This window comes from Microchirus variegatus (genome assembly GCF_963457635.1).
Source record: "Microchirus variegatus genome assembly, chromosome: 5".
Taxonomy (NCBI): domain Eukaryota; kingdom Metazoa; phylum Chordata; class Actinopteri; order Pleuronectiformes; family Soleidae; genus Microchirus; species Microchirus variegatus.
In genome coordinates this window covers 24,412,074-24,484,162 of record NC_139806.1, presented here as the reverse complement: position 1 = coordinate 24,484,162, position 72,089 = coordinate 24,412,074, and the positions used below count along the sequence as shown (strand labels likewise).

The following is a 72,089-nucleotide window of genomic DNA, read 5'->3' as shown; positions in this document are numbered from 1 at the left end:
AGCCAGTTATTGAGATGCTGCAGCACGTGAAAGAAATGAAAATGCACATTTAAGATTTATTTAGGGTAAGGGTTAGATTGTTGTGCAAAGGCCAGCTGCCCAGTGTGATGTAAAGGTGGTGGTACATGATTAACTTGAGGCCTGTTTTGTTTGCTCAGGTGGCGAAAAAGATGCAGTGTGCACGCTTGCAGTTGTCTGTGTTGAACTGGAATACTCCTTCTCGAGATTTCTATGCTGCTAAAGGAGCTCAGGACCTCACAGCCGCTGAAGGCTGGCACTTAATACGATTTGATGGACAAAGCCTTGATAACTTGGCAAATGAGGCACCTAAAGATTAGTGTTTTTTCTTGAATGGGAGTCAGTGGCATACTGCTGGTCACTGGGGTCATGGAGCTGCCTAAACCTTAAAAAAAGTGATTCACAAAATGACCTACTGGACTTTGCAAATATAAACTGCAATTCATAAACCAATGCATTTTGATACAAAATCCATACAAATCTTAGGAAAATTAATGGGAGATTCTCTGGATCTTTTGGCTGAGAAACAATTGAGAACCTAAAAAAATCTACTTGATCCAGCTGGGTTTTCATTGTTTTTTGGTCCTTCCTAGTAGGAAATGTTACTATACGATTCACTACTGATTTGTTGTAGTTAAAAACATCTTAAAACACCCGAAACCAATCAGTATGGTTTTTGAATTTGATTAGAAATACTCTAATTTAATAAAATTTAAAAAATGGAGCACAAGATTTGTCCTTATTTGCCAGTTTTTGTGTGTGTTTGTAAATGTTTAAAAGGAAAACGTCGACTTTGACCAGCTTCTTATGTGCAGTTAAATTCCAGATGTGTTATGATTTCTTTCCAGCAGGTGGCACACTTTGTGTATGTGTGTTGTGTGTGAGAGAGGGAATGCTGCGGAAAATGTAAATGGTCTAAACTTTACATTCAATTTCCTGGTAAATTAAGTTAAAGCAAAGGATGACGTGCAACAACCTTTGTAACCAAAAACTCCTTTATTCAAACATTGTTTTACGTCTCTAGTCATCACTTTTTATGAAAATCACAACCTCTCATTAACATCGTTAATCTGTAGTGCAAACTGTTTTTGTAAATTACATTTATTTGTGTAAAAAAAAAGACTCACAGTCACCCATATGAAAACCCCTGTGACATTACATTTGAATTACAAGCATATACAAAAGATAATAATGTACATGTGCAGAAGATTTACGCCTCATTGAAACAAATCTTCTCTCAAGAAATGTATTTCTCTCACAACTTAAACATGGTTAATAGCTATCATATAGATGAGTAAGAGTATGAGAGGGTACATATGTATATATGTACATATGTATGAAATAATTAAGCAATTTTCACACTATATATATATATATATATATAACATAACAAATTGCGACACAAAAAGTAGAAAGGATATTTGGATCTGATGAATCCAATCCGCTCCAATATCCAGTCGAGATTATTGCAGTGTGTTAAATTATAAAATCTTCATCCAGTCAGAAGAGTTGATGCTTTTAAAAGCCGCCTGGTGTAGTAATGCCTACTTAAACAATCAGATATACTGTAATATGTAGGGCTGCAGCGATTTACCAATTACTGTATTAAAATAATTTTGACAATTGATTTTTTTTTTTTTAATTAATTAATTAAAACAAGGTTTGTAAATGTACATGTTTTCATCGAAACTGTAAAAGTTCAGTTTGTGAGACAAAACAAGACATTTTCTGACATTTCATGGACCGAACGACGAATTGGTGAATCAAGAAAATAAATGACAGATTAAGTGATCATTAAAATAAGTGTTAATTGCAGCTCTAGACGTATGCATTCCTTCCATAGTTGCTTGGCGCAGTGTGCGATGTTGCCACAGTTGACAGCATGTGTCCTCTGGAGCCTGGCTGGTATGGATATTGTCTACAACATACAAATAAAATGTTTTTGTTTAGAATATACACCGATACTCAAGAGTGGATTAAGACTCTTCGGTACTCACATTTTTTCCTCGGATGATTCCATTTTACAAGAACACAGCAGACACGAACCTCCGCAAAGGGCAAGTGTGGCTGAGGACCAGCCGATGTAGAGGCCCTCTCCGATCTCATACCTGTGACGTTCACAAAGTGTTATAATTTAGACAATAATACAAAAAGCATCAGCTGATGCTCTGTTGATCTACGTCGTTGAAAATCAATAAAACATTGAAGCAGATCGCGTTGACTCACTTCGTCCCCGGATAAAACTGGTCAAAGAACTGTTGCGTGATATTGGCTGCATACCAGGACACGGCAATCATGGTGCAAAGCCCTACAAAACACAAAAGAAAGTGTTTGCTTAGGATTTGCGGCACTTTTTTTTTTCAATTCAAACGCACACAAACTTTGTCAGGGTTTATACTGGGATGTAAAAACTGTTAACACACTGTGGTGTAAGGAGTAAAGCTAATATTCTTTAAGTAAACTGAAGCATGAAGGGCTATTGATAAGACCAAAACGATCTAAACGTTTAAGAGTTGACTGACAGGGTTCATTTTAGGCCCCTCCTATAATGAGTGCATGAATCAGCCTGTTTGTTTAAACGCTCAAATAAAAAAAACATACAGCACTGTAATGTTTAAGTTACAATAAAGAGTCAAGATAATGTTATCATTATTATAGATGTATTGTGTTAGGGTGTAACATATTGTTGATCCAGAGAGAAAGATAGAATAGAAAGCTTTTGTTGTAATGTATGTTGATTATTTTCTTGATTAATCACTTAATGACCATACAATGACCATACAATGTGGAAAAATGGTGACCAAACCTCAAAATGATGATGTTCTCATGTGTCTCACTCTAAAACCAAATAATCGATTAGCAAAATATTTAATTTAGTAATTGATTAATTATCGATTAATTGAATAATCCTTGTGGCCCTAAATTGTGTAGAACACAATGATATAATGGTGTACTGTACAAACCTGATTAGTGCATATGGAAAAGAGAAAAAAAATGCTATAGAATCATTGAAAACATTTGAAAAAGAATATAAACCCTGTCTTCTATAAAGATCTTGATGATAGCAGTCGAATACAGCAGATTCTCACACTTGTAGGTCTTTGTATTTATGTTGTTGAGACAGAGATGTCTTGTTTTTTTCATGGTGTGACCTATTCTTTCAATCCACAGACCTTTGGAGAAGGTGCACTGTTGTCTATCAGCAGGTTTGTTAGTGTAAGGATAACCTTTTTGAACCCGGGCGCCATTTTCTGATAGCTTGTCATCTGCAAACACTTTGAATATCCAGCATGTTTACCTCTCCAGGTGTTCTCTGCAAAGGTGGTTTAACACTTTTGATCTGCTCAGCTCCGCTTTGGCAAAGGGACAAGTTTTTCAAACGTAAACTTAGTGTTTTGCTACAGCTCCATCTGTACAGTCTGTACCTTGCAGTATGAAGAACACTCCTCCGATCGCAGCGATCCTCCCCTTCAGGACGTAGTTCTCTCCTCCTATTTTTGAGCACTGCATCCCTACGAGTGTTGCCACGATCCCGAGCGTCCCGAACACAATGGCAGAGATCATCAGAGCTCGGGCGGCCTGAATGAAGCCTGTGAGCAAACATAGAAAACACACACGATAACGTACCGTGAGTCACATACACACAGAAAACAACACCTGACGAAGTTGTCCGTGAAATGGAGTTTCAAGCGCTTTGAATTCTGACTAATGTTTGAACTCTTTCAGCTTCCCCTCTTAAAAACACAAAATAGACTGAAAAGCAGAAAAGTGGATTGTGTACAGTGACAATGAAGTGTTTAAAAGTGTCATGGACAACAGAGCCGTTAAAGAAAATCTTAACGGTGGCTATTTTCATTCACAAACTTAAACCTGGCACATGAACAAGTAGCTCCATTGACGGTAGTCAACAGACCCTGAACCGAGTTTTATCAACAGCAATTCTTCAAATACAATTTATTCTTTTATTAATTTACGAGTCCGTATATGTCGGCTTTCACTGAGGTTGTGCCTAATTGCCTTCTCTTATCTGGTCATGTCCTATGGTATATTCCCATACAGATCAAAACAAGTACAGTAAAGGCTCCTGAGGGCAAATCTAGGGTAAGGTTTAAACTGAGTTGATGTGGAAAAGACGATAGAAAACAAACAAATCCCATGACAATGCCACTGCATAAAAGGCAGTTTCAGAGTTTATCCTTGAAAATCTCTCATCGCTTCTTCTTAAACAACTCATACGTTGGCCACGTACCATCAAGTGCCAGCAGAGATGGAAAATCCCGACAGTTGTGAACTCCCGTAGAGTCCGTTGCACAGGACATCCAGAGGTTTTCATAGATGGTGGACGTTGTGATAACATTACCGTCCACTGAAGAAACCCTCCAGTATCGATTTGGAAGGGCAATCCCAACCATTACCCAGGCCAGAAAGCCCAGGAAGAAGGCAAAAGCTTCCACTATCGGATTCATATTTCCTTGCTTCTTCTGTCCAAAACACGCAGAATTATCCAGAAAAGGAAAAAATGTTATATAAACGTTAACTCTCCGAGCTATCAACCTGCGCAAACGTGTGGTTTTGTTGGCCCCACAGCTTCAGTGTGCCAGACCAGTTTCCTTGTAACCCCAGTGCTAAGATAGTATAGAAAACAACTAATCAATGATTAATGTCCAAAAGCCCACTTATGATTTACTCCTATTATTCTCAACTCTATTGAGACATTTTCAAAGGCTCCACATGTTTGCCTAACCTGAAGGACAACAGTGAGAGGTGAAGTCCAACCTTCAAACCGACTAATGTTCATCGACCTCAAGCCATTTGTCATCTTTTGTCATTTGCCTTTGAACACGTTGTCAATGATATCAGAGCGTAATTGATGGGCTCCAAGTCACGTTCTGGCTCCTTGACTTCACCCTGAATCTGAGGGGTGATGGGAAAGGGTGACAGTGCATCTATACGGACTGACCCACAGATGACCAGTCTGCTTATCTCACATCTGAGCCCCCCCCCCCCCTCCCCCAACACCTTTTTCTTTCATTTGTTAACAAATATAGAGTTGGGCATTCTCTCACTTTTGTCGCCATGGAGATAAAGTACCACTGCAGCCTTTTGGTCACACACAGACAAAATTAAACATTTGACTTAAAACTTAACTCTAGTCCATATGGTTTTAACTAGGGATGGGACATACCACTTTTTTGTGACCGATACCGATATTACAAACTCAAGTACCTACCAATACCAATATTAGACCAATACAGTAATTGATACAGATTTTGATTAACATTTCTACAGCATATAGAAGCATGTGATTTTTGTATTGTATGCTATTTTGGATTTTACTTTTTTATCTATATCGATATCTGCTTCAGTGATTTTGACCAGTATCCAATACTGATTACCAGACTTAGTTTTAAAGTTTTAACCTCTAACATGTATATATATATATATATATATGTGTGTGTATATATATATGTGTGTATATATATATATATATACATATATATATATGTTTTTATATATGTACATATTTCAAACAGTTTAATGGTCAAATGCCATTTTTCACCATTAGTAGTAGACAGCAGGAATGGATTATGGATAATCTAAGCTTAATTTAAAGTGTAATTTGATGCAAATGAGTGCATATTTGATTAGACAAGGCACCTTATTAGTGTATTTAAATGTAAATTCAGGAAAATCTCCTTAAATTATCAACTAAACAAATTTTGTGTTTCGACTTAATCACTTACATTAAACCTTTAACATTCAATATGCTTTTAATAGACATACAACATGTGTTGGATAAAGTTCAATGATATAGAGGAAAAGGAAACGCATGAAATAAAACCATTATCTCATTGCCCTATAATTAGACTGGTTTATTGGGTTCTTTATTGCAACCATGTATATACGCAATATGTCATGTAAACCACTTTAGTCTGTGTCTCAAAAAGTGTTAAAATTAAACTCTTTTACAGAATTAACAAAACTAAATTTTACACATTTTAAAGATCTGTTTTACAGTTTTTAATATAAAAACAACTTTTAGATGAGAGCACCATCGTTTGAAATTGTATACATATACATTTCATATTTATCCAGTATTTAATAATTTTTTATTTTATGAAGAAAGGATTATCTGCCGGTGTGCCGCATTAAGTGAAAGAACGTAAAGCTGTCTCGCTAATGTAATGTTACAGATTATAAAATGCAAACTCAGCTATAACATACAGCTAAATCATCAGGGAATAAACTGGAAAACCTACACAAAATGCCGAACTATGACATCACCATTAATAGGCCGTAAGATAATTACGACTCCTTTTATTTCCACTTACCTGGAAGAGCCAAAAGTGATTGAAAGTCCCAGCAGTTATAGATCCCCGTTGAATCACTGGCACAAGACATCCACAGGTTTTCATAGATTGTGGAGGTTGTGATCACGCTGCCGTCTGTGGTGGATTCTTTCCAGTACTGATCCTCCAGTGCTACGAAAACCAATACCCAGCTTGCAAAACCAAGAAAAAGTGCTGTAACCTCAATGACCCACTTCATCTTGAGAAGCAGTCTTCTATAACGATCAATACTGAATAGGTATTGCCTCTGTGCCCTGTTTGCAGCCTCTGTGGCTGATATACATTTTGGGGAGTGTGAGAACTGACTCAGGATTTTTTTTTTTTCATGCATGCAAACCTGGACTAATTTGAGCATTGATTTGTTGGCTGTAGCTACATTACTTCTTCTATTCCCGCCCAAAATTGATGGCATCTCATGTGTCAGACATGTTACCATAGAAATGTGAGCATACAAGGAGGTTTTTTTCTCTCTCTCTTTTGATTGTCAGTGGAGATAATCTTGTCTTGTAAATCACAGATTCAGATTCTATGGCTGAAGTCACTGCTGGCTCTGACTCACTATTGAAGCTTCTGCATGAGACAATTCACGTGTTCAATCTATTTTTTTCTTTTTTGCAGCAGTGTTTTAAGATGCTTATCACTGTGATTGCAAAATGTATTGTAACATGCAGGACAAAATAGTTTGATAACGTGGCGAATGAGTGCAAGTGATGCTCGGTGTGCATCTTTTTTTTGTGGATTTCTTATCTTGTCCTCTTTGTCAGCGTATTCTTTTTTGAGGAGTTGGTAGCTTGTGATTTCAGGGAGGTGATTTCAGGTTCTACATGCAAACACTTATCGGGCAACGCTGAATAGAGGGCAGAGCAATCACTGAAAGCTGGGTGAAAAAAAGGTGGTTGGTGGGTGATTTATTGAAGGCAGAAAGTGTTTATTTTAGCGCTGGTTAAGCATTAACGAGTCTGTTGACAGGACAAAAGATGCATTGAAATTCTTGATCTTTGCAAATACGTTTTTTTTTTTCATGTGCTGGAGCAAATCCATTTAACACTGTCCATTCTTTTGAAGTAATTGTGTTGACTTATTACAGTGCTTTCAACAAAAAGAAACTGGCCAAGGGCCAGGTAGCTCTAGGACGCGCTTAAACTTAAATGATTTGTCTTTATGGATAAAGTCACGTGTAGAAGTATGCAAAAGTGCAAGATTTAAGAGGGAATGTATGTTTGTACAGCTTTTATGATTTATGAAGTGTTGGCATTTTTTGTACTGCATGAACATTCCCAATTGGACTTAGTTTTTTAAAAAAAAGGTTAAAAAAAAGTGTTTACATTAAGCAGTTTTTCATTTAGACTGCATAATTTACAGTCTTTATCTTATCAAATGTGAATTTGCTTGTAATCAGACATACAGTTCAAAGTACTGTCATATACTTACAATATTGACCAGACACTCAGACTTTAACTCAGTCTTTTGTCTGTTAATATTTTATTTCCCTGCCCTTCCCTAATATTTTTTTTTTTCAATTGCGTCCCCGTTGACCTCTCTGCTTAAAGGTAGAGTTCACTTAAATTGGCCGAAATGCAGTGGAAACTCATCGGAAATGGGACTGCTGGCAACAATGTACATTAGGAATTGATATTAGCACATCATGTTTCCTCATTGTCATTATTTTGAATGTGTTTTTAAAACATTTATGAGCATAGTAATCATTTAAATGAATGATTTAACGTGCAAAATGTGTTTTTTATATCACAATGAGGCTGAATTAACATGTACATGTTGCATTAACAGTTGATGGCAGGTGGGCAGTGTCTGTCATGTGATGGTGATGTGATGTCAGCCATTGTTTGTCCATTCAGGCTGTGAAGTGTTTGAGAATTAAATGTGATTTGATCAGCTGATGCTCGAGCTGATGCTTGCATTCAACGCAAGCAAAGCAAAGCAACACAATGGACCCACAATGCAGTGTGGTTCCCCCTGACTCTGCTCCATTCAAAACGAATGAGAAGCCTTTCAGTTGACGCCTCCACTGCATCCAGCGTTGCAGTTTTCCCCTCATTTTATATGGCCTAAAATAAAAAAATACACACAATTAATATTATTAGAGAATAATATTAGAGAATAGTCTTTACAAGATTTTGTATCATAATTTAATTACAGCTTTATTCTTCATTCTCGCAATGTTTTGACTTTATTCTCACAATATTATGACTTAATTCTCGTAAAGTTACGACTTTATTCTCATAATGTTACGACTTTATTCTCATAATGTTACAAATTTATTCTCGCAATGTTACAACTTTATTCTCGTAATGTTATGACTTTATTCTCGTAATGTTCCGACTTTATTCTTGTAATGTTTAAACTTTATTCTCGCAATGTTACGACTTTATTCTCATAATGTTATAACTTTATTCTCGCAATGTTACAATTTTATTCTCGTAATGTTACGACTTTATTCTCATAATGTTACAACTTTATTCTCGCAATGTTACGACTTTATTCTCATAATGTTACAACTTTATTCTCGTAATGTTACGACTTCATTCTCTCAATGTTACAACTTTATTCTCGTAATAGTACAATTTTATTCTCGTAATGTTACGACTTTATTCTCATAATGTTACAACTTTATTCTCGTAATGTTACGACTTCATTCTCATAATGTTACAACTTTATTCTCAACTTTATCCATGTGTAAATTTTAACTTTCCCTGCACAATCTTTTCCTTTTTCGTTCCAAAAAATGCCAGTTTCCCCAAAAATACTACTCAATACTATACAAAACGTGACAATACTATATGTTTTGTTGAGTGTACTAACTTATTTTTAAGCAGTGGGTGAATTTTCATTCCAAAGTTTAATCACCTTGAAATTTGTTACTCTGCACACAAACGCCAAGGCTGTGGTCCTTCACAGCCTTGGTTCCCAAACTCTGGAATGAGTTGCCATTTAATATTAGACAGGGCACTTCACTTCCTGTTTTTAAAGCTCGCCTTTGACGCAGTGTGAGCTGGTATCTATGTGTAGAACTGCTGTTTTCTCTGTTTTTATAGCCCTGTGAATGTGAAATGTTGTGTTTTTACTTCTTTTTTTAAATGTATTTTTTACAAACTTTAGTTGTGTATTATGTTATTTTATTAAGATAGGTGGATAAGTGGATTGGATTAGATTGGATAAAATAGTTAACATTACAAAGCTTACATAAATAAGTACTGTCAATGCTATTTCAGGACAAAAAAACGACTTTTGAAAGATCAATACATTTTGCTTTGTAGGACATAAACATATACAAGCTGTGCGTATTATTTAGTGGCTAGCATTGTTGTCTCACAAGGAGAAGGTCACCAGGTTCCAACCCGGTTCGCCCAAGGTGTTTCTGCATGCAGGTTGTATGGGTTTTTCTCCGGGTACTCCAGCTTCCTTCCACAATCCAAAAACAGTTTAGGATTATCAAACACACAATAGAACATACGTGTGAGTGAGTGAGAGACTGTTTGTCTCTGTATGTTGGCTCTGTAATGGACTGTAGACCTGTCCAGGGTGTACCCTGCCTTCACCCTATGTCAACTGGGATTGGCTGCAGCCCGCCGCGACCCTTATGCAGTAGATAAATTGGTAGAAGATGGATTGAGGTGGTCTTGAGTGCTGTATTTCATTGACTGTCCAGAAAAACTGTAATTTGCCATGACTGATCAACGTGCCACTGTTGCCTGTGTTTGCACTGCTGACATTTTCCTATAGTTTCTGTGTGTATGAGGAAGAAAGGGTGGGTACTTTTTTTTCCTCCCAACAAATGCTCGGAAAGTTACGTTCTTGAGAAGAAATGACAGCAGCAACAATGTCTGCGATCAGGAAATAATCTTAAGTAAATGAATCATGAGTCTTTAGCTTGTCTTTAAGGCAACTTTATTAATTTAAAGTGTTATGTAATAGAATAAAACCGTTGTGCAGTTGTCCTCTGAGCTAAATTAAGATCATGATTCATGTGCGGGGTTAGTAATATGCTATTCAGTAAAAGCTGTTTAAATAATGTGATGTTTGTACAACACTGAACAGAACCTGAGACAGTTTCGATTATGTAACTGCCTAAATACTTGGTCTTATAAATCAATATGATGGTAAGGTAGATGCCAACTGTCTCTGTCACTCTGTCTTGCTCAACTTAAAAGAAATGTTCTTAGTCACACTCGCAGCATTTAGGTTTAAATTGACACGTTGACTCTTTCTACATGTTCCTCTGAAGATGACTGACTGTAAAAGTTCGCTCAGTTTAACTTTTGATCCGCTGTGTGAACTGGGCAAAAGCCCTTTTGTTTGGTTCATGACAGATGACAGGAATGTGGTGATGGATGACTGTGTAAAGATACAGTTGTGTTGACACTTTGTCCTTGTCGTGCTGCTGCTGGCCCAAGTTCCACCGACAGTTATCAGATCACCTGAGGTCATTGAACAGACAGGTCTTCCCTCGGAGAAAGTTAATGTTTAGATCTTAGATGTGTAGTGATTTTTTAAATGTATTCATTGGTTTTATTGGGTTTAAATATGCCGTTGAGGAAGATAACCGTCAGAGCAGGTGTCATTGTATAGTGTTAAGTTGTATTTGTTTTGGTTTTAGTTATAGTAAATGAGAATCGGCCATGGCCTATAGTGCAAAGAGTAATTGGTTTGTAACCAGAAGGTTATGGCTAGGGTATTCCCCGAGCAAAATGCCAAGCCCCCATTGTTCCCCATTGTTTGGGTCAATTGACCCCAACCATGGGGGCCACATTCAGTGTATTCCTAGTGGCCCAAGCCCAGAAAAAAGACAGCTTAAGTGCCATAGAAGAGTTCTAATAAGTTTTTATGCCACGCCACAACAGAGCAGGCGAGGAAGCACGCAACATAAAGCGAGACAGGTTCAGTAAACCGCTTTAATAAATAATTTAATGAGATGCAATGATGCTATTCAGGTTTGATACGCTCCAAAGATCACCACTGATTGCTATTGATATGCTACGTATTGTTGATTGTGAGTCCTTGTTAATGAGGAAAATATACATGCATGCCATTTTCTGCAAAATTGGAACATGTGAGCTTTGTCTGCTCTGCAAGGAGTTGTTAATACTTGTTATTAGTGTTTGATTTTTCATGTGCCCAAACTAATCTACTGTTTCTTATTTTCCGCCATTCGAGAAGTAATTCTTCACATTTTCTCCTAAAGCCACAGTAAAAGGAACCCAACACACACACTTGTACCTTGCAAGGGTTTATTCATTGCTTTAACTCATCTAATGTCTAGAAATAACTTACAGATAATTCCTCACAATTTGAAATCATGACACTTTAACAACTTTACACATTTCATTGGTTCCCATATCAGATAAACTTGTTTCTATACAAAATGAATGTACTTAAATAATGACACAGAAGAATTAAAGCAGCAGATGCCTAAAGATGTATTTACATTATTATATAATATTTAAACAATATATTTCAGCATGCTGCCACTTTTACAGTAATAATCTAAATACATAAATACAACCAGTTATTTACAAATGAATACATTAACAAATGCATGTGACTATTGAGGTATATACAGTTTATATTTATATATAATACACGTCTTACTACATTGGTCCAGTCATGATTGAGTGATCATGCCGATGGTGATCACGCCTGTGCTAAAGGTTAGGCTAATTTATCAAACGCACACACACACACAGATTTGCACAACTATACTAAGGACACGGCATTGACACCCATTCATTTAGACGGTCTAAGCAAAACTTTATCCCCAACCTTATCCAGAACCAGTTTTCTTAGCCTCAGAAATGAATACCAGGCATTGGTCCCCATGAGGACTACTGATCCAGGAAAAGGCAGTGTTTATACCAGAAAAGGTCTTGGAGAGGTAACAAATGCAACTTCCAACTCAAGAGATTATATTTATTTTGTGGTATGTGGCACCAAATTAGCATATATTAGATTTATTGAATTTAAATTGAGATTACTTTCTGTTAATCTTAACTTAAAGCAGCACACATCCTCCACCCTTGGCTTCCACATAGTTTGGGTCTAGATCATTGGGCAGCTTGCCGCTCTCCCCCCAGATATTCAGCTCTCCAAACACACCAGTCTCAATCATCTCCTCTTGCCAGGGGATTGGGACGTTACCAGAAGCAAAGTCATCGTAGAACTCATTGTCCTTGTTGTCTATGACCACGCCCTTGATTGAGCTGAAGACCCCTACATCGTCGATGTCTTTGGCGTAGACCATCCTGGGATCAGGGACAAATGGTGGCGGTAGCATTCCTTTAGAAGAAAGACAAACATCAACTAAGGTCTGGTGTATGTTGTTGAGTTGTGTTTTGAAGCGAAAGAATTTGAGTTATCAACATATTCTTCTTTGTGAGTGGTTCTGTAAATAGCACCCACCTGCTTCCAGGCGACCCCAGTTAATCTCACTGAAGAATGGCTGATTCTTGAGCTCGGTGCAGTCGTTATTTTTGAACCCAAGACGTTTGGCTGGGTCCTTTTGCAACAGGCCTTCACAAATATCCTTGCATTTGTTGCTGAATTTATCTGTATACGAGGCTGGATCATTGTTAATTCTGCGAGCGACCTCTTCATTCTCAACCTGAAGAGAGCAAAAGGTTTTTTTTTGTAGTTATCAGTTCACCAATGAGATTCAGCAAAAAGGAAAACTTGTGAAATATTTAATCTCATCACTCAAGTACCTTCTCTCCTCTCACTCTAAAGGGCCCTTTGGCAGCAATCATCTCATACAGGGTCACTCCCAGAGTAAAATAGTCCACAGAGTAGTCATACTCCTTCTTCTGGAGCAGCTCCGGCGCCATGAAACCTATATTTATCAACAACAAAACATTGTGGTACAGATCATTGACCTGGATTATTGCAATTCTTTTCTACTTGGCCAGTTTTTTTCACTTTTATCCACATCCAATGTTTAAAAAATTGGGTTTGTTCACTTACCTGGAGTCCCAGCATATCCGGTTGTTTTGTCTTTTCCTGGTGGGAGTTCAATGGCCAGGCCCAAATCTGACAGGCGGACGTGTCCTGCAGATGAAATAACTTTAAGTACCACCTCAGAAAGTCAACAAACTATTCACTTTAAACCACCAAGGAGGTCACCGGGGTCACTAATTCTGTAAGCCAACAAGTATAAGTAACAAGTAAGACCACAGCTTGTTAACACCTATGTCACATGGGTGAGGACCAAGGGCAATGGATTGGGACCACAGGCAGAAATTAGCGTAGTCTTCTGGTTGCAAAAGTGAAGCTGAGGAAGTAGGATGGAAGTAGCAGGAGGCAAATCTGCTGGTTGCAAAAATAACTCCATTTGGAAGTCTGTGGGTGAATGAGCCTACTGTGCTTTTCACTTGATTTATAACATCAGTAATCATTTTCCTGAGGAATTGGTAGGTATCTTCAAATATGTGGCTGGTTGTAGGTGACATCTGTATAAAAACTGTACTGACTCTGGTAGATACATTGGTTACCATGGTCACTAACTGCAAAGTAAGCCAGCATCATGGGTCAAACATCCTATTAACTAGTATCTTCTATGTCACATGGGTGAGGACCAAGAGTGATGAAATAAGACTGTGACCATGATGTGGGGCTGTAATATCAGTGAGAGTGACTCACCTGCATCATCCAGCAGTACGTTCTCTGGCTTCAAGTCTCTGTAGATGATTCTGTGCTGGTGAAGATGCTCCACCCCACAGATGATCTGAGCCGTGTAGAAACGTGCTCTGGTCTCATTGAAACCGGGATTTTTTTCATCCACGTTATACATATGATACCTTTGAGAAGAGGTTAGGATGTTATTATAATTTGTGAAGCTTATGTAAAGTCAAGAAGAGTAGAGAATAGGGGAACAATACTCAGGTGCGTCTGTATATTAGCTGTGGGGCTTATCAGTCCTATATAGACTGATCAGCAGAGATAAGAGGTGCCACTACTCCCATGTTGTTAATGTACAGTACATACAGTGAAAACAATATAGCACATGGTGTCAAGGCCACTCTTCAGATCTCATGGTGTAATAAAGCTGTGTCTGTTGTTGATGTAGCACACCTGAGGTCTCCACCATTCATGATAGTCATAACTAGGCAGAGGTCAGTCTTGGTCTGGAAAGCGTAAGCCAGTGTCACGATGAAGCGACTGTGAACTTTTGCAAGGATGCGCTTCTCCACGATTGCACCCTAAAGAGAGATGATATCAAACATAAGATTAGTCCAACAATACAAGGAAATGAAAGCTTTTTCCAAACCTACTTTTATCCAGGTGTTAGATTTTTACTTGTATCTGTCATGGCTTACTCAAGGAGTGACAAGCTGCGTATGACCATGACCCTCTGTGAGCTGGTTTTCTGTACAGCATTGCTCTAGTCTTAAGGACTGAGAGCACTAGCATTACAAGTCTTAGAGAACTTCTCGTTATCCAGGTCATCATATCCTCAGGAGTTTATATAAAGTCAACTGGACTGCCTTTATTAAAGGTCAAGACCTTTAACCTCTTCTGTTCTGGAACTAAGTCTTCATCTTAACTAACTTGTATACATACAATTTGAAAATGAAAATGTTTTTCATCATAATGTATTATGATATTAAGTATGGTAAAAGAAAAGGTCTGGCCCTCTAGGCATAGTCAGCACAATTAAAGGCTCACTGTCGTCACACTTTGCAAAGCATTATTCCTCACTTGTGTAAACTTCAGAGCTGCTTTGTGAGCTCTACATGAGAGCTGCAAGCTCGTTTGCACTGAGCTGTGGATCAAACTAAAACTTAACTGTAGGTAGGGCAATCTTTCTTCCTTATGTACTGCTGTAGGTCACGTTGAGGTCGCTAATACAATGAACTCTTATAACTCTTGTTTGACACCATGAATGGCTGTGGGTGCGACATTAAATGCTGCATCAGGGCTTTTACCTGGTAGCCTTTGCGTTTCTTAAGCCTCTTTTTCTCCAGTTTCTTGTTGGCGTACATTTTGCCTGTCGCCTTTGCCTGGCAGGCAAACACTTCCCCAAAACCCCCTTTACCCAGGACCCTGAAATCCATGAACCACTCCTCATCGACATGCTGGCTCTCCAACCATTTGAACTGAACATAACGGAGGAACTGCATGCTGTTCTTGAAGCCATCTTTGGCCTTTTCCAGATGTTTGAGCAGCTGTTGCTCGCTCTCTTTAAACAAGTCGCCAGGCACATTCTTGAAGTCTTCTTTAACTCGAGTGATGGCCTTCTCTTCCAGGAAGCTGCAAAAACCCTTTGAGGCAGACTCATAGTACTTGTTGACCATCTTCTGGGCCTTCTGCGTTCTGTCCTTCTCTTGGGATATGGTGTAGTCTTCGATGTCTTTCCACAGCTCTCCAGCATTTTTATGGGTTGCGTCGCTATCCAGAAACTGCTGGAAGAGGCGCTTGCCGATGGGTTGTTTGACACACATGCTGTCAAAGGCTGAGTCTACAGTCGTCTTCATGTGTTCACAGTCTCTGATGTGTGGGAGTTTCAGCCTGGCGCGCATCTTCTTGTCACGCATGGAGACTGCTGCAGCTCCATCCACGCTGCCACGGGCGGACACATAGGCAGAGTTTGCCACTACCGTCTCCAAACCACCAATATCCATGGCTGTGAGAAAAAGAAAAGTTAATGAGTGCACTAAAATGCTAAAAAATAGTTTGTAGAAGATGGCTTGAAGCTTGTTTTATCATACCATTATTATATTCTAAATTCTTTCTATCTTATTTTTTTATATTTGGCTGTGTACCCGTATTATCTATATTGCATATTATTTTATCTGATTATATATTTATTGACATTGACTTTCTATCTCTTAAGTACCAATATTGACAATGGATAAAGAATTATGTTGTGCTGTGCTGCACCCTGCTGTTGAAAAGTAAAAAGTCACTCATGATAAATAAAACTCATGAAAGCTCAAGGTCACATAGACTAGCAGAGCCATAAATATATATTTATTTTATGTCTGAAGCTACAGACAAGACATAAAATTTGTCTTGGCTTCTCTTGCATGTGCACACTCGCACATAAGGGAGCAGGGAGTACAGCTCACACTGTACAGCCCTAAAGTATTTTCACTTCCTTAGCCTGGTTTCCTTCTGCAGATTATCTCCCTGATGGCAGTTTAAAAAGTGAAGTTTAAAATCACGAAATATTTGCCAACACCCAAGTTAGTGTGTCAAGTCTCTTTTGGTGTATCTTACATTTATAAAAGCTGCTCTGTCTCAACTTTGTATTTGTACTGCGGGCTGAAAGTGATACGGTTTGAAGGCTCTTTCCTGAGTCTGCATAATCCAATTAACACTGACTCTTGACACCAGACCTTTTCATAGCCTATGCATGCTTGACCTAGTTGTTAGTAAACCTTTTTAAACCTATTTACTTAAATAGCATTCATCATGTCATATATAAAAACGTATGGCCTTCATAGACCTTACAATATTCGAGACAAACGGCCTTTGTCTAATTTGATCTAAAGAGAAACCAATGTTCATGATATTCAATCAGGAAAATTAGGCAAAACTGATATTGTGAAAGTGGTCAGAAATTAGTTTAACCCATCTTTGTGTAAAACCCGAGCAGATCTTGATTGAAGGAATGTATGAAAAAAAAACAAGAACAAATAATATTGGCAGTCTAATCAATAAATAGTTCTCCAGCACTATATTCTATTGAGAAAGACGAGTACGCTGACAACGACAACACTCACCCTACTTTCTCGCTGTCACAGGCAGTCGAATGAAGACTTAAATGAAATCGATCAATTCCAGCATGTATCACCCAACATGTGTTTGCTCCTGTCTCCTCTCCTTTGTGCCCCTTTTCTGCCTTTAGCCAGAACAAAAAGAAATCATCTCTGTCGCACCAGGACCGCGAAAAGACGTGTTGAAAAGGTTGGGGGCAGTGAGTGGGGTTTACTCTGCATCAGAAATCCAACTAGGTGGTTCGTTAGCTTGTGAGGATTACACACAGTAACTTGGCAGAAGGTTTAGTGTAACTAATAGCAGCAGCAGTGATTACTGACGAGGAGTCCTGTTCAAATTTAACAATAAGCATTGACCTATTTCATGCCTGGTTTCACGGTTTGCACATTTCAGGATGAAAATCTTGAACTTGACTCTTTCTTAATACTAGATACATAGTTTTCCCCCATTAAATTGATATGTTTTGAGCCAAAATAAAACAGCAAAGTACAGTTTGCCTGACAGAGCAAGGCTGCACATCAAAAGTGGATTATTCTTCTTGTCCAAATGCACAACACTGCAGCACAAGGGACAACACGATCTTTGAACTATTATAATAAGCTTATCTGCAAGAGAAAATAGATTACATTACACTAACTGGGAATGCTGCACGTGAACACAAATTTTTTAATAAAAAATAATTTTTACATCACTGAGCAAATGAGAGAAAAAGATGCAGGAACAGCTGAGGTGAGAGGATTTAGTGTGAGCTTGAGGAAAGCGAGAAGGATTTAGATCATGCAGCTCGAGAGGATGGAAACGGTGTCGAAAAGCATGGAGACAGTAGCAGAGAAATAAATACAACAGTGGGGGAATTAACATTCACTTTCAGTATAAGTGGGGGTAAAACACATGCACAGAAGCATGTGCAGGCTGTTTGTCACGCTGTGGTTTGCAGACTAAGACATACTGAGGAAGTCCTTGCCAGTATTTTGCATTTCCTTTGGCTCAGTTAATGGCTTGATATATTGTTTGTTTTTCTTCTAGACATTTTACATTACAAATGTATGTCAGCGGAGGTGACATTATTCACAGTTATCTTCGCGTTACTGATCATGCCGTCGCCTAAAATTAAACAGAACAGCAAGAAACTGGTGCTAAAGTGGGGTTGTTTGGCAAATTTGGATCCCTGCACATATAAATCTTGACAGATATTGCCCAAAGAAATATAAAATACTGCAAAAATGGCTAGTTTTTGGAAGTTGAAGAAGGAATTACTGTGATTATTTGTTTGTTTAAAACTATATCTTGAGCCAGCACATTAAATGTAGTGATTTTTCTTAGCCATGTTTAACCCCATTTCCTGTCCTGTGCGTCAGGGTGTGGTTCTTCACAATACCCTGAGCTTAAATCCTACTTAAAGACGATAGAGGTGAAGCAGATTTTACTTTGTAGTCTAATCCAGCTCAGTGACGATGTCTCAACCCACCCAGCTAGACAGCGAGATTAGCCCTCGGCTCAAAGACACTGATACTTGCAGATCTAACCACTGTCGTTTCATCTGCCAAGTCAAAGGTGAGATAGCATTATGACACATGAAGGCCTGGACGTCAAACATACAAACATTAACTTCACACTCATTGTTCCGTCACTGCACTGCAACTGGTGATTCATCCTCATGTGGCTTGACTAAATAATCACTTGTGGTTTTAAGGCAAAGTGGAAAATCGTATGGTGTTTATTTAATATTTTGGTCAATTTAAAAAAAATTCCTCTACAAATGCGAACACTCTGGCGTTGTCAGGTCGTTGAGCTGCTACCGCTGATCCTCGAGCAGCTGAGCTGTAACTGCTCTTCACGTGATTAAACAGAGATGTGGTTAAAAACAGCACAGGAAGTCAGTGTTCTCTCCGTCAGACAATAATCTCTCATTTAGAGCGATGGTGCTGCCCTATTGGATTACCTGAACTCACTTCAACAAGGAGCATTTCATCTAAATACTGAGGAATAAAGAAATATACGCTCATGATCAGTTCAAGTTTTAGTTGTCAATTGATAGTTCAGGGTTTTTTCTTTTCTGTGAACCACCCAGAGACAGCATCACATAATAAAATCGACACCCACTTATGTTAACAGTGTCTTAAGAATTCTCTGCTGCATCACCGCGCAAAGAAAAAGAGGGATTTTACGCCACAGCACATATTAATACATTATTAAGTGTGTAATTGTGTAATTCTGTGGCTTAAGTGTTTAAAATATGTTGTTCTGAATCACCTAATTCAGGTGCCAGTTGTGTTCTCTGCCTATTCCCTACATCAATATAAAACCAATGAGAACATCATAACTATTGCACAAGAATACACTTCACTACAGTATGCACTCTTGTAATGAAAAAGAGCAGAGGATCTGGAGTGAATGTTGTATTTTTAGTTTTGTAGAAAGCATATAAAACAGTCTAATGATATATATTGTTTAACTTTTTTAAAAGCCTAACTTTAATAGTACATTATATGTATTATAGAGGGGCCCACGGTTGGTGTAGTGGTTAGCACTCTTGCCTTTGCAGCAAGAAGACCCGGGTTCCTGGGTTCGAGCCCCGTTTGGGACAACTTCGGAACAAGGGCCTTTCTGCAAGGAGTTTGCATGTTCTCCCCGTGTGTGCGTGGGTTTTCTCCGGGTTCTCCGGCTTCCTCCCACAGTCCAAAAACATGCGATATGGGGATTAGGTGAATTGGTCACTCTAAATTGACCGTAGGTGTGAGTGAATGGTTGTTTGTCTCTATGTGGCCCTGCGATGGACTGGCGAACTGTCCAGGGCGTACCCCGCCTATCGCCCTGAGATAGGCACAGCACCCCCCGTGACCCTCTGGTGGAGGAAAAAGCGGTAGATAATGGATGGATGGATGGATGTATTATAGATTAGAGTTTAACTACTGTTAATGAATGATTGTAGTTTAGGTATTGGTGTGAACACACCACACATTGTTAGGAATGTGGCTGCTCCAGCCCAGTTTATTTGTGTATATATATATATATATAAACTTTATTGATAACAAATAAACAGAACAGTGAAAACAACATTATTATATATTATTATATTATAGGTATTTTTCACAATACTGAGTATATAATGTGTAGGATTTAAATATGTAATTGTTTAATTTTGTTATTTATACAAAATCTGCATGGTAAAGGTCATACTTTTGCCAAACAACATAATCAAAACTGTTGCACAGCAGAAGCCCAGTGGAGAAACATGGAAATTCCCTCTGACGTTCCTGCTGATATACAAGCAGACCTGGATGGGCTGGAACAAAATGGCCGCCGGTGGTTTGCTTTTGTTTTGACAGTCAGATTCAAAGAACCGCGTTCATTGGCTGAAAATCCAAGCGTCACACGTACTACGTGGTGCCAGCCAGCCCCCGAGATGAGGCGTTTAGGGAACGAGTAAAGTGTCGGCTCTTTCAAACACACTTCTTTCAAAAAAATAACATAACATAACGTAATAAAAAAATTTGCACAGTGTAAAATGTCGTATTTAAGTAAAAACACTTAAAAAACATTACACCTATTTCATTCAACAAACGAACAAAAACGAACAAACAAAAACATTATTTTGGACTCTACATCTCTTTGAAGAGAGCTTAAGATAGTGTGCTGTTCTGTATCACAAACATATCCAAACAACTATATATCATTTGCATATCAAAACACTTTTATTTTGAAACGTTTATTGTGAAATATTACCACACATTATTAATTAATTATTATGATGATTTCATATCACCAACCTGGAAATGTCGATCTGTCGATATTTGTATGTGGTACGGATTGGAGTTTGGGATTACGAGTTTCTGAGGAGCCCGTCAAGTGGTCTCATGTCAGCCCACAGTGGGTGTGTGTGTGTGTTGCTATTGTGTCGCGTGTGAACAGTAGAGAAATGGGAGTAGGAGAAGGTCACACTCGGCGTGATCTCCACATCTGTCCTCCTCGATCGTGATGGACTTCTTGCTGAGCGGAGTGGCGGCCTGCGGGGCGTGTGTGTTCACCAACCCGCTGGAGGTGGTCAAGACGCGCATGCAGCTGCAGGGAGAGCTCAAGAGCCGCGGCACTTACCAGGTTTACTACCGCAACGTTTTCCACGCGTTCTACACGATCGGTAAAGTGGACGGAGTGGCCGGCTTACAGAAAGGACTGGTGCCCGGGCTATTGTACCAGTTTTTAATGAATGGAATCAGACTGGGCTCGTACGCCGTCATCGAATCCTCCGGATACATCCACACCGACGGAAGAGTCAGCGCGATCAAAACCACGATAGCCGGTGCTATGGCTGGAGTGGCCGGAGCAGTGACGGGCAGCCCCATGTACCTGGTCAGTACTGACAAACCGTGACATGCGGTTAAAACTTAAAATATCACAAATATTCTACTCAAGTAAAAGTACCACTATTTTGATAAGATTTTACATTGTCGAAAAATGTACACAAGTTAAAGGGGAAATCAGCCTTTGTCGAGGTCTGTCATTGTTACTGCAGATACTGTTGCTATTCTAAGCTGAGCATTCCTGACATCATGTAATTATTGTTTGTGTGATACTTTGACAGGTGAAGACTCATCTGCAGAGTCAGTCTACCGCCACGATTGCAGTTGGACATCAATATACACACCAGGTAACACACATTTCAGCCACTGGATGACTTGAAAGTCTTTCCCATGATAAGGAATTAAGCATTTTTTTTGCTGTGCATTACATTAAAATCACTCTGAGTAAGTTAATTGTGGTGGATTTCTGTTCTTAGGATAACCATGAATGGCTCATTTACATGAGTTACAGGAGTACTTCACCGATTTGTATTTAGCTTTGTATTACGAGAATAGGGGTAGTATTTTTGAAAAATTCTGCTTCCCAACCTCAGTTTCCCCTGAGTCGAGAAATATCTTCATTCGTTTTTTTGTTACGTGCCCACCAATGACACTTCCTCCTGTTAGCGGGACTGTTAGCAAAGATGGCGGACACTGTTAACACTGGACACTGGTCTAAAAATGTGGAAATATCGTTGCAGTTTCAAGCCTCGGACCAAGTGTCATTGGTGGGCCAGTGTCCGGTGTAAACAGTGTCCACCATCTTTGCTAACAGTTAAGCTAACAGGACCAAGTGTCCGCCGTATTTGCAAGCCATCTAAATAACCTCCATCAAGTGTCACTGGTGGGCACATAACCAGAAAAAGAATGAAGATATTTCTCAACTCAAAACTGAGTTTGGGAAGCACTATTTCAAGATTGCTACCCCTGTTCTACTAATAGAAGCTAAATGCAAATTGGTGAAGTATTCCTTTACATGAATATGCTTTATGGTTCATTTTGCATGGTTCAAGTGCATTCCAGTCATTCTAGAAACTTAAGTGTTTTAGCCGTCTTCTGAAAGCTTGTGGATACAAACCAAATCTTGAAAAACCACCTCCCACATTCCAAAAAAACATGTAGATTTGGGGATTAGTCAAATTCAAATGATAGTTGGCGTCTTTAGTCCACCTCCTCTGTTGAGTATGGTTGGGTCATCGTTCATAATTGAACCGATACGGTACCAAACGGTACCTTATTTCGGTACTTTTAAAATGTTTTTCAGTTGTAAAACAAAGTCTACACGTCTCTGTTTCAGTTTTTTAAATTAAATAGATATAAGAACAGTAAATAAACATGAATATGTTAGTTCGAAATAAATGTAGAACAAGACCTCTCTCTTCCACAACCTTTTTTGTCTGCCCTTGTCACAAACAAGTGTTTTCACAATCAGCTCTTGACTGTGAGCTAACCGGCCGAAAGTTAGCCACACGGCTAATGCTAGCCACAGACGGACGATAGCCTAACGACAAGCAAACACTTTTTGAGGAGTCAGAGGCTGACCCCGTTCGACTGTTGGTAGCACTGCTAGCGTTGGTAGCACTGCTAGCGTCGGTAGCTGATGCAGCAGTCGTCACTTCCCATGACTCAAAAAAATTATATTCTCCAGCGTTTAAATAAATCCCGTGTTTGACCAGGTGCTTCATCAGGTTTGAGGTGTTTCCCCGGCCCTTCTTGCATTCCGCATCGCAAATATTACATTGAGCGCTGTCTGCGTCTAACTTTAGACAGCTTTCAGCTCGCCATTATTGCTATTCTCTCGTGCTTCCGCAGACATTGCAACTACCAAAATTTGACACTGATTCTTTAAAAGTGAACCAATACTCGGTGGTAGCGACTCAAATCTGTAACAAGTACCAACATTTTCTGCCGTACTCAAGTGAAACTACCAGACCAACTACCAAAACGGAAGCCCCAACACTTTTATTTTAATAACGATATAATTACATCACCAATATTTGTTTCCTGACATCTTGTGAGCCAGTATGTTGTATATTGGACCTTTTGTGTTTCCTCATGTGTTCCGTCTCTTCCCCCCTTCAGGGATTGATCCATGCTCTGACTGGTATATACAGGAAGCATGGCATTCTGGGGCTGTGGAGAGGCTCCAGTGCTGCTATACCAAGGGTCAGTGTGGGTTCATCTGCTCAGCTCTGCACCTTCTCCTCCTCCAAAGAGCTTGTGAACGACCTACAGGTTAGAATCTAGTCTTCTTTTTTTTTTAAAGCCGTCTAAAGTCAGTGCCGATGACTTGACTGAAAACAGGAGGAGTGGAGGAGTGTTGTCTCAGGAAAACACCATGGGTGCAAGTCTTTCATATGAGCATGCTGTCCAAGAATAAACATGACATGTTTTGGGTGAGACATAGCTTTACAAACTGCTTTTAAGAGAAGTTGTGATTCCAAGTATGTCCAGTGCAAGAATGACCCAGAATGAGCAGGTTATAGCTTTTGAATGTTAAGCTTTCCTGCTTTTCAAATATCTTTGGTTAATGAACAGTCACGGAGAAATGCATATTGTTTTACAAGTCACTTTTGAAAACCCTAAACTCAGAGATGAAGGCTTGAGAAACAACGAACCCTAGTTGGTATGTGTGCAGATTACAAAAGCAGTGACTGTGACCAAGTTCCAGGCGTTGCACTCTTCTGGAATAGAAATTCGACACCTTTCATTGGACTCACCCCCCCCCCCCCGGATGAAAACATGAGGATTATGTAACTGATGTACCAGTCCACTGGGAGCAAGTGGCTCCTGATCCAGCTCGAGTTTAAAGGGGAGTATTTTCAAATCTAGTCTGTGAAAATCGATAGAAAAACTTCCTAAAGAATGTGTGCACCGTTTAAAGAGTGGTAGAAAATTAGCACCACATGGACTCAAAGTATGCAATAATTTGAGTTGCTGTTTGAGTGTAAAAACCACAAGGAAACTCAAGGGCACTTGCTTGTAAACAATCAAATGCCTTTATAGCACAGCATGGTCATGAGGACATAAAAACAAACCCTCCTGGCTCATGAGAGGAGGTGGAGTCTCAACGCTTCCACTGCTAAAGTAAAAAATGTGTAAACTGATGCTGGTTTGGCCTGGTTACTTTGTGCTTTTGTGTGAAATGAAAACAGTATCCCAGGTTTTGGCGTCTGCTCTTGTTTAAAGGTCACATAGAGTGGTCCTGTTGCACATATATGTTAGTTATGGAGGTCTACTTACATATATTAACTTGTTTTTATGGTCAAAAACCTCATAGTTGCTGAGAACTAGCCGATAGAAATCCTCTTTTCTGACGGTGTTTTTCTGCTGCGATATTTCAGAGTGAACTTTCACCCCCAGAAGACAGAGTCTCTTTTGATTGGCCAGTACTATCCAGCACATCCGTTCTCAGAAGCGCAGCGCCCCCCTCTGGAACGGCAGATGCACTGCTACTCATTATCAAAACATTGTTTTAACAGTGTTTAAAAATAGCTTCGTCACAACTCCCCGCTGCAGTCCCTTTTATGACTTTGATCCGGAGTCAGACCCAGAGTCAGAAGACACTGTTGCTCGTGAAACACCTCCACAACGGACGTTATTCTTCTTCTGCTGTTCAATGTACGTAACCGGATGTGCCTGGACTAGTGCCCGGAGCAGGACGATCGGTTGTTCAGGAGAACCGCTGCTTACGTAACTATTACAGGATTTTCAGTGATCTCGTTGAGCCCCGAGATTACAATATAACACAACGTTCTCAGCAGTGGCTGAACTGTTTGTTTCGAACCGTCAGGCTTCATAAACAAGGTAATGACGCAGATACACACTAAAAAAAACAGCGATAATAGGAACTTCCGGTCTAGTTCCGCTTTAAGACTACAATATCTTAGATGTTTGCTGTGGTCATCCGTGACCTGTTAACGCGAGAAGTGGCTGCACCCGTGGTTGTATACCCTGATGACAACATTCTGGTCACCTGTTTGAAACTGCTACCCGACACCTGGACACCTCACGTTGTCTGTGCTTGTATTTGAGCTCATCATAACTGTGTTCATCTGTTTTTCTACAGCTTTTCCCAAAGGACAGCTGGTTGGTGGCCCTGAGTGCTGGCATGATGAGCAGCGTGGTGGTGGTGTTGGTGATGACGCCGTTTGACGTCGTGAGCACACGGCTGTACAACCAGCCTGTGTGCTCAATGGGCAAGGTGAGGAGAGAGGGCAAATATTTAAAATGCAGATTTTCCACTACATGGTCCCGGCACGACTCGCCTCGGCACTTTTTTTTTTGCTTTTCCATTAGCAATAGTACCAGGTATCTGATACTTTTTTTTAAGTACCTACTCTGGCAAGGTTCCAAGCAAGCTGAGATGATACTAGGCGTGACATCGTCAGATTGCCGGCCACCGATTGGTCAGAGTGTCTTCACTGGAAAAGTCATGAGCTCGTACGACACATGAATCAAACCGAACAATGCCAAAATGTAGATCAATTAAAAGGATGTAAAAAAAATCCTGAAAACATGCATTAATCTCCAACAAAGAAAGCCTGTGATCGTGAAGCCAACGAGCCATATAGCAACCTCTGCCCCTGTATATCAGTTCAGTGACCAGGGCCAGAACCAGTATCAGTTCCGCTCACGCAGGAAGTACTGAAGACATCTTTTTAATTTCCTGATTCTAATAATTCACTATACTGAAAACAAGTGCTTTACAAGTCACTATTCACACACAAACGGCAGTTTCATGCAGTCATGCTGTGATGACCCCGCCCACATTGAGGAGGTACTATATTGACCTATATTGTAATGGAAAAACCAACCAAACCGTGTAGAGTCGAGCTGTGCCGCGCCGTGCCGTTTCGAGTCGTGTCGGGACCATGTACTGGAAAAGCATCATAACACTTTTGAATCATCAATCAAAATGTGTATGTCATATACACAGTTTACATCTCACCTGCCCTGTTTTGTTCCCTTCAAAGATTCAAGTTGCATTTTGGGTAATGTAGTCACCAGGGTTTAACAAGAAAGACAAAAACTAATTTAACTGACCAGATCTAAGCTGAATAACATTTTCTCATCTTTAAGGGGGAGCTTTATAAAGGATTTGCTGATTGCTTTTCCAAGACGCTGAGGAAGGAGGGCTTGACCGGACTCTACAAAGGCTTGGGAGCCTCTTATTTCCGACTTGGTCCACACACTATTCTGTCTTTGTTCTTCTGGCATGAACTGCGCAAATCGTACCAGCAGTTCAGATAACACCAGGGGCACGGAGACTGGGAAGTGGGTAACTCATTAAGCTCTGAGTTTTTCATGAGTTTTACTATCATCAGGTAAAAGTGAAAAAAGACAGGTCCTTTTTTTAAAATGGGAAAGAAAAAGGGAAAAGGTCAAATTTTTACACTCCAATATATATACAATAACAACCTGAACAGACCTCATATACAGTATACTATACTGTACAGATAAATAGGTCAAACTACTTACACTCCTGTGTTACGTCACTCCAAATGACATTAAAGTCTGCATGGCACATGTGGCCCAGTGTGATAAAATGAATGGAATGGGCCAAAAAAGAAATGCCACTCACCTACACCGGTGTTTTATGAAGGAAAAAGAGATTTGTTTCCAAATGTGATAGCAACACATGGGACACAGGAGATGGAACAGTGTATAGTATTCTTAAAAAGTGAAAACTTGTGATGTTTGAGTAAAAGAAAAACTAGAAAATCTCCTGTGAGTAAATGCTTTTGCCCATTTTTCCAGAATAACTTTCAACATCTGGCACTTATTTACAATTTACTGAATGTTTAAAATAGTGTATTTAAGTTTTATTTAAAAAAATGTTATAAAACCACTTGATTATGAACACCAGATTTTGTGTGTTAAATTTGAAATTGAAACGGTATAAAAAATATTTTTTCCAACTTGCTCGTCTCTGGTGACAAAGACACTGATTAATCACCTTAATAACCACATTTCGGCGTTCGGCTTTCAGAATCCATTGGAATTTTTGCGATGGCACAAACCATTGCGTAGTTACGGTAATGCAAAGTCTAGATACGCTCGGTGTTAAAGGGTTAAAGTTAAAGACGAGGCCATATGTCGGAGAGAATTTTAGAGAAGTGTGTATGAATTATGAATTGAAGTATTTTTTATATATTTTTTTTTTGGTGGAGGGGCTTACAGTTGCTATATTAACCTCTTTTTCAAGGTTGCCCCCGATGCGTCAGACACAGCGACAAAAGCGTCATAATACCATGTCTAAGTTTAACAAACACAGACATGCTGCATACCCACAGAAAGGTCAGAAACTCAACTAAAAGCTCATATAAACCATTCTTATGTTCAGGAAACACAGTTAAAACACCGACGGATCAAACCAGCAGGAGGGGAAAAAAACTTTACAGCGCACACATTGAAAAGCAGCACCGGAGCGTCAGCGTGATTGTGTAAACAAAAAAAACATGTGTCGGCTGGGCAGCGGAGAACAAACAGATTCCAGCTGTACCATTTTTATCACTCTACGACCAAGATTCACGGATCCAGCCCCAAAATAAGAGCAAAACAACTGACTTTAAAGAAATACAAGCAGAAATGTTGTCTTACCTTTGCTGTTTATCAAAACAAGTTCTTTCCACCGTAACAAAACCACTTCTAATGAAGAACTACACTTTCCAGCATGCTTTGGGAACAAATCCCGGTCTGATTGATCATTACAGAGCGACATTAGATCATTCTGATTAGAGAGAGGCGAATGTCCGCACAAATGCGTCATATGCATTTATGTCCTTTTGACTCACTAATGAAGTGATTCACACGCATTTGGAGACCGGGGTCTGATTCTACCGGTTTAGAGGTTCAAAATGAGCTGTCAATCACCCTAATTGACCAAGGTAAGACAGAGTTATGGCGCTGCTTAACTGAAGACGCTGCAGAGTCACAGAGTTATTACGCACCGCACAGGAAGCATCGATTTACAGCGAGATATGCTTTTTTTTTTTTTAGACCAAAAGTGACATATAAATAAAATTCAATGGGTTTTTAATAATTTGGTACCTAAGAAATCTCAAATGGCACAGATGGTGCCAAACTGTGCCGAAAGAGAGAACGCCCAGACATCTCTTTACTAAAACCTCTGTAATTTAACTCTGCTTCATTTCAGCAGCATCAGACTTTGCACAGCTCATGTCCACATGTTGGTACATGACCTCCATGTGTTTTTAAGCTCCTACTGCATATTTTAAAGGTGATATTTGCTTTAAAATGCAATATTTTTTTAGGCGAGAGAAAAAAATCCTTCAGTTATGCTGTGTTCCATGTACATGTACTCTGACACAGTGGCATCTACAGTGAAACTTCCACCTCTGGTGGAACCTCACAAGTGTTATCTGTAGTTTTATACCAAGATAATTCACACAGAGCTTGTAACTGCAGTGATTTACTCTATTTAGTTTAGGGAAGAAGTGGTTAAACACAAAGCTAATACAATAGCATGTAATGCTAAATTTAAAACCTATGTAAAATGGACCCAACCAGAGACTATTTTAAAAAAACGCTATTTTACTGTTTAACTTCAGAGCCCCAATGTAAAAAAAAAAATAATAATAATATATAATTTTTGGTTTAGGGTGATGTGTCCTCTTTTATTTTGTTTTTATTGATTTCTAGAGTGTGACTGGACATTTTGAAACATTTCCATAATTGCGTGCACTGAATGTAACTGTTGCGAGGGGAAACACATTTCCACAGCTGAAGAGGAGACTTCTGTTACTTGAATTTTGCATCATCATGTGGAGGCTTTGGTTTAAAAAAAAAAAAAAAAAAACATATTCCTACAGCAAGGGTTGTCATGTCATGGACCAGGAAACTTATCTTTGAGGTCATATGATTCCTGTTTGATGAACTTTGTGCTGAATGTTGTGCCATTTATTTATTTACCATCAAGCCAGATATGTTTTGGATGAATCTGGATTTCAGCATACCAGTCTGACTAATGTAGCCTTAAAAAACAAAACATCAATATATTTTTTTTATTGGTAATCTGTCTGTCTATTTAGTTACTGGTGAGGAAAACGCCTCAATCAGGTTTTATTCAAGTGAGAAACATCTCAACAGTTACTCAAAAAAATGCTTAAGTAGAAAGTTGTTGGAGACCGTGTTGCAGCTCGGGTGTTTTCTATTAATGTATAAGACAAGTTTGCTGTGTAATAGACGGAGGAGTAAATAAATCATCAGGCTTTTTCAATGACATAGTGTTTTGACTTTGTTTTGTATTGCAAATGCCTCCATGTAGTCATAAATATTAATTTCCTCATCTGGTTTCCAAGAACAATGTAATACAGGATACTCAGTCTTACCCCGAATATAAATTTGCAAAGAGCTTTAACTTAATACTTAAGCGCCACTAGTTGTTGCAGTCAAGCATGCATGTCCAAAACGTCCAAAGTGAATGTCAAAGTGAAATTTGGTAAAGTATCATTCATCCTCTCTAATCCAAAGAAAACATAATACACTCATGAAGTTAAGAGTCCAGGGAGAGAAATTTGAGTCTGCACTTTTGTTTTTTAGGAACATTTCTATGACATTGAGAGCAACAGTGGCTTTTACAGTGTACTAGTAGTCGCAGATACCATGAATACAACCTAGTCAGAACTTATGGTAAATCTATTTTTTTTAAAAGTGCTAATGTGAGATGTGAAATTTCTCTAAAATTCCGTGGTAAAATGTTTGATTTACAGTATGTTAGTATTCATAGATGTCCTGAACATAACTTTATCAGTCTTTTCCTGAACTTGAAAGTACTAATTTGAGACTTTTAATTTGAAATTCCTCTAAAACTGTACAGTAAAAACATCTGAGTTATAGTGGTAGTAGTCAAAGATGTCTCAAGCACAACTCTATCACTCGTTTCTTGAACTTTTGGAACATTTTGTTTTTATTTCATCTCAACGTTGAGAACTTTTTCAATTGAAAAGTACTAAAGTAAGACTTTTAATTTGAAATTTCTCTAAAGCTCCACAGTAAAAAAGTTTGATTTACAGTATGCTAGTATTCATATATGTCCTGAACATAACTTAATCTGTCTTTTCCAGAACGTATGGAAAATTGAGGAATTTTTCTATTGAAAAGTTAAAATGTGAGACTTTTAATTTGACATTTCTCTAAAAATGTACAGTAAAACTGTCTGATTGCCAGCACACTAGCAGATATCAATATGTATTTATTTTATACAGTCTATTGGAGCTTTAAGTTCATTTTAAAAGACAAGTTAAGTTGGTCTCAGAGAATTTGGTTCTGACTGCCAGAACAAACAAGACTAGTGTGTGCAGAGTTTCTGACCTGCACATGTTTAAAGTGTCTCTAAGCAACACTGAACATTTTATTCTCAGTGGTTGGAGACATTTGAAGCCTGGAGGTCAGTTCATACTGAGGACTCATTCATGGAAAACACTCCTACTCTTTAGTGAGTCAGACAGTGATGTGGAAATGTCAAACATTGCAGAGAAGTCCTAAAGTTTAAAGACTTTTAAGAACAACAGAGAAAAAATTAAGATATTACAAGTACAACACATGAATAAATAAATGTTTGACAAAAGATTAAGAGAATGTTAAGCGGTGAAACGATTAAACAAGTTCAAATAAACACGTTTATAAAAAAAAACTAAAAAAACATTATGATGGTATTTTGTTTGATGGATTTTGTAGATTAGTTTAAACCAGGAGTGTCAAACCAAACATACCGAGGCCCAGGACCAATCCGGCCCGCAGGATGAATTTGTGAAAATTTCACTGTATGGAAGAGGATTAGGGGCAAAACAGTTTGACTTCAGAGAAAAGCCAGACTTCTGGCTTGTTTATTATTATCATTATGTGGCCCTAATCCTCTTCCATAGATCTGTAAGTTGTCATGCATGTCGGTAAATGGTAAACTTAGGCATAATATTGAAAAAATTCAGGTTGTTCATAATAGGTTTAGTACAAAAAGACACATATCTTAAATGTAATATAAAGGGAAACATTTTGAGTCGTTGTTGTTTATAGGTTATTACATTATTATTTTACTGGTCAGGCCCACTTTACTTCAAATTTAGTTTTTATTGCAATTTGAGAACGTTTTTGATTAAAATGTGCGTGAATGTGGGAATTTACATTTTAACCGTAAAGTAAAAATGTCTGATTCACAGTCGTCGTAGATTCTGAACACAAGGGTTGTATCTCAAAGTTGAAAATTACAATTTAATTTTTTTTAATTAGTGCTAATGTGAGACTTTCAATTCAAGATGTCTCAATATTTCAAATTAATATTGATATTTCTCAATTTCAACAAATTTTACTTTGGTTATGATGGCAGCACTTTTTTAAGTGAAAACATTCAAAACAAACATCTCCTCATTGACCGCAAAACTCTCGGAGCCTCATTTTTTTTTCTTTATCATTTCTGTCATTTCTCGTGGTTCAGCTCCAAGCAGTAAAATATTCACAGACTTCAGACTTGAGGCAACACGGGCTAATCGTTTTCTACACACAACCTGGCCCTACAGCTACTGTTGGAGCAAATAGTTTATCCAGGGGTGGTCCTGGCTCCATTTATGCCCTTGTCGAAACAAAAGGAATGAAGAAGCACATCAGGCACAGAGAAAAACCAGATGCTGCCGCAGGAATTTCCAACTGGAAATACCACTGTAAACAAATCAGACGTGGCCTGAATGTTTTTTTTCTGGTGTTCTTTATTTATCTGCAGGATATTCCTTCAGGACGAAGTGACCAGTGTCGTAGCATATGACCTATGTTGTGTTTTATGTTACTTTTTTAAGCCTGCATGCATATATGCAAACGACTTATTTACAAGTTTAAAGAAAGGACTTTTCTGTGCTGTGGTGAAACATTTGTGGTGGTGATAGTGGGACACCTGGTGGCAGACACAGTGTACAGCATAAAACCTGTTTTTTTTTTGCACACTCGTCCATTAAAGGTGAAGTAAGTAGTTAATAGTGACTACTAGTGGAGAGGCTGAAATTTACAACAACAAACTGCTCCTCTGCTCACCCCCTCCCTTCCCTGAGCGCTACGGTATCCTCAGCCGGTCAAATGTCGTCCTCGTCGTCTTTCTTTATCCTTTGTCTTTGTTCCTTTATCCGCTGTAAAATACGTGTGCTCCTCCATTCTAAACGCGTAAAAAGATCCACTCTCATCCTCGTCTCGGCGCTCGTTTTGTTCTCTCGGGTTCGTCCATACAGGCTCTCGTAGAAACATGCCGTCGTGGCAATGCAACAGCGGCCCGCGACCATGTTATTTTACATGACTTTTTGAAACACTACGAAAATGAAACAAAAAATATTATACAGCGACTAGACAATGCAGGAGCACATAATATGTATAAAAAAGTGGATTTTGGGTCATATAAACCCATAAATACTACACAGTGTCCCTTTAAAGACAACTTTAAAGGTGCAATATGAAACACCCACAACATACCAGGAAGTGAATCGCTATATAATACACTGCCGATGTTTTGAGCAGAGTGTGATAGAGTCAGAGTTCACAATGTGTGAAACGGCAGAATACAAAATAAAGTAGGAACAATAGTCGTAACAAGCCGCTGCAGTGACAGAAAGTGCAGCAAACCGTGCAGCTGGAGGTGACTCTCCAGGGACAGACTGAAAATACTTCAGACACAGACGTCTGGTCTGCGCTGTGTTACGCAGGTTAACTAAACCTGCACTCAAGCAAGCGTGGCATGATACAAATATTTAAATAGAGAGGTAAAAGAAACTGGGAGGGGATAAACTAAAAGTTGCAGTGATGTTCATTTTATTTTTTTATTTAAACGCAATGGAAAACATGTAGGTTTTCAGGCTGTATTTAAACAAATATATATATATACACTACCGTTCAAAAGTTTGGGGTCACCTATACAATTTTTGTTGTGTTTTCCATTAAAACTCACACTTTTATTCATCAGAAGTAGTGCTGTGCAATAGGTTAACGCACAACGCCTTTCCATGACGACTGTGCATGCCGCGGCACCGGAGTCCAGGCACCGTTTACCAGTTAGCTCCGTTAGCTGCATTAAGTCGTGTTAGCGCGCCTACAGTCCAACTGGACTGTTAAACGAAAAGAGCAGTGCTACAAATAACCAGCGTACCTGTGTACTGCGTATGTGCGCCTCTGTTTTTAAAGTTTACTGTTACTTTAGAGACTCATTTTAACAATCCCGAGTCACGTAAACATGACGTCACGTGTGCCTTTCTCCAGTCAGTCGTCATGGAAAGGTGCTGTGTGCTAACGTTGACACGTTAACGTTTGACAGCACTAATCAAAAAAGTTGCAAAATGATTAGAAATAATGTTTTTTATTCAAAATAATAATTTTGCCCTTTCGTCAAAGAACCAGCAAAACTAGCTGTGCTAACATAATTGCACAAGGGTTTTCAAGGGTTTTCAAATCATCCAATAGCCTTCTAACGTGATTAGCAAACAAAATGTACCATTCGAACACTGCAAATTGGCCTCTATACACCTATGTACATTAAAAAAAACAGACATTTGCAGCTAGAATAGTCGTTTACCACATTAACCAGGGCATCCGCGGGGTCTTAAAAAGTCTTAAATCCAATTATTTGAATTTAAGGCCTTAAAATGTCTTAAATTCTCCTATAAATCACATAAAAGGTATTAAAAATCTATTGACGTGACTTTTATTTAAAACATGAATAAACTTCAGTCTCGCTTTCAAATTTTTCTATTTTTGAGGATGCGATAACATAACTACAACACGGAAAACTAAAGTAGGCCACCTGTGCTGCCCGGTGAGAATTTATTGAGCACCACTAGCTAGTGTGCTGTGCGCGCGCCGCGGTGTGTTTCAGCTTAGCATATCCTGTGTAACGATTTGTGGCTCCAATTTTTTCATGTCTTTTGTACTTTTTTTGCCAATACGGATTTGAAATGGGTCTTAAATTGTATTCATTATGGTCTTTAACAAGTCTTATTTGACTGAAATTTATTGAAACCTGCAGAGACCCTGATTAACAATGTGTATTTATGATTCAGTTAATGTTATATTCATTGAAAAAATAGTTTTTCCTTCAAAAATTTCTAAGTGACCCCAAACTTTTGAATGGTAGTGTAGATATTTGGGGCATAACAGCTGAAGGTGGTGGTTTCCCCGTGTTTAGTCCTGGTTCTGGGGACGCAGAGCAGACCTGACCCAGGTTCATAATGAGCCAGCAGGTCAGAAAAGTAAACCATTTAGTGCTTTCAACACTAACAGCAATATGTCCTCTGCTCCAACACACCTGATTCAAATTAGCTCATCTGCAAAAGCCTGATAACATTCATTTGAATCAGGTGTGTTGGAGCAGGGAAACAGCTAAATGCAGGACTAGGATGGTCAGACAAGGTTAGTGATACGAGATAGGGATAATATTATTAAATATTCTGTTTTTTCCATGATGAAGATGTTCCTGAGTCATAAAAACCTTCTTCCCCCTGGACTGGAGTTGACGCTTCTGCACTTCTGGTTGCCAAACCTCAACGTGGTGGCGGTCCAAATTCTGCTGCTCTTTGAGGCTTCAAAAACGGTGAGTTCAGACTCCACTGGGTGCAACGCGCGACTTCACCAGCAGATGTTGCTAAATCCTACACACTGTACCTTCAGCATCAGGGATGAGTGCAGTGACATCTTCTCCTGAACTTCTGTGTTTGCAGAACACCATATTTGATCTGATCCATGTTTTCTGTTTTTTGAGTCCACCTGTCCACACGCAGGACAAACAGATTAAAGCTTCCATTTGTGACTGTGCGGTTTGCTCTCGTGTTGCATTTCTGCTAAGTCTGTAACAAATTACCCCTCATCATAATGAACTTTGCATTTTGAGCTATAAATAAGTCGTTTCTCAGAACTGGTTCCACACGGGTTCACCATCACTCAAACACACTGATCAGGTCTCTGAAAACAGGAAGGATGTGAGGTCAAAAACTACCAACTCACAGCTCTTACTTGGCCACTTGACTCTTCTCGCCGACGCCATGTGTAGTGGAAAATGTTCCCGCGTTGTCGCCGGCGTCCTGTACCCACTGGTGTTCGTCTCCATCGTCTGTAACATCGTGTTGTTCTTTCCCGGCTGGGATGTCAAGTACGCTAAAGAAGAACACATCACTGAAGAGGTGAAATACATGGGGGGGATCATTGGAGGAGGTTTACTGGTGAGTCTGTCTGTAAAAGTTGTTTTGTTTAACATTTATGACCCATTATGACCCATTATTTGTGTGTTTCTCCAACACAAATCAATCGGTTTTGTAAATATTTTTTTTTTAGTACTGTACTACTGCACTTTTATCACAGGATTTTATTGTATTTCGTTATCACTTCCTATTATATATATATATAGTTATTATTGCACTAGTTTTAGTATGTGTTTGATAGCTTTTCATGCTCATTTTATAATTACTCTTGCACTTGTTTTTGCAGTTTACGTGGGTCTTATATAAACGTCCATATTTATTTGAAACTTTCTGTTTTTATATAAAATCCCTGGATAAATAAGTGATTGTTATTATTAATTTAAGAATTTAAATTTAATTCTGACTTTTTTTCCTCAGAATTCATGCTGTTTTATTTATTTATTTACATGTGGCACTAATACTCTTCCATATGTCTTCCATTTGTTTCACATTTTTTACGCCATCGAGTGCAGAGATAGGGAAATCAATAACAACATTTTTTTTAACCAAATAATATATATTTTTAACATTTATTACAGTGATGCTTCCTCTAATGTTGTGTCTTTTTTATTAACAGGTGTTGTTTTCAGCACTCTACATCCACTTGACTGGAAAAGAAGGGTGTTGTGGGAATCGTTTGGGGGTGAGTCCATGACTATAAGATATTTCAGATGTTCAATAAAGCACAAGCACCGTGAAGTAACAGTAAATTATTTCTAAGGTCAAGAATTCAACTCTCACACTGAAGTTGGTCATGGATGCACGATTCAATTTCTCAGTAACAAAAAGAATAAAAAGGATAAGGATAAATAGTGTTATAGGGTGCATAAAAGTACAAAGGGGAAACGTGCTGATGTTGCTGCATCATCACTGCTCAGCATTAACTGTACGTCTTCTTCACACAATAGATAATATCATGTAAAACCACAACGTATGTTTCTCCTTTTTGTTAAAACAAACATCTAGTTTTAAGTTCCTGAATTGGGTTTCAAAGTCACACAACTAATATATATATATATAAATATATATATGTGTACACACACATATACATATATATATATATAAACATATATATGTGTGTGTATGTGTATATATATATATATATATGTGCGTGAATATACATATATATATATTTATGTATGTATATGTATATGTATATTTACATATATATATATATATATACACATACATTCACACATATAGACATACACACATATGTGTGTGTGTGTATGTGTATATATATATATATATATAAATATATATGTATGTATATTAAAGGAGTTTTTAAAAAAAATCAAAAAATCTTAATATACAGTGTGCAATAAAAATGCATGTGACCTTTAGTTGTTAAACGTCTGCAGATGTTGTTATCGGTCGTGTTCGCTGCAGTGGGCGCGGCCGGAGCCGTGTACTGTTTCATCGTGGCTTTGCTCGGTCTGGTAAATGGACCTCTCTGCAAAGTCCAAGGGAGTTGGACAACGCCGTTCAAAACCGGGTGACGACGACAAACAATCATTTTTACACTGAGCTTTTATTTACACTATTAAGCTCTGATGAGGTATATAACCCTATTCTGTTCCATAGTGACACCAACTACCTGACTGACTTCAAGGCCTGGAACACATGCACTGAGCCCAAAAACGTTGTGCAGTTCAACATCGGCCTGTTCGTCACTCTGATGGCCGTCAACTGCCTGCAGGTGGTGCTCTGTGTCATTCAGGTCTTCAACGGCCTCATAGGCTGTCTGTGTGGAACTGGTGGAGAGGTAAAGAAATTAAAATTTTTATTTTGAATTGTTATCTGTTACCTTCAGGCCATATATGAGTACATCTGTAAACCTTATTTTCTGGGGTTTTGAGAGTGGCAATCATTAGTCCTTGAACACTTAAGCCTTAAAATGAACGTCTGGACTTTTTTTTTTGCTTATTTTTACCATAAAAGGGCCAGAAAACATCCAGTGAGTAAGTGCTTTTGCCCATTTTTTCCAGAATAACTTTCAATATCTAACTTTCATCATCTTACTACATGTTAAAATAGTGTATTAACAATTTAAAATGAAGGAAAACAAAAAGTTGAATTTATATATATATTTAAATACCAGATTTTGTTGAGTCAACAGTTTGAGTCTTTGTCTCAATCTCCAAAAACAGGCCAAAAAAATGGACAAACTATGTACAGGTGTTTTTGAGACAAACAATCTGATTTGCATGCTTCCTGCAATGGTAATTACCGTAATAACCACATCTTGGCTTTGACTTCCATTAGCACAAACCATTGCGTAATTACGGTTAATTACATTACATTACATTACATTTGGCTGACGCTTTTTAACCAAAGCGACTTACAACATGATAAAACATTTAAGCTTTTAAGAGGTTCATGTAAAGTGCGCTTTCGCAAAGTCGTCTTTGATGCATTTGGGGTCAAATTAGGTGTCAAACTTGCAGCCCTCTGGCCTCATGCGGTCCCTCCAATCGATTTCATACAGCCCGCCACTCAATATCAATTTTATGCATCATGAATATTTATTTTTGTGAACTTTTATTTTGAAAATTAAAATAGAAAACCTGTCTCAAAGTGAAGAAACCTCAAAACGCCACTTTGTGCATTTTTGGTGGAAATTGGGTATTAAGTCTGATAAACACTTTTATTTTGAAATTTTACTTTACTGCGATATTGTGATGTAGTTTGCAGCTCATATCACAAACCCTGACAGCTTTTTCCCCAAAAAGTTGGACTTTTTGACCACCTGACTTTGACATTTTTATGAAATTACACATCATCATCTACTTGCAGTGAAACATGTCGATACATTTTGTCGTGTCTCTTCTTGACATACCTTCACTCAAGCACCAGCTTCTCAAAACACAACACACATCGTCGAGTATAACCTTTCAATATCAACGAATGCCTGTTAAATTCAAACCACTGTCAGCTGAGTTAACACCAGCTCCACAGGACTCTCTGTGTTTCTTACTATAGCAGTGCTTTGTTTTCGTGTCTGTGGAGAAACGGAGTGATTTGTTCTACATCATGGAGGGAAGTGAGATGGCAGCAAACTTCAGGTTAAGGAATTAACCCCAGTTCTGTGAAACGTAGGTGAAGTAGGGACATTAGGCGACACCCAAAAAAGTTTGAAAAAGAACGGTAAATCTTTTCTTCGCTCAGGTCGTAACGTACAAATGTCAACGCAGCCAATCACGTGCACTGTTATATCTCAATGCCGTATCCTTATTGGCTCTTTGACACCGATGAGATAACTGCACCTTAAAGACCCTGGTGTACTTCTGCGATTTGCGTCATGCCGTACTTCCGCCTCACCAGTAGGTGGAGTATTAAGATGGTTACCAAGGATAGTCACTCGAACCTCTATCCCCGACTCCCCTGCCCTATGGGCCTTTAAGCTGTAAGCTGCTCAATCAAGGCGTGACTGAGGGAGCTGTAATGTAATGTACTATTTTTATAGCCGTTTACAACAACCCTCAGTTGACCAAAGTGCTTTACAAAATAAAAGCATCACAGACTCATAGCATTTAAAAGCAGACAGTAAAAACAAATTCATGAAACATAAATCAAGTCAAGCTGCAGCATCGTTCTCGCGTTCTTTGGTAGGAATGCGTCCTATTCCCGCCGTCCAGATAGGTACCGCCACCTAGGGGCCACTGAGCATGTAGTCTGGTCTCAGGAGGGGGCCGGTTTTTTGGGGAAAAAAAAACAGCTGTGCAGTAACAGTATAAAAAAGGCTGAACTCTTTCATGTTGTCAGGGAATTCCAAGTGTAGATATACCTTGTAAAAGCTATGTAATTAGGAAAAAACAAAATCCACACTCCCACCAAAATGTACTGTTCTTCCTTGTCTCTTATTAATTATTATCTCTGTGTATTTGTTCGTTTTACAGAAAGCATAAATTCACAGTCAAGAAGCCTCAGGTCATTTGAAGAATTGAGCTGTGCTGCAGACCTGAGACTAGGATTCATGTTCCTGGCTGCTTCTACTTTAACTTACATTCTTTTTAAGCATTTATCTCCTACTGCTTTATTCTCTGCATGAGGGTTGTGGAGGGTCGCTTGTGCCAGTCCCATCTGACATAGGGCAAAAGGTGGGGGTTTTATTGCCCATGGTGCTTGTGGTTAAAATAATCCATGCTAAATAAATAAACTGATTAAAAAGATCCACCATAAACTTAACTGTGCGTCTTATCATTGAAGCTTTTATCAACTATGGCTTACACTCACAATAATAAATACCAGGCTGCTCTCGGGGGAGTGCTACTAAAATAAGGACAAAGTTCTTCGTACGATACACCGTAAAACTGATTCAGCACTGATACTGACGCTGATGTTTCAGTGTCAGATAAATGCACATTGGCCCATTGTTGGCAATCAATAGATTTCCAAAGAAGTCTCTTCAAACAATAACATGTCATAATTTTCTTCTGCACAGGAAGTCACTGTCGTAACATAATCATCTTTATTTCATCCACACCCATTACTGGTCTAGATGATTAAAGCAGATAAAACAATTAATCCTTAAAGGGAGACTGTGTAGTATTTATGAGTTTATATAACCCAAAATCCACTTTTTTATACATATTATGTGCTCCTGCATTGTCTAGTCGCTGTATAATATTTTTTGTTTCATTTTCGTAGTGTTTCAAAAAGTCATGTAAAATAACATGGTCACGGGCCGCGGTTGCATAGCCACTGTTAGCAGAGAGACGCCATGTTTCTACCGGAGCCTGTAAGGACAAACGCGAGAGAACAAATCAAGCGTCTCTTTACTTGTAGCGGAAGTCCCGCCTCCACTCTCTCCGCTTCGTCTGCTACGGCCGTGGTAGCTCGCCCTCTCCCTCGCCTCACGAACCTCATCTGCTGACACGGAGAAAGACGACGAGGACGACATTTGACCAGCTGAGGATACCGTAGCGCTCAGGGAAGGGAGGGGGTGAGCAGAAGAGCAGTTCTTTGTTGTAAATTTCAGCCTCTCCTCTAGATGGCACTATAAACTACTTACTTCACCTTTAAAGGTCAAGTGTGCGAGAATTTGTGACATCTAATGGTAAGATGGCAGGAGCTACGGTGGCCTTCACATATCAAAAAGGATGTAAACACTCCTGCATTATGTCTTTGCAGGCAGAGCCTATTTGCAAATGCATTTCTCATTGGGTCGCTGTGGAAACATGGCAGCACAAGATGGCTGCCTATGTAAAGCAAGGCTCTTGACGCTGCAGAATACCTCTTATACATGATTATACACTTATAGAAACATAAATATGAGTTATATATTAAATATATGCAAATAATTAACTTAACTGGACCTTTTAATCCAACTTCAGACACACTTTAAGGGCAACGACTAGACTAATATGACCCAAACAACTTGGGATGTATGCCAAAATCTCTACTCGCTACTTCCCTTTATAGATATCCTCATACATTTCTACCAGTTTAATCTTCATATTCACATTGTGTGTCCAGGTAAGGGGATAATGATGAGAGCTCATTCAGTGACAGGATTTGTACAACAATCGCCTCCCTTGCATTTGCAGTAATTGCAACAACGGATACCAGCTTCCCGACAGGAACAACCATTCTTGTGTGCACGCACGCTGCACGAGCAGGGATAAACTGCCCTTTCCATAAGCATCTGCATTTAAGATCAAGGTGGCGTCTGTATGGTGCTTGGACCTAAAGCTGTGCACAGGTCGTCAAATGTCTCCATGTCCGTTGATGGTTCTTGAGACCAAGAATGTTTCCGCCATTCGTATTGCACTCCCTGTGGACAGTTGGAATTGAGAATCAGAGAAGAGTTTGGTTGATATTTTGCTGGTTGTATCAGACAAAGGCAGCCCGTAGTGCTGGGAAGACACTGTGTGAGCTTGTCTCAGATATCATAAAGTGGTAATATTGATCTTTTCACTCCTGAGTTGCAGATAAGCCAGAGCTCTTGGAGGCCAAGATTTCTCCAATTGACTGTTATATTATATGGTATAATAGGAAATGGAGTAGCACTTGCAGCTCACACAATCCCTGCCTGTGGTGATACATAAAGGTATAGGGGATTGGTTCCTTTGTAATTGGTGGTCACTCAACAAAGAATGCCTGAAAAGCAGTTTTGCTCATGGAAGATGACTAAAAAAAAGTTATCTAATAGCACTACTGGAACATTTTGGTTTGGTGATATAGATTGATATCGAAAGATTTCCTTACTTTTCTTGATCTCAGGGATCTAGCTCTGAGATTTCAGTCCTGATGCTTCAACACACCTGATTCACATAACTGTGTCCCTGGCAGAGCCTGTTGTGAGCTGACTATTAGAATCAGGTGTGTTGGAGCAGGGAAACATCTAAAACATGCAGGATTGAGAAACACTGGTCTAGTCTGTGGATTAAAACATTGAAAATCAAGTCAAATCCTCAAAAAAATCCTCAAATGAGGGGCAGGCTTTAGTTGAAGGATGAAGTAAACACCCCAACTTACATACTGCACCTTTAACTCATCACTACCATTAAATTCCCTTCTCTATTTTTTTGATTTTCACAGCTCATTTTCACCACATCAGAACATGATTTTCTCTCCTTTTGTGAATCTGTGCTGCTGTTGTTGTTTTTGTGTGTTGTAAGAGAAAGAATCACTAAATTAAGCGCTGCTTTCCCTCATGGGAGGAAGGAAACTACGAGTCACAAGAATGCTTTTCATATTTTCCAGCCATGAAGTCTGATGAGTTGAACCAGCCTCGCCCCAGAGTTGCTAGGCAACACCACATGTTTTGGGAAGCATGGCTCCTTCTTTTACTTTTCCCCCCTTTCCTTTTTATAGAACTTCAGCGTGTATCGGCCCATTTAGAGTCACAACATTCAAAAAAGGAGCTTCTGTTGACGAGAGAAACTAGAAAATGTAGCTCTTCCGGTCAGGGTTGAAGTAAAAAAATGTAGCTCATCCAGCCTGTGTTTAACTGAACAATGTGTCAGTGACACATTGTTCCTGCTCCACTTTGCAAAGTCTAAAGTCCAAGCATGTTATCCTCCAGGACTCACAGTGTCAATACAGCAGTTTACGGCCTGCACTACACAGTTAAAACATGCTTGGCACAATCCAACGCCGCTTAGTTGAATACGTTTTGATGGAACTGATATGGAAGTGCAGCTGAGTGCTATGTGACCATCAGCGTGGCTGACTCAGATGTCACAAATGCACTCAAATATGTCAAAGGGAAGGACACGAGCCAAACACAGTTCACCACTGTGTCTCACAGATACCCTGGAATGAGTCACTTTTATTTCACCAGCCTATCCCCGCCTCTGTTTGCCCATGTTATCGGTCTGTCATTACTCCTCCCACGCCCTAACATCTCTCAATGTATTCTTTCCTCTGCAGCCAGTCTGAACACATTTCCCTCGTCGCACCACAGGTCTCAGAAAGACAGAAAGACAGAACTTAAAACTTACTCGACCAATTTTTTTTTTTTTCATTTTCTTGAGTCTTTTCTGACGGACAACATGTGCACTGGAAAATGCTCCCGTTTCATTGCTGTTTCTCTGTATCCTCTGGCTCTCATATCCATCATCTGTAACATTGTGTTGTTTTTTCCTGCCGGGGAAGTCAAATATGCCAAAGATGGACACATCACCGAGGAGGTGAAATACATGGGGGGACTCGTCGGAGGGGGTTTAATGGTGAGTTGTCTTCTTCTCCTGCCAGTCGCTGATGGGTGTGACTCTAGACGATACAGGCTCAGAAAAATTGAATTTATGACAGCTCTGGCTTTACAGAGAACTACAGTGATTATTCTTGACATTACATGAAAGTAAATAGTAATGGTAATATTATAGGGTAATAGTTTTTTTTTTTTTGTAATCGCTGTGTAAAAATGGGAATATCTAAGATGTTATGATGTTAAGATGCAATTTTGGTGAATTAATATTGATGATAATGACCATATTTAAAGGTAGAAAAACACACATTTTCAATTTTAATTACTTGGTGATCGCTAAGATAAGAAGCCATAATATTACTTGCTATAATTCCATTATGTTGTTAGTGTTGCACTGTAAAATATGACACACCTAACGTGACTGAAGCTAAGTCGTAACCATGAGGTGAATTTAGGGAATTATTTTTTTTAGTCTCGTGCACTTAGAAATGAAGTGAACATGTTGACTCGTTACTGAATATGACAACTCTTCTGTCCTGCTACAGGTTTTGTTGCCAGCACTTTACATCCACCTGACGGGGAAAAACGGCTGCTGTGGGAATCGCTGTGGGGTGAGTCATTAACATACTAAACACCATATAACGTTGTAGGTAAAATGCAACATGTAAGGTCGCGCCCACAACCATTCATGGTGTCAAACAAGAGTTATAAGAGTCCATTGTGTTCGTGACCCTTATCGTGACCTACAGCAACAGTAGGAGGAAGACAGATTGTCCTGTCTAAAGTAAAGTTTGATCCTGAGCTTGTATATCTCACAAAGCACAAACACACACTTCCCCTTCTGACTAACTCATCTCTGTGATGATTCAAGCTCCTACAAAAGTTGATGCTTTTTTGACTTTTTGAAAAAACTTAAATATGCTCCACTCTCAGTGCAGAACTCGTATTGTCTCACTTTTACTGAGGCTCTGTTTTTTTTTCATTTACTTTGGTGTGTTTATGATGATTTTGATGAGGCTCAAGCCCTCGTGGTGTTGTTTTGGGCTTCTTCCTGCACATTTACCCATCCCAAAAAAGACTTGAAACCTGTTTAAAACGAGAACAAATATCAGCAGGCTCATGAAAATTCATGGATAACAATAATACTTCTGGTGGTCTAATACATTTCATGTTCTTCCTCAGCGATGTTGTTGTTGCACTGTGACAAGTGTGGTGGGTAAAGTGTGTGAACAGAGGGACATAAAACATGTACGTGCCTGTTTGAAGCACAGTAGCTCCTCATTCAGTTCAGAAATACCTCGTTAATCAACAGCACGACAACAAACGTTAGGAGCAGCGAGAGGGTGAAAAAAGGGTCACCTGACGTTCTTCTGTTTCCTCTTCCTCAGATGTTCTTGTCCATTGCCTTCGCTGCAGTTGGCGTGGCCGGCGCCCTGTACAGCTTCATCGTGGCAGTGCTCGGTTTGCAGAACGGGCCGCTCTGCAGAGTCCTCCTGATTTGGTCGACACCTTTCAAAAACAGGTCACATACAATGAGAGTCGGAAGAGGCGACGATTCTGCAGCTTGTCTCTGAAGTGATCCTCATAAATCATTTTTGTTCCTCTCCACTCCCCAGTGACCCCAGTTACCTGACTGACAAAACATGGTGGGGAACGTGCACCGAACCCAATAACATCGTGGAGTTCAACATCGGACTGTTCAGTACTCTGCTGGCCACGAGCTGTCTGCAGCTCGTTTTCTGTGCCATCCAGATGATCAACGGCCTCTTTGGCTGTCTGTGTGGAACCTGTGTTGACAAAGGGTAAGATGCTGCTGACATAGAAGACAAGTAGAAATGATCTTCTATTCACCTTATTCTTTGATTAATTGTGAATATTTCCCTTTTTCTACTTGTATAGAATGTACAAATACAGTAAAGGTAGCTAGAAATGGGTAGAGATCCTGTTCTGTTAACATCACTTCACCAAAAGTTTTCTGAAATAGGCAGAAATAACTTTTTCAAGAGATTTCTCCAATTAATTTAGAATGTTTATCTATTTCAGGTAGAATAGATACAGCATATAGACAGGAAAGGGTAGAGATTCTCTGCTATTGACATTATTCCCAGATTAATTTAGAATATTTTGAATATATACTTGTATAGAATGCATACAGTTAAGAGGTAGAAATGTGCGGGAAGAGAAGTGTGGGATTTCAGCGTCTTTCGGTAAAATAGGATTTATATACCTAGGGTGTGTACGTGTGTGTGTGTATATATATGTATGTGTATATACATATATGTATATTTACATACATATATACATATATATACATAAATATATGTATATATGTATGTAAATATATGTATATATGTATGTAAATATACATACATATATACATATATATATACATATATATATATATATCTTTATATATATAGCTATATTCTAGAGATATGCATCTATAGATGCATTTTAACTCTACGTTGTTGTATTATAATTACAGACCCCTGTGAGTTCCTGACAAGTCAAATGGCGCACCCTGCTGGTAGATGGCTGCACTTGCATGAAAAAAAACCCTACTTCATCAACAGCATTTCATTTGTGTGTGTATCCTGATGCTTCGGTCACAGATGACTTAATCAACACAGAAGTCTTAAATGTATTTTCGAGATGTGCTGTAATAATTAATTAGAAATACGTTTATATTCAAACTTTTTTTTTTAATAAATGTTCTAAAAAATACTGCTCTGTGTTGTAGTTTGGTTCTTAAGTCTTTCATGAAATGACACATTTGACAGTAGATGAAAAATAAATAAATTCATGACAAAGTTCATCTCCACTCACACTTTTAATGAAAGTTGCGTAACATTTGGAGGAAATCGCTCCACAAAGGTCATCTCGGATAAAATATCTCCAGTTCTCGATTAAAAATCACAGGAATATGAAAGAGATATTAAAACATTGGGAGAATTTTTTTCACTTTTGCAAAAAATAAAAGTTCTACAACAAATAAAAAGGCAAAATGTGATGTTTTTAAAAGGCAAATAACGGAAGGTCCAGAAGGAGAAAAAGTACAGATTTAGCAGCCTCTACTGGTGAAGTTACACATTGCAGCTGAATATATCTCACCTCATCCTTCCAAACATGTGGCAGAAACTATAGTTTAACCATCAGCTTAATTATCTTATATTAATTTCACCAGAATCTCTCATACTGGACCTTTAGTATGGCAACATAAACAAGATTTAAATTGAAAATGGTAAAACAAAAACAGCCAGTTTAGAGGGTGATGTGCTCTCAGGCAGTGTGCGTCATGTGACCTGTGACAGGAACGTTTTCGAGCATCACCCTTAGAAAACACTGGCTGTGTGCAATTTAAAATTCAGTCATCTCTATTTAAAAGAAAAACAATGAAAGTAAAAGGTACAGAAAAGTTTAGCTTCTTTTTTTTTTTACCTATACAATTCTGCTTACTTTGCTCTGAATGTGTAACTATTTCCACACAAAAAACAACTTAAGCTTAAAATATATCACTATGTTATTTAGGTTTGATCATAAATTCACAAAAAAAACTATATTTTATATGATTATGCATTATTATTATTATTACACACAAACATCCTAATGGAGCGTAGAGCAAATGTATTTTACTTCTGTGCAGTTTTGACTCTTTTGAGGTAGACATAAAATCAAACTGGAGTGTCAACATTTTTGCATCAAGAGGCTGGTGAGTGTTTTCTAATACTGTCATTACAAGTGGTTTTCTGATATAGTCAAGTTTTTTTGGAGTGTTAAAAACAACAATCTAAAGATCTAAAAAATTAACTATTTCAAAAGGCAGTTGTCGGAGTTGTGAAATGTAAGTTTAACAAAAAGTAGGAAGTGGCAAAAAAACCAGATCCTACACTGGAGTTGTGGAGAGTCAACACCAGTTCTCTGCTCCATTTGTTTTTTTTTTTCAGGTGTCAGCATGTTTCATCATGAGTTTGCGGCTGACCTCGTAACCCAGGAACAGAGCGCCGTTTGCCGGGAAGGTGCGGACCATGGTGGGGGTGAGGCCAGAGTAGAGCGCTCTTATACCTAAACACAAGAAACAGCACATGTTACAGTCTCACAGAAAATAGCTCTCAACACAAAACATTCATTCATCTTCTACTGCTTTATTCTCTGCAGAGGCTGGTGCCAATCCCAGCTGACATAGGGCGAAAGGCAGGGTTCACCCTGGACAGGTCGCCAGTCCATCACAGGGTCACATAGAGACAAACAAACAACCATCCAATCTCACACTCACACCTACGCAAGTGATTGAACTCTACCTTCACCCCGAGCGATGGTCATGAATGTCCTGAAAAACCCTGCCTGTTTGCCCGTCATGGACATGACCTGGATCCGAGACTTGACGCAGTCCATCGGGTAGACGACGAGCCACAGACACGCGCCGCCGAAACCACCGCTGAACATGATCGGACCCACGCCTTCAACATACACGGAGATTAAGGTAAGAGGAAAATACATACTGTACATTAGATGTGGAGGAGGTGTACATCTATATTAGATATACGTATATATATATACATATATGTGTGTGTAAATATATAGGTATATAGATATCTATATACCATATTATGGTATATATAGATATCTAGAGATATATCTATACATATGCATATATATACGTATATGTGTATATATATACACACACTCATATGTACACATGTATACATACATATGTATACACAAACATATACGTACATATATACGTATATATACATATATACGTATATATACATATATACGTATATATATACGTATATATGTATAAACATATACATATACGTACATATATACGTATATATACGTATATATGTATATATATATATATGTAAATATATACGTATACATGTATACACATACGTACATATAAACGTATATATGTATACATATACATATATGTACATATATATGTGTATACATATATACACATATATATGTATATATAAATATATACATATATACACATATATAAATATATACATATATACACATATATATGTATGAGCCTTGGTCGGCTCACCGAATAATCAAATCTCCACAACATAATGTATCCCACTCTTCCTAGAAACTGTGCATTTTATCTAGTCTCAGTATAAATATCAGCAGCGTTCCTCCAGTACCTATGTCGTCCTTGTCACATTTCATGTAGTTAGCGAAGGAGGAGCGACAGAGCTCATAGGCACCGAAGAAGCAGAAGTAACCGGGGATTTCTCTGGCTATGGTGGTGGTCAGGCCCTGGAAGAAGCCTGTAGGCCCCTCATTCCTCATGATGGATTTCACCACGGACCACACTGTGCTTTAGAGAGAGAGCAGAAGAAGTCGTTTTTAAGCTCATAGGAAGAGTTTTTCACATGACCGGCCCCCTACTGGCCAGACAAGATGCTCAGTGGACCCAAGGTTCGAGTTTGAGAGCCCTGCTTTCAGGATAAATGTGTGTGCATTTAAAAATTACTTACTTCTGGCTTTTAGCTATCTTTCCTGACATCTCCATTTCATACATGGCTTGCAGTCGACACTTGACAAGCTCAGTGGGACAGAGTACCAGAGAAGAGAAGATGGATGCTACTGAGCCAGCGGAGGCTTTCTGCACGTCACTGACAAAGAGAGAGGCACAAAAGATGTTCTTTTATTCATTTATTCAAGAGAAAAAGAACAACAGCCAGGGTTTCTTCACCTCACCTCAGCACAGCTTCTCTGTCCAGTCCAGCTGTGAAGCGGATGACCTGCTGGCAGAAGCCGTAGCTCATGAAGAGCACAGAGTTCTCTGCGATGTTGGCCATCAGTGCCGGTGACGTGCCCTGGTACAAACCACGAACACCCACTTGTTTGTAGGTGGACACGATGCAGTGGACGAATCCACGGTAGAGTCTGGGAAAGGTCTGCATCTTGACTTTCGCCGTGTCCAGAGGCTGCCCGCTGAAGACACAGGCAGCCCCTCCTTTACCAAAGAAAACCAAGAGCATGTGATCAATACACACTGTAAACACGGGGAACGGCTGTTCGACAAAATCAAAGTATGAGCTCAGTGTGTGCTGTGGAGGGAGATAAAAATCACAGAGTGCTGCGCTCCAGTGAGCAGAATAAACAGAAATTACAAATCCAGAGAGAAATAAGCTGGAAAAAGAGCAGCGTCATCAAAAAGTCCTGCTACGTCAAACACAGTTCCTGGGTCATTTGGTAAAGTGGGAGAAAATCAGCATGATTACTTGACAGAGATCGTGTTGTGCATCGTGTGTTTTTTATTTTTTATTTTACCTACGGCTCCTGCAGAGAGATCAATAATGGCCTGGACCGCTGGATGTGGAGCCATGGTCCAAAAAGTTGTCAGAAGACGTTCCTTCTTCCTCTCTATTACCTAGTGTAGAAACAATAATCACATAAAAACACAATTTCAACATACGCAAACCACATCTTCTTATCTAATTTCTACTAACAGCAAGAATACAGTTTTAGTGATTTTTCTTTAGAAGTAAGGCCAGATCATTAGGGAACACAGACACCGACAGTAGAGCTAATATCAGTGAACAGGTCAAATTTGCTTTGGATTTGATAATCTGGATTATCTGGATTCTGTATTATAATCCATACATTAAGTAAAAATGTTCTCTCAGATCACTTTCTAATAACTTTGTCACTATAAACATACACAAAAAAATAAACAGGACAAACAGCATCACTTATGTTACCATGAAAGTGTTTATATTTTGCAAAAACATGCTTTTTTAATGTTAAACTGTTGTGATGTTATGCTACTAGCATAAACAATGCAGTACTTATTTAAACGGCTGAAACAATTATTAATTACATTTTTTTAAAAGTACAAACCAAAGTACGGAAAAGGATTAGGACCATTTGTAAAAAAAAAAAGAATATTGACTAAACGACTTAATGACCTTTACTTCATAGCGGCTAACTTTGCTATAGTATGTGGCAAGACTTAGCACTAACACACGAAAACGGTGGTTCTTTATTTGTAAACAACCCACTCTGAGTATAAACATGAAGCCAAAATGCGACACAACAGCGAGGTTAATGGATATTTTAACACACAAACCTTAAAGATGATGTGATGATGTGACTCAGAGCATCAGCGTGTCACGGCCACTGAGGGTCAACCGTCTGAGGACTTCACACGAAACCGTAAACCGAGTGTCCACGCGTGACCGCATGCTATCTGACGACAACAGAACAAACACGGTTTATCTTCATGTTATCTCGTGTTCGACATAGTCCTGCGTCCACGCACGGATCCACTCTCATCACTGTTGTCAATGAATGGATCTGACGGAGCCGACGGCCGCCTGTGATTGGACGAGGCCGTTTCAAGAATGTGCAAGAGCTCTCACTCGGATGGAAATATGAAGTACTGTTTTTAGTACCTGCTGACGTCGAAGATGAAAGCGGGGCCTTGACTTCGTCTTCTTCTTCGACTCTGCTTCTTCTTCTAAGTGCGGTTTGAACCATGTTCTAGCGCTTGATTTTAAACGTTTCAGGTTATAAAATATGCAAAAAAAAAAAAAAAATTCCAAAGAAAGTGAACGGATAATGTCCAACCGTGTTTACTGTCAGAGGTAAGACATAGATGTAGTCCTTATTGTTGTCTGTTACGTCATTGCAAATATTTGTGTTTTATTTCTGCTTTTATCGATGTTGGTTAAAAGACAAATGTTCACAGTAAGGTTCCGCTTTAGTGAAGCGAGTGAGCGATCTTTTTCTGTTGAAGATCTATAGGTGGATTAACGCTTCCGGTTCACGTCCTCTCCTTCACACTTGCACACTTGTGCTGCGGCTGCAGCTGCATTACGCCGCCTACTGGACTGGAGTAGATTTTAATTTATTATTATTAATTTACAGTCAAAATAGATGTTCACTTACAAACAAAAGACAAAATACTGTGCCCCAAAAAATAAATATAAAACATGTGTTAAGGACACATACTTTTAAAAAAACAAACACAAAGTCAGAAAACAATAATAATTTAAATAAAATAATAATAATGTGTCCCTCAGTTTTTCGGTTGATTGTTCATATTGTACATGTTTTATACATGTTTTTATGCATATACATTGTAATTCAACATTTTACATTATTGCATAATATATAAAAATGCCTTATACAGATAAATCCAGGTATCTGCTCCTAAAATTAATAATTTTACAGTAATATATACATTTCTGACTCTGTATAAGAAAAGTATTTCTGTGCCGCACAGACAATGCAAGTTCAAATATAAATACAAATGAATATAAAAACAATGGAAATGGACTACAAATAAGTAAGGGTCCCTGCATTTCTAAACATTGTTGTTCTCTTGCATGCATTTTCTGAAGAGAGAGAGTGCAACTCTCCCTACAGAAAATCAACTGTGATCCATTTGCTGCGCACACACACAGTCTGCATAAGCAAAAGCTCGACTAAAGGTCACTGTGGACACTGGATGCATTTTTTTTATTTTACATTGAGGCTGAAAGATCATATAAAGCCCTGTTTAATATTTACAAAAACCTGGCAGGCGTACTTATTCAAATATTTAGCCAACAAATACATCACATATAATCCAAGCATCTCATTTTGTATAAACAGTGGAAACTCCCTGAGCACTTCCAGGGAAGTGCTGTGATCTCAGCTACATGAACAGCTTTGACCATAATTGTATCACAGCATGTTCTCAGTCAGTCACAGTGGCCAGTGCTATGCGCTTAAAAAAAGGCCACAGTCATTTAAACAGTTTTTGTTATTTACCAAGAAAAAAAATACTGGATAATGGAAATATCAAAATAAAATGGACAATCATGGTAGACAATAGTAATTGCTGGAGTCTGGGTAGTTGTTATGCATATTCTGTGTGAACAATATTACAGTAAAAAAAAAAAAACTGACGCATACATTGTGCTCACCATTATATTGGCGATTTGGTGACTGAATATACAGTTTATCAAATAAAAAAGCCCCCTTTGTTGTAATTCACCTATATGGACTGAAATGCTGCAGAAATACCATCTGTTCAAACAGAGTAGCTGAGGATTAAACCACGTGTCCCCTCTGTTCACCGGCTTATCCTTAAAAACTCAGACCAGCAATGGCTTATAACAGTCTGAACTCAGATGAATTAGTTCGTATAACTGAGTTATAGTTATATTGTCTGCACTGAGGAGCTGAAATATTCTGTACTGCAAATCATGTGAAAAATATTTAATATATTTAAGTAAGATAGTGTTTTATCAGTGGACAACTCATGATACATCATTAATTGATTTCGTTTCTTTTTGCCATTCAAAAAGAGGGAAAGTTACAATACAGGAAGTCATATGTGATAAAATATGATTTGACATTAACATATGTACAATGTAGAATCTTCATGTATGTTTTTATTTATTTTTACTCTTTTTTTTGCCAGCAAACTACCGGCTGTACAGTGTCCACAAATGTGTCTTCAGAGGATCCGTTACGCTGGATTCACAAACTATGACAGTGCTGTAATAGTCCAGTGGACGAGGATGTCGCTTCAATACTCACCACATTGTGGGTTCAAATCCCATTCAAGGTATGTGACTATGAATAATGTATGTGTGTGTTTGTCTGGGTGTACGAAACAACAAAACTAAAAAGCCTCAAAAACTGTCTAAAAGACAAACTTCCAAAACGCTTCGCCATTCGGGTGTTTGCACCAACAATTTCCCCTCTGGGATGAATAAAGTATTTCTATTCTATTCTATTTCAATGTCAATCTTGTGTTGAAATGGCTTGAAAAGGCCCCCAAAAGGCTAGCTAGCTAGCTTGGAAAGAAAACAATGCCTAACGTTGTAGGTTGAAATTCTTAATTCATTTATTTTGTTTGGAACTTCAGTGTTCTTTGGTGCCTCAGTAATAACGTGTGCTGTAAGAATAAAAGTTGTATATCGGAGGTTTTGAGTTCAAAGTCCACATCAAGATTCAGTGTAAACAGTCACAAGCTCTAAGAAAAGCTAAAGACCTGTAAGAGCAGCGGTGGATTCTAAAAAACATTAGCTCCTCCTTTTCCAGGAAGTGCACAGGTTGTAGGTATTGTGAACTATATATATTATGGACTTGACCAGCCCCCTACTGGCCAGACTAGATACACATTTTTGTCAGTTTTGATGGATTTTGTATATTGACGGTATGAAGACATTTTTCATATAATGACATATTTGATACCGTTGTGATACCAAAAATGACATGTATTGTGTTTTTTATAGAATAGAAACACGTATAATGTTCATAAATGTGCATTTTCTTTCACTGAATCTTTGGAAAATGTGGTTAGAATTTGTTAGGCCTTGCTGCACAAGCAATAAAGACACAGATTTCCCATTTTTCATTTCACTTTGCCTTTTATCAAAAAGAAAAACATTGAGGTTGTCTACATCACAGACAAGAATCATCAATATTCTGTGTTAAACAATTTTGCCATTAACAGAATGAACCCCATGCCCATCCCTCCCCAGGAGCAAACTCCTCTATACACAGTATACTTTACAATTACCTATAGTTCCTGTTCAGTCTTTTTACATTTTATATCATTATCAAAGTATCAATAGCTTTAAAATACATATTTCCATTGTAGTTATAACTGCTATCCTGATTGTACATACAGTATCATTTCCCACAGTTAGAGCCTGCTGAGCAATTTATGTGCCTCGTTTTCAACGACGCGTTACAAAATATTCTAAAGAGACGGCACGAGTCTCTCTGTTTTCGCCAAACCAAAAATGCTTGGCAGGATTTTGATGATTCATTAGACGAGAAGCATTATCGCACCACCACCGCCGCATGTCATGAGAATGGAAACGGATGCAGAGCGCTTCACGCTGTGAAAGCAATTCTGAATACAATGACGTTTACCCAAATTCGCAGCTTTTATTTTGTATGTGTTCCTCCTAAACGTTGTCTCAGTAATATCCTGAACCCTTCTCAGACTCTTCCCAGGGGCTTTAGTGCCAACTGTTACGTCTGCTTGGATTTGAGATTATGAGGTACAGTCAGAGAATCTTGGTAATCCCAAATTAGAGGAGTACACTGGAGGAATAACAAAGAGATTACAAAAGATCACTTTGACAAAAGAGTTTCAGTGCACAAGTGTACAGAGATTAGAAAATTGGAACCACATATTTGAATGGATCTGTAATACAAGAGTTTGGAAATAATGTTCTCAGTGCTGAGCACAATCTGTTGGCAGTAGTAGGCTGTGCTCAGTCAACATATAATATTTGTTACCTCATACAATTACAAACACTGACTAATAAGTGCCTGAAAAATGTGTAAAAAGCTGATTATCTGAATTCAACTTTGCATTAGTTTGAGTTTCTCAATCCCGCACAGTCGCATGTCTCAAGTGTGAAGCTCAGGAATCACCGTTCAAAAGCTGCACAAGTAAAAACTTTGGCACCAGAAAGGAGTCCCTTTGGCCGAGAGTTAGGCACATCTCCAACTTCATATTCAACAAATGTGTGGAAGACTTTGTTTTCCAGGAGCTGGTATGAATTTCAGTCTGTGCGTGGAGATAACTGAAACAGGTGGGATTCTCAGCCAGGCACTTTTAGACATGTCAGTCAATGAGGAACCTCTGGACTGAGTAGACTTTTTGTCATCGCAGTACGAACACCAAATTGGTTTTCACATGTAAAAGCATGCGGGTCGTTACTTTGTTTTTTTTAATTCCTTTTTTAATATTTTTGTGACAGTGTCAAAATGATTTGACCATTGGACACACACAAAAAAAAATCTAAATGTGGGAAAAGCTACCAGTGTTAAAAAATACATCAAGAAAGCCTTCGTTATGTTGTACCCTGTATACACACGGACAGAGCCTTGGATAAAAGAGTTTGGTTTCACAGCAGTTAGTGAAACCTTTGGCACCAAAACCATATCTACTTTTCTTAATATTATCCAACACAACCTGATTCAGTATCACTAAATGTCCATCAGAGGCTCTGGATACAATATGCAACCACTCTTAATCTGTTACACCACCTTAAAAAAAACACTGTTGGCATCATAAATTAGTTTTAACTACTTTGTTTTGGCCAAGTGTGACTTTTGCGTCTTAATTGTCTGAATTATTGTCAGACTTTGTATTTTTGGCCATTTGTTTGACAGCAGCAGGATGTTAGAATGGAAGATTTCAGTAATGAGTGTGAGCTGGAATATGGCACTGGCTCATACATTGTTGAGCTCAAAAGACAAAGTCATACTAGTAACAGCGTCATGAAGTGAGTCTACATGTAGGTAATTCACTTCTGAATAACAGCAAAAACACATGTTTCTACTGTTTCAGCCGAGATATGAATGCAGCCTCCAGTCTGCACTGAGGAGCTGAGTTTGTTTTGGGGCTCACACATATTGTATACTGCAAACCATGTGAAAATTAGTGCACATATTTAATATCCTGTCTAACACTGAGTAAGAAAGGGATTTTTATCAGTGGACAATTCATGATACTTCAAGAATTGTATAAATTTCTTTTTGCCATACAAAAAGAGGGAAAGTTAAAATACAGGAAGTCATTAAAAATATGATTTTGACATTAAAATCTGTACAATGTAGAATCTTCATGTATGTTTTTATGTATTTTTCTTTTTTTTGCCCGCAAACTATCGGCTGTACAGTGTCCACAAATGTGTCCACTTCAGAGGATCTGTTACGCTGGATTCACAAACGGTGACAGTGGGAGATGAAGTGAGTTAATTAATAAGTGCAATGACATGTTTTGGTGAATTCGGGGATTCATTTTTCATTAATGAGTCTTTACGTCTGATTTATGTGGACAAACTGCGTCAAAAACAAAAACTGTCAAAATCAAACTCCCAAAAACCCTATCCCAAACTTAAACTCTCCAACGTGCATTTGCGTCATTTCAATTTCAACCACTCTGCGAAAATGGCCTTGAAAAAGGCTAGCTAGCATTTCTTGCTGACTAATGTCAGCATATTAGCAATGAGCGAAGAAAATATGTTAAAATAGGAATAGTCTTTTAGGGATTTTGACGTGGGGTTGCACGAGATTTTTAAACAAAGTCAGCACTGACTGCGTTTTGAGCGCCCCCTATGCTTAGAACCCACATAAAACACTCCACAAACTGGCTGGTTCTCAGCAGCAGGGGGCGCTCACAGCACAGTCAGCAGTGATTATGAGTCAGAACCTCATACAAACACAATTTGAAAAACCTCTTTCAGTGTATCTTACACTATATGAGAATAACTCATATCATTAAAGAAGAGTGTAGCAAAGAATTGTACATGCGGGCAGAGGTCAGCAAGACAGTGTCTGTCATGGCTAACTACGTAGCAAGAGTTGCTAATCTTGTTTTGCACATGCAAAGTGCGGCTACTTCCTTTCTAAAGAATATATGGCATTTTGGGGGATTTTAAATAAGATACTTCTTTAATTTTGGTAAATAGATGTTAGGAGATAAGGGAATGTTAGAATCCAGCGAAACAGACCATCAGCTGAATGTAGGGACAGCAGAGCTTCAAGTGTGTGAAACTACCAAATAAAAAGATTTTTTTTTTTCTTTTCATTCTTTCTATTTATTTATTTTATTTATTTTTTTTTATTAAATTTTGGCCGAACCTCAGCTTGATAAAGCCAAACAGAAGAGTGCGAGGGAGTGCTTACATTGTGGCTGAAGTTTTAGGCACTGCAAAAAATGATGAGTTTTTTTTTTCCGGTAAGGCAATTTGATCATGTTTAACAATATAATTTTTCAGTCTGTCATCTGAAAAGTTTTAAATATGCACAATTTAGACTAAGGAGAGAAACAACACTTGTCTCCCCATTTGACCACCCATTTTAAGATTACCTGTGTAAAAACAGCTACAATCAAAAATGAGGCACTTTATAAAAGAGTATATAGATATCTAGGCTATTTAGTAATAATCATTATATGTATATTGTATACTGTATATACCATTGTAATGTGTCACTTTATATTAGACTTGTGTTATCTGTTGTGCAAATGAGGAAAACAAACTACAGTGTGTATTATAGTTTGCCTCTCTATTTGTATACTATAGTATATATACTATAATATACACTTATAATAGAACATAACAGTTGCCAAAAAGCATTTAAACTTTGACTTGTTTTCATGTTTTGCTACACGGTGCTTCAAAAAGTAACTTTACAAAGTAATCAACTTATAAGTAGCTGATTGTGAGATTTAAAAAATAAACAGTTGTGTAAAGAAACAAATGAAAATGACATTACTACTTTGTTGACATTTGAATTGTATCACGCGCAGGGGATTTTTTTTAATGTTTCTTTGACTATTCTTACACGGCATGTATTGTGTATTTTACATGAAAGTTTCATTATCGATTCTGCTTTCAGTCTCATCTGCTTCTTTGTGTTATTATTTGGAGTCATGGGGCAGTGGACTTTATAACACTGCACTGGGTGACTGGACCTTCTACAGTCTACTGCCTTCATTTGAATATCAGCCACATAACATGACAGGATGTTTGTATAATTGGCTGCAAATCACACCTGGAGCTTGTGGCAAAGAAATTTACAACATAACATATTATGACTTACAACATAACTAATCACCTATCCCTCAGCTGCAGCTCTGGCAGTTAAAATATAATCAGATTATGGCTGATTTGGTCAAGTTTACACCCTTATGGATTATGCAACTATTGCTGCATCGGATTTTCGCAATGGATTAAATTTCCATTTCCACAACCTGCACCTCAGTAATTAATAGCAGAGTAGACGTGGCCAAGAAGTATAAAGGCTTTTTGGCAACTGTATATCTCAAATCAATTATGTTTACAGAGACAGTGAGTGTATGAAACCTCAGCCAGATGGAACCTGATGAGTATTTAACTCTGAATTTAGACAAAGGATGATGTGATGTGGTATCAATGGCAACGTAATCGGAGCCAGTAATCCAATCTCAGATTAAACCGATGTCAACATGCTAACTGATGTTTTGATTGATGAGAAACAAACAAAACAAAACGAAAAAAAAGTCATGCACTTATCGCAAATGTGCAAGTGCGTTAGAGAGGAAGAATCATAGATGGACATTTATGCCTCATGTGATTGCCTGAAAGCCGTGTGACCTTTGCTGGAGGATTGTTGGTAGGAAGCTGTGATCAGACTTTGACAGGATGAGATGTGGCCTCCATGATCAGCATCATGGACACCTGAGAACCATCGCAATCACATATTTGCTGTCATCCTTTGTCTATTTCAAGTTAAATTATGATCAAATGTCGTGTTTAATTTAAAACCCTTTCCTTAGCTTGCATGTGTGTACGTTTGTGTGAGTGTGTGTTTGGCACACAGTTGGTTGACAGAAAACAGCAGAAGGGATGAGGATGTATGTCCGGTGGTCAGACTCCAGTGTCCAACTCTGTTGTGAACACAGTTTGTGTGGAGCTGTCACACCGACGTCACACTCGGACCCAAGACAAGAACAAAGATCAACAATCTGGAAGGGAAACAAAAATAATTAAAATGATGTTAGAAATCATTTGTGCTTCTGTAATATCCACTGTAGTAGCTTACATGAGAGCTTCAGAGGTTTGAGGCCCTGGAAATTTAGCAAAATATTCTATGTCCACATCAACAAGAATGTAGTGCCACATTTAATTAAACAGGTAACATCTAAATATTTGACCTCTATTACCAATGAATGAGGATAAATAATCCAAATATTCATTTATTCAAATAATCAACATAAAAGACATCCTGATATCAGAGTCTCAAAACCTGCATACAATTAAATGATGAGATATCGGACAACTCAGTTGGTAGAGTATGGTAGAGTATATTTGAAATAATTTGTCAAATGTATATATATGTGTGTATAATGTATATGTATATATAGATATATGTGTATATATGTTATATATATGTTGTATATATTTATATTTGTTTTATATGAACATATGTGTATGTATGTATATGTATTATATGTATATATACATTAATACATATATATGTATAGATATATACAAACATACACACGTATATATATGTGTGTGTGTGTGTGTGTGTGTGTGTGTGTGTGTGTACTGCTGCAGGCCACACTTTAGAAAGCAGTGGTTTAGATTATAACTCACAGTTGATCTAATTTTCAAGTCTCCTCACACACAGTGTTGCAGAGGATCATGGCAGTTTAGACTGGATTTCACATCTTCCAGTCCAATGTGTATTTCATAGTTTGTTTAACCTAAAGCTCCTGTTGGCAGCTTGGGTAAATATCACATGATGCAAGATATCTTTCTTTAAGGATTTTCTTGATGCAGGACTTTGTTGCAGATGTCAATATTATGTCACTTTCAGGGATTTGGAACTTTCTGTATTATCACGAGGCAAACAAGGACGGCATCAGCAATAAGAGAGGTAGAAAACAAAGATCAGAGCATCAATGCTGTTGGTGTAAAGAAGAGCAGATTTACCTTAAACAAGAATGACCTCAATGTGTGTGTTCTTTGGGGGGAAGCTCAGACAACAAAAGGCTGATAAATCAACCAATCTGAATCTGTCTCATGATTTGATTAACTTAACCCTAACACCGGACAATATCATTTTTATAATGGAGGATATATTGTAGATTTATCTTTTTTATTATTATTATTGCAAGCCTGTTTTATTAGGCTGAATTGGTTTGAGGTATGCTGCATAATAAAGGTGCACAGAGACACAAACAGCAAACAGTCACTCCGTGAACGTGTTGTCCAGCATCCACTAATCGCTGCTCACATTAGTGGAAGTTGATCAAGCAACGGTTACTCTATTTATTTATAAACACTGAACACTTCATTCAATCAGATTTTATGCTAAGACTGTAAACTGATTACCTCACAGTGTCGGAAGAGTCAAAATGCCATGTTTGATTGTTTAAATTAGAACAGAGCAGAGTGTTTAGGTTGTGTGTGGTGTGGGTTGTATGCGTTATTGAAACATGGTGCATTCCATTCCAGTCAGAATTTGCAACTCATAAAGTCGGAGCAGCATCACCAACGGGGGATTCTAAGGTGGCTGCCATCACAAATTGTACTGTAAAATGCACATCTGTCATTTGTTTCACAGTAAATCAATTGTACACGTAGAGTAGCACTGTTCAATTCTTATCTGTGGACAGGTTGCTCCACAAAATATTGACATTATTGGTGTTTTCATCGACAGGTATTGCTATCACTGGCTAGCCCAAGATACCTTTGCATCCACGGAAAGAGACCAACTCGAAGGTGAAGTCACTCCTAGTTCCAACTTCTGATTTCTAATGTTAATTCTTTGGTTTCCTTCCACAGTCCAAAAACATGCAATATGGACGCTCTAAATTGACAGTGAGTGTGAGAGTGCATGGTTGTTTGTATCTATGTGGCCCTGAGATGGACTGACCACTTGTCCAGGGTGCACCCCGCCTTTTGCCTGCCCTATGTCAGCTGAGATAGGCACAGCACCCCTCATGACCTTCATGTGGAGGATAAAGCAGTAGTGGATGGATGGATATTTTTGTTGTTTGAGTTTAAAAGGCTATTTGCAAAGCCAACACTAACAATGTTTTAATATCTCATACAATCAAATAAAAAAAACCCTGATCTATCCCTTGAATAAAATTCTGATATTTAGTGTGACGTGACATTCACCACAGTATATGAATGAAGTTTGCATGTCATTCAAAATGGCTGCAGTATGAGACACATTCATACCTTACTGCAGTATGATGAAAAAGTAAAGCACAGAATATTAACAAGCCTCTTGTCGTTCACGCCAAATGCATAAATAACTGACAATTCATCGTTTCAAATAATTGGCCAATTACTGTGATTGTGCACACACACATACATGTGGAGGCTGAATCATAGAAAAATCAATCAAGCAAACGCTGTTCCTGCTTTGAATAAATTAGTTGCATAATTAATTTCTTCTATTCAGACCTCTGATTACATTTGCTATGTACCTGTATGTTTACATTTAACATACTGCCATACAATATATACAATATACTGCCTCATGTACGGTGGCTTTTATTTCTTGGCATGTAAAAGCAATTACTCTCTTCTGCAGTTCAGTGTACATGCATAAAGATGTACCTAAGCCATTAACCGATGGATAATTGTTATCTGTGCAACGAGAGGGAAACCTCAGAGCTGCCATGTGACAGTGGAGTGCACACCCACACATGAACATAAACACCTGGCCCATATTCTGGCCCCACTGCCTCCATTTATGTGAAATGGCTCATTAGCAGCAGACAAACCAATTGGCTTTGCTCTCGGAACACCCACTTGTAGAGCAAAGGTACACGTCATTAAAGGATGAAAAGGGGAAGGAGTGACTAAGACCTACACATGAGTTTTGTCTGTGGATGATGTATCACATCCAAAGTCTTGACAAAAGTCATCATGTTTAAAGGTGCATTATGTAATAAATCTAAAGCAACTGGCCATAAAATCCTCCTAATATGTCACAGAGACTCAAGAAAAATGTTCATATAACAAACTGAACTCACCAACAACAACAGTACAGACAAAATTATTGACATGAAAAAAAATATTTTGCAGACTGCAATCATGTTTATGTTTTGAAATCATGTTTTGGCCTGTGGCGCCACCTACCGCCGTCTACCAATCATTGCAGTCAGTAGAGTCTGAGCTGCCGAGCAACCACGGGTTGCCAGTTACGTCAGAAAACGAAACCTAAAAGACCTCGGTATTTTGAATTTGAGTGTAGTAACCGTTATTGGCCACATTCTTACATATGGCACCTTTAAATAGCAATTTCCATGAAAAGCTAATAACACATTTACTAAATCATCAAAATATATTGTAGATGAACTGTATTTACCTTGACCATCCTTTCTACTGCTCTGGTGTGCTCTCAGTTCTTCTGACTTGTAGAAATCAATACTGGCATACATGTTGAGGCCGGAGGCAGCACTGCTACCCACAGCATTTCCTCCGATGTTGTAGGTAGCAGAGGTGCGTTCCACTCCAGCTTGAGGACTCTCCTTAATGGCTAAGTCAAGGTCGATGTAGTTAAGGCCTTGTTCACTAGATGAGGTGGAGGCTTGTGGTGGAGGTGTGGCAGACAAACCAGCAGACTGCCCGTTCTCCCACAGTGAGCAGTCCAAGCCATGCCGATGGCTTTCCGCCTGACTGCCCTCTGCGAAGAGGGAGGTAGAGGAGGGAGGGTGGCGTGGCAGGGAGGGAGGTGAGTTAAAAGTCTCTGAGCGGTGGCTGCGCCGTCCCTGCTGGTCACCTCGGACCAGTCTGCTGTTCCGCTCAGGAGACTGGAAGGACTTGACTGGAGAAAACCCCAAACCTGTCTGCTGCTCTGCAGATGAGGGTTGAACAGAGTGGACAGCAGATCTTGCTGAGATGCTGGGATCTGAACCTTTGTTGTCTGTAAATTCAGCCGAGGCCTCTGTTGGTATTTCTGCCGTCTTTACTTTTGTTCTGTACCCAGTGTTACCCTCTGCTGCTAGTGGAGAGGATGTGCTGTGTTCGTGTTGGGCCTTGGGGATAACAGCTGGTGGGCCCTGTGGGGTGCTGAATTTGGACCGAACAGGAGTCAGGGGTTTTGCAGACTTCCCTAAATCCATGCTGACGTATTCTGCAGAGGTGGACAGTGGTACAGAGAAGCTGCGAGGAAGGTTATTGGGATCACTGTGGCAGAGAAGTGATTGATTCAAGGGCCGTAGAGTTCCATGCATCACTGGTTGTCTGTGTTGAGACCCAACACGTCGTCCTCCGTTGTACTTATCATCTTCGAACACGATGCTGACATACTCACCAACATTTTGAGACCCAGATGACGGCAGATTCTCCTTCACCCTGGGTAGGGTGTTAGCTTTGGTGATGTCTGCAGACATGCTGAGGGGACGACCCTTTCTTTGCTGCTTTGGGCTCTTACTGCTCGATCCGCGTTTCTGATGGTGACGTCCATCTTTTGCGGACATTCCTGCACTCTTATACTCTGCTCCAGTTCTTAATAAACTTAACCCTCTCCCTGCTGATGTGGACTTGTCTTCTAGGCTTTCACTACTTGCTGAGCTGGAGGAGAAAGAAGAGGAAGACATGGAGAGTTGGCAGCCTCCTGCAGAGCCCGCTGCAGTTTTGTTCCTCTTGCTGTATACCACTCCCCCTCCCCTTCCAGCACCATCTTCCCCACTGCTGTCCTTTTTTCCCTCCCCTTTGTTAAAGTCCTCCTCAAAGCGGGTGTAGAGAGTATGCTGATAAGCTCGTGGCAGGGAAAAGTAAGAATTGAACATTTTTGGTTGCAGCTGGTGCTGCTCGGGGTGGGAAGGTGGTGTGCTGCAGGCAGAGCGACTGCTGACAGGTGAGATGTTCATGTAGTCACTAGCAGCCCGGCTCTCGATACTGGCCCTGCTATCCCACATGCCCAGACGATGCAGGTCTGTGGAGCTGCTGCTGTTGGGAGACATGACCATATAGCCCTCTGTACTGGGTTGGCGGATGTGCTGAGGAGGAGAAACACTGTTGTTCGGGGTCATGGCCATGTACTCATCATCTGCCCCAGGTTTGGCTGTGGTCTCGGACACACCTATTGACAGAGGAAGTGAAACAGGAGGAGTTGTCACTCCAGGCAGCATTGACATGTAACCACTGTCCACAGCTGCTCCTGCAGCCACTTCTGCCCTGCTTTTTTCAACTGTTTTTCTATTCTTACCAATGTCCCTGTTCGTATTCTGTGTCATGATGGCATATTCTTCATCGTCCTCATCATCTTCATCTTTTCTATGTGGGGTCAGTTGCTCATGGGCTGCCAAAGGCAGGGAAGCCCTCTTACTTAACAGTCTGCGTTCTGCTTCAGATTCCCGACTAGACGCCCGCCGCATAATCCGTCTGCCTTTCGAGCGATGATGGGAACCAAGGAGACCTTCTCGCTGTCCCATGACTATATAGCTGGAGGAGCCTTCTCCGTGTGCATGGTGTCCAGACAGACTTGGTACAAGCAGGGAGTGTTCCCCGGGACTTGAACCATACTCATCTGAAGACCCATAGTCACTTGGTGAACCTGAAACAGAAACTCTCTGAGAAACCCGAGGGTAAGAGCAGACCATCATTCCTCCAACTGCTGCCCCCACTAGGCCACACTCTGAGCCATGACCAGAGCTGGAGGACAGACTAGGTGCAGGAGAGGGAGCAGGGTTAGGTGTGTAACGTGCAAGGCTGAGTGTAATCTTAGCAGGAGTTGGAGCCCTGGTGGGTTTGGGTCTCAGCGTTGGTGTAGTTGAGCAGGATCCATTAAGACTTGGACTGGAGCTGGCCCACGTCCCTCTGGCACTTGCTCCTCCCTCCTCAGACCTGGCCCCGATGCTGGCCGTCCGTGCCCTTGGAAAACCGTGACGGGACGTAGGTGAAGTGCTCGTGCTGCTTCCTCCAGTTCCAGGTGTTTCTGTGCGAGCTCTTCTGGTGAAGCCCACCTGGCTCGGCGGCAGATTTGGATGATGTCGACGGCTTGGGACACTAATGGGGTTTGAGGCAGTACCACCTCCGCACGATGTTCCCACAGACTGAGATTTACTGCGCTGACGGAACTCCTCACTCAGGGCTTTCATGGCCTCCAGCAGGGTCTCGTGCATGTTCTGAGCCACTACTGAGTCATCCACCTGCATCCAGAACTCTCCTGGGCCGGTAATAGCTGAGCGACCCACCTCGATGAAGAAAAAGTTCTCTGAATGGCCACATCTGCGGACATTCATCAGTTGCAACACCACAGAAGCTACATCAGAGTTAATTTTGACAAAGTTGACTGTTTTGTCAGTTAGGCACAGTCGGTAGATGCCCACTAAGTTCCTGGCATGTCCAAGACCTTTAGGCCAAACCTTGACCTGCCACACTTCCTTGAAAGTTGGTATGGGAGACGGAGAGCTACACTCCCCACTACTGCCATAGTCTTCAGGAGTTTTACCTTGGAAAAATACAAAGAACAAATAAGCAAAATCAATTAATTTACTTGATTAAATCATGCATACATTATGAAACAAAACTCAAGATTAAAAACAAAAAATCTAAAAAATAACCTTTTGAAAAATCGATCGAAGACAAAACGACAAACCAGAGTAGGTGACACTAATAAGTAACATTTTGTTTCCCTATTATTACTAAATAGCTGCACACAATGATGTCTGCTGTGTCTGCCAAGCAGCTGTGCTGCAGCTAATTCATCACCATCACTTCCAAGCCTCAGCTCTATAATTAATTAAGTCTTCGGAGGTATAGAATAAATCTAGTGCAAAGCACCGTGGCTGATCGAGCAACAATGCAGTGTTTCAGTTCAATACCAATCATATGACAAATAACACAACTGCATATTTTATTCAACACACAACTGCGTTTTGGTGCCATTTTGTAAAATACAAAACTATTAAAGAGGATATTCCCAGAAATCACGATTATCTAAGTTAATATACGAATACAGTAGATCTCCATGTGTAGGTCCCTATTCACGTTATTAACAGATAAACACATTCATCTTTGTATCTTGAGTGTTTTATTGCTTTTTATCAGTTTTTAAAATACATTTTAATACCCTAATTCACTCGTACTTTGATTATTTTATTTCACTTTTGCTCTTATACTGGCATTTAGTGTTTTGAATTGCATTGTGTTGTTTTTAATATGAGCAGGGACGGCAGAGAAATAATAAAATAAATACAATTCAAATTGTTTGGAACATTTTGAATATCTTGAGAGGCTTACCGTGGTCTCAGACAGCCATTTTATGTGGCATAATATTTTCTCAGCCGAACCCAACATGCATAAATGCAACAGTCCCAAAGCTGTGTGGCAGATCAGATATTTGGGTTTTAGTTTCAATGGGCTGTCTGACAGCATTGTTTTTATTTGTTATTAAATCATCTGGCTGCTTTCCAAAAAGACAATGTAAAATGTATGTTAAAATGTGAGGTGGGTTTCCATACCTTTTTGAAAACCATGGTATGGCACAAGGATGCTAATACATGGATGAAAATATATTGAACACCCACCAGGGGGCGACTCCACTGGTTGCAAAAGAAGTCTGTTTGAATGGAAGTCTTTGGGAAATGAGTCTATTTCTCACTTGATTTCTTCAAGTGTCAATTTGGCCAATAATGTTCCCATTTCTATATCACATAGATGATGAAATACTGCACTTTTGTGTGCATGGACACCACTGTGATTGACAGCTGGTGTTGACTGCAGAGACCTGGTTGCAGGTGACATCTGTGACCTTCCGGTTGCTAAACCTCAACATGGCACTGGCAAAATTGTGAAAATTGTATTTTAACAATCTGACCCTGCACTTATTATAAAATTATAATGAGAACTGCTACGAAAACATAATAATAATATATTAGGTTACAAATTAGATTTATCACATTATTAAATGTAACATTTCATTTTATATAAGCTTGTCTAGCCTTTAATTATAACATGTTATTTTATTTTTATTTTATTTTATGTTTTGATTCCATGCAACATCCTCATGGATTATCAATATGTCATTTTTTCGCAAACAAATTGTTGGATTTATTTCACTTTGACCACCCTTGCCCCCTCCTAACCAGACTAGAAGTTCCCAGGTCATTTAAAGTTTGAGGCCCATGCTTTAAAGATATTATATTGTTGTTATTTGTTTTATTATTAATGGATAAAAATGTACTTCTAACGCGACTGGAACTGAGCAAGCCCATTAATCTCAGTTTAACAGTGAGGCAATAAAGCATTTAACAGGGCGGGTGGGTGTTCATGTTCATCAATGATAACCACGTAAACACGAGGATACCCAACAGAAACACATTCTCCAGTGAGAGAAAGCGCACTAATGATGAGGATGATGATGGTGGTGATGTTGCCCATCTCCTCCCCAGCAGCAGCTGCAGCAGCACCGTGTATCAGGAATGTAGGTTAGTCAGAGCCGTGTAGAAAAACAACAAAAACACGGGCCACACAGCAGAGCGCACAGCGATAGGCTGATACTATATGATGCGTCCCATGGATGGTTGCTATATGCCCACTGCGCCATGCAAAACACACGCCGTCGTATGTGCAATCGGGCTGCGTTTCAACGACGGTGTGAATATTACTGCACCATCGTGTTATTTCATGCGTTTTATGCAAACATGTATTATTATAATTTCTTTTTTTTTGCAGAGAAATGGTAATTATAATCCTCTGGATGTACGAGGATCGTGCTGCACAAACACAGCACATGCCGCCCATAGTGTTCGTCTATCATCATTATCGCGTGCACCTGCCTTTTGGTGCAAAAACACACCCAATTTGCATTTGCAGAGGCGAATTATTTCACATCAAATAGCTGCAATAATAGAATTAAAGCGCAAAAATAAAATCACATTTAAATGAATATTGGAATGTGCAGTGATGCAGCGGTGAGACAGGAATGGCCGCGCCAAACAGTGTGTGGAGAACAAACAGGCCTGATGCAGAGACACACAGTGGGGACGCACACTTTCTCCACATCTTACAGTTGCACTGAAGGTCCAGCATGGCTTGGTACCACTCGTTCTGCGCCTCCTCGCTGTCCGCAGCCACGGCGAAGCTCTCGCTGCGGGTGTACAGCACGATCATGTGCTTGTTCTTCGAGTCTGCCCGCTTGTTGATGTTGAAGCAAGTCTCCAGGTTCAGCACTTTTTTGGGCACGGGTGATTTACTGCGGAATTTCTTCTCGTTCTCGTAATATTCGAGCCGAGCGGGACCGTGCTCCGAGGCCGCCCTCAGCACGAAGAAGCGCCGGTGCATTGATTTGTGCTTGCGGAGATAACCGCTCTTCTGCACATCTTCGTAGCTCAGCTGCGCCTCGGCTGCTTGGTTCTCCATGACCGAGGCAGGCAGGGTGTTTTCTTCTTTTTTTTTAGATATTATTAGCCAATAATCTCAGGAGAAAATAAAATAATAAGAACTCATTAATCCACAGCTACATCCTTCGTCCTCCCTGTGTCCACGTTTAAGTGTCCAGCTGCTGCAAGAAGAAGGCTCAGGATGGGAAAATCTGCCGAACCATGTTTTGGATCTGGTCTCATCATAGCGTGAATCCAGGCAGCTGCTGCTGCATGAGGAGGAGGATGAGGAGGAGGAAGATGTTGATGAGGAGCAGAAGGAGAAGGAGGAGGAGGAGGTGGACAGTGTCCACAGCTGCTGGTCCTGCAGCCCAGCCCAGTCCTCCTGCACGATCAGGTCCAACCGCGGTGCTTCAGGACGTCTCCTCCACCTGTCTGAGGTTGACCACAGTCAATCTCTCCCCACCACTGTCAAGTCAGGGGAAAATAAAGCGGCACTTCCGGTGTTGATTTTCAAATTAAAATAATAAAGGCGCTGAATGTCAACTGTCAACCCATAGATTCTTCCTGTCCGTTACTAAAGTTTTGTATTTTTACACTAATACATCATGATTAATTCATCAACAACATGTGTCTACATGCAGCAAGAAGACCCGAATTCGCGACCCAGTCGGAACAAGGGCCTTTCTGCATGGCGTTTGCTCTCTTTGTTCTCCTGTGTGTGCATCCTCCTAACAACAATCCAAAAACCTGCAATATGGGGATTAGGTAAATTGGACACTCTAAATTGACCATAGGTGTGAATGGTTGTCTCTACGTGGCCCCACGATGGACTGGGGGACTGTCCAGGGTGTGACCCCACCTATCGCCCTATGTCAGATGAGATTGGCACAGCACCCCCGCGACCCTCATGTGGAGGATAATGCGGTAGCTAATGGATGGATGGATGGATGTTACATTCAAACCACTGTTCACACAATGTTGTCAAGAAGTTACACACTGGAGCTTTAAAATGCGTCAACCTGGTGACATCACCAATGAGAATCTGAATCTGAATTTCCCCTTGCGGGACTTAAAGGGTTCTTAATCTAATCGAACTCTCTTTTTAAAACCTCGAGATTTGCACTTTGGTTGGTGCCATGTTGAGGTTTTGGAATCTGAATGTTTATCATCTGTGTTCCTTTAAATGGGTACATAGATTACAAAATGATGAGAACAAAACCGACATTAATTTACTTTTTATCCTCCACATGAGGGTCTCAAGTGGCTGAGGCCGATCCCAGCAGACACAGGGCAAGAGGTGGGGTACACCCTGGACGGGTCATCAGTCCAGAAGCGGAATCCAAACCGGTGACCTTCTTGATGTGAGGCAACAACGCTAACATGTGAGTATTTAACATCCTGAGAATGAAGCTCAAAAATCTACTATTTACCAGTGATCCTGCATTACACATTAGTCCTCAAAAATGCCAAAAATTTGCCATTGAAAACCATTCAAAGTGGGGTTTTTTTTTTTTTTTTTTTAATCTCACTTTCATTTTAACACATATCTCGGTGTCAATCTAGGCTTTCTCTCCACCAGATGGCGTCATTTTTGTATAGTATGATGAGAAAAAAGTTGTAATATTTCGAGGATACCAGCTGATAGTCTTTGCTTGATTAATAATGGTTTTATTCTTGTAATATTACAACTGTATTCTCATATTGTTATGACGTTATTCTCATAATATTACAACTTTGTAATATATATTTCTTTTTAGTTTGGCCCTTATACGCTGTCATGGCACCAACGTCGTCTCTTCCTTTTCTTCTTTTTTTCTGATATGCCTTTATTGTGAAAGTCATCCCTCATTTCCTGTCTCCTCCCGTCTCGCTCTGTGTGGCTTCACTGCGCCTCTGCTGGACTGACACCTCCAAGCCGGTGCCAGTCAAATACCTGCGGGGCTTCAGCAGTGCTGCTGAGGAGCAGAGGAACACGGTGTTCAGGAGAGGGAGACTTCACCCATAATCACGTGGACGATCAGAGAATGTCCACCTTTAATCATTCAACAGTGACCTGAGGGTTTTCTTTATATGTTTTTACTCCACTGACTTTACAAAGACAACTGCAGAACCTGCAGTCTGAGGTCAGGGCTCATGCAGCTGTCCACGCCTATAGAGCTGTTGAACACCTTGCAGCCATTAAAAGCACATTTGCATAATGAACAGCGAAAAATATATATATTTGGAAAACATATGCACAGTAGTATAAAAATCTTAGAAGCATTAATGAATAAAGTGTATTTTATGTAATGGTATTCCAATATTATATCGTTTTTGTTTAAATGTTTTGATTAATTTCAATTTAACTTAATGTGGCATGATCAAACAGCTGTCCAAATATTAACTTTTAAAAATGCCCTAGTATAGTATGTCACCAAAAAACAGTCTAAATATAAACTGTCAAAAAATGTCCTATGTCCGTATATAAACTGTCAGAAGTGTCCAAGTATAGTATGTTGTCAAAAATTGTCCAAATATAATATGTCAAAAAATGTCCTACAGTATGTTGTCAACAAAAAATGTCCACATATAAACTGTCAAATATAGTAGAATATATATAATATATGTATATATATATCTATATATTATATAGATATATAGATATATTATAATATTCGAGAATAGTATGTTGTCATAGACTGTCAAAAAGAAGTCCAAAAAAATCTTTGTTTTGTATTTCAACAAAAAAAAACTGTCCAAAATGTCCAAATATAAACTGTCAAAAAATTAAAAAAAAATCTTAGTATAGTATTTCAACAAAAACTGTCCAAATATAAACTTTTAAAAATGCCCTAGTATAGTATGTCACCAAAAAACGGTCTCAATATAAACTGTCAAATATTGTCCTATGTCCAAATATAAACTGTCACAAGTGTCCTAGTTTAGTATGTTGTCAAAAAAATTTCCAAATATAAAATGTCAAAAAATACCCTTGTATTGTAAAATAAATACATGTAATACTACTACTACTAATACTATGATTAAATACCTTTAAAAGAAAGGAAAAGGAACCTTCACAACACTGGAGTCAGAGGGAAAGCCTTTCAGATGGTACAGTCTGTGATAAAACAGGGGTGGAACTGCACCATGAAAGTGTCAAAAAAGCTTTGGCATAGCAGCCTGTCAAACCGTCTCATTTGTCCTCATAACAACCCCCATTAGTGGCAGAGATACAAATGTTTTTTTGAGCTGACACTGTCTTCAGGGCACGGATATCACTTTCACATTCATTTGGTGAAGCAGACGGTGCATTCACAATCCAGCAAATAAAAGGAATGGGGGAAAAGAACCCAGAAAATATGGTTTAGAACTGTTGTGGAACTGTTAAAAAGGCTAAAGCACACGGGGCTAACATAAATATCCTCTTGTGTCACTGGACAGACATTGTTGTAAGGCTGTGCCTCTTAAATGCCACCTCAGCTCCATGGAGATTGTGATTTAGCATGAAAACATAATTTGCACGAGTGTCTCTGGAAGAAAGCGTGAAGGTTTGTCTGCATGTTGCACAGGAGTTGCATTATGCAGAGCCATTTTCATTGGATTGTTCCACTACAGAATAAACAGGAATCACACCAGCCCAAGTACAGAAAAGCATCCCAAAGCTCATTAGCATTACTAGCGGGATTTATGGTGAAAGGGTGAGGTAAGACTGTGCTCTTCATAATTGAATGGCGTTTTAATGCAGCTGTCAGCCTCTTCCTGCCCAGAGCCATTTCATAATATCCATATATATACAAAAGTTAAAGCATGGTATAATTGAATCAGATGTGATGGATAAAATCCATTAACATAGAAATATCAAGGTATAATTGGCTGTCTTGTCCTTTACAGAGTGATTCATAGGCCTTTATTATTGAAGTTATTGCTTCACCTGTTTTAAATCATAACTTAATGCACTGTCAGCACATTCAT

General features: G+C 39.2%; 7 protein-coding genes across 8 annotated transcripts in view; 3 read left to right on the top strand and 4 right to left on the bottom strand.

The window, feature by feature from the left end:
- LOC310927575 (thialysine N-epsilon-acetyltransferase-like) overlaps positions 1–668 on the top strand; it is a 3,006-nt gene extending 2,338 nt beyond the window's left edge. Inside the window, exon 6 of the mRNA XM_083889896.1 lies at positions 159–668. Coding sequence (XP_083746022.1) covers positions 159–338 — 180 coding nt within the window. The 3' untranslated portion in view covers positions 339–668. The remainder of the gene's footprint in view (positions 1–158) is intronic.
- A 1,168-nt stretch (positions 669–1,836) lies between these two features.
- Positions 1,837–4,484, bottom strand: LOC310927182 (claudin-15-like; the record flags this gene model as incomplete). The annotated part of the gene is made up of 5 exons (XM_083889469.1): positions 1,837–1,936; positions 2,016–2,126; positions 2,245–2,326; positions 3,444–3,608; positions 4,268–4,484. 5 exons carry the CDS (start codon positions 4,482–4,484, stop codon positions 1,837–1,839), a joined length of 675 nt encoding a protein of 224 aa, XP_083745595.1.
- A 7,891-nt stretch (positions 4,485–12,375) lies between these two features.
- On the bottom strand, positions 12,376–15,997 carry grk1b (G protein-coupled receptor kinase 1 b; the record flags this gene model as incomplete). The annotated part of the gene is made up of 7 exons (XM_083890271.1): positions 12,376–12,659; positions 12,783–12,984; positions 13,085–13,209; positions 13,341–13,424; positions 14,016–14,173; positions 14,448–14,575; positions 15,302–15,997. 7 exons carry the CDS (start codon positions 15,995–15,997, stop codon positions 12,376–12,378), a joined length of 1,677 nt encoding a protein of 558 aa, XP_083746397.1.
- Positions 15,998–21,008: 5,011 nt separating this feature from the next.
- Positions 21,009–29,662, top strand: slc25a35 (solute carrier family 25 member 35). Of its 2 annotated transcripts, XM_083890459.1 has the most exons (5): positions 21,009–21,446; positions 21,679–21,744; positions 23,519–23,671; positions 25,506–25,640; positions 26,519–29,662. In XM_083890459.1, the coding sequence occupies exons 1-5, from the start codon at positions 21,075–21,077 to the stop codon at positions 26,687–26,689; spliced, it is 897 nt and encodes a 298-aa protein (XP_083746585.1). In that variant the 5' UTR covers positions 21,009–21,074; the 3' UTR covers positions 26,690–29,662. The 2 variants fall into 2 exon arrangements, with proteins under 2 accessions (XP_083746585.1, XP_083746584.1); XM_083890458.1 differs by having other exon boundaries at positions 25,506–26,659.
- Positions 29,663–35,463: 5,801 nt separating this feature from the next.
- tm4sf21a (transmembrane 4 L six family member 21a) lies at positions 35,464–46,030 on the top strand (the record flags this gene model as incomplete). Its single annotated transcript, XM_083889646.1, has 10 exons — positions 35,464–35,640; positions 36,236–36,301; positions 37,020–37,153; positions 37,243–37,423; positions 37,472–37,490; positions 43,036–43,334; positions 43,858–43,923; positions 44,701–44,834; positions 44,929–45,114; positions 45,798–46,030. The coding sequence occupies 10 exons, from the start codon at positions 35,464–35,466 to the stop codon at positions 45,805–45,807; spliced, it is 1,272 nt and encodes a 423-aa protein (XP_083745772.1). The 3' UTR covers positions 45,808–46,030.
- Positions 46,031–47,252: 1,222 nt separating this feature from the next.
- slc25a15b (solute carrier family 25 member 15b) lies at positions 47,253–49,658 on the bottom strand (the record flags this gene model as incomplete). Its single annotated transcript, XM_083890388.1, has 6 exons — positions 47,253–47,374; positions 47,611–47,769; positions 48,469–48,644; positions 48,805–48,942; positions 49,028–49,286; positions 49,604–49,658. The coding sequence occupies 6 exons, from the start codon at positions 49,656–49,658 to the stop codon at positions 47,253–47,255; spliced, it is 909 nt and encodes a 302-aa protein (XP_083746514.1).
- A 769-nt stretch (positions 49,659–50,427) lies between these two features.
- Positions 50,428–68,178, bottom strand: LOC310927350 (insulin receptor substrate 1-B; the record flags this gene model as incomplete). The annotated part of the gene is made up of 3 exons (XM_083889645.1): positions 67,824–68,178; positions 62,174–65,263; positions 50,428–50,522 (listed from the first exon to the last, which is right to left on the bottom strand). The coding sequence occupies exons 1-3, from the start codon at positions 68,173–68,175 to the stop codon at positions 50,428–50,430; spliced, it is 3,537 nt and encodes a 1,178-aa protein (XP_083745771.1). The 5' UTR covers positions 68,176–68,178.
- Positions 68,179–72,089: the final 3,911 nt, after the last annotated feature.

What these genes read in the sequence shown, in the direction of transcription:
- slc25a35 (XM_083890458.1), top strand. Translation starts at nt 21,075, where the DNA reads ATGGACTTCTTGCTGAGCGGAGTGGCGGCCTGCGGGGCGTGTGTGTTC. An exon ending in CGGGCAGCCCCATGTACCTG is followed by an intron (nt 21,447 to 21,678) that starts GTCAGTACTGAC and finishes ATACTTTGACAG; the next exon opens with GTGAAGACTCATCTGCAGAG. An exon ending in AGCTTGTGAACGACCTACAG is followed by an intron (nt 23,672 to 25,505) that starts GTTAGAATCTAG and finishes GTTTTTCTACAG; the next exon opens with CTTTTCCCAAAGGACAGCTG.